Consider the following 70,653-nt stretch of genomic DNA (forward strand, 5'->3'; position numbering starts at 1 on the left):
CAGGCCAAGTACACTTGATCTCCATTGGCTCAGAAGCATTTTTTTTTTTGGGGGGGGGACACACCCAGTGATGCTCAGGGGTTACTCCTGGAGGGCTTGGGGAAGCCATATGGGACCCCAGGAGGTGTCGAATCCAGGTCAGCAGCGTTACAAGCAAATGCCCTCCCTGCTTTAGATCTATCAGATCTAAATCATCAGATCCATCAGATTTTCCTTTCCCCAAAAGACAAACTTAGTCTGAACCTTGAACCTTTCCAACTGCGACCCCCTGGTCTGCCCACAGAGGGCGCCAAAGAGTCGCGGGGGTCGAGAATCTGGTCCTCCTGGGTAGCCCCGCCCCCAAATGGGAAGCGTCCAATCAGCGCGGGGCTATCTGTACATCCCAGCATCCCTCTAGATGCCCAGACCTGCTCAAAGGTTCCCATGGGCCTTGTCTGGCACCAAATTCCAAAAGGCTCTGACAACCCCAAATCTTTTTGGTTGATAAATGAGAGGGAGGTAACCTGGCTGGGTCTCTAGTGCTGGCAATTCCGTTCACGTTCACTCTGTGGGTACGAATTTTGGGTGTGAGTTTGGAAACAAGGCTGGGTGAGGCCCTAGGGACCTGTTTCCCTGTTACCTAATATTTGCCCTGCGCCCAAAATTAACTTTACCTTTCTAAAATTAGTCTAGCAGTTCTGGACTTGGAAATGGGTCGGTCTCCCCGGACTTCAGGGCTAATTGGGTGCCACCACACCTACATTCAGCTCAATTAGTTGTTCAGATCTTATTTAATATAAGGCTTTGGGAATAAATCCATATTATTATTTATGACAGCAGTTTTTCTCTTTATTTTTTTGGGGGGGGATTGGGACACACCAGCAGGGATCAGGGAGTTCTCCTGGTTCTGGGCTCTAGGATCACTCGTGGAAGGGGGATCGTGGGCCCTATTTGGTGCCAGGGATTAAACCCAGTGGGCTACATGGAAAGCAACTGTTTTAGCTTCTAGATCTAGACTATCTCTCTGGCCCCATAACAGTATCTTTTTGTTTTGTTTTGTTTTGGGGCCATATCACATTGCTCAGGGGTTGTTCCTGGCTCTGCACTCAGAAATCACTCCTGGAAATGCTCAGGGGACCATATGGGACACCATATCACCTGTGGTGATATCACTCTGGGCCCCATGACAGTACCTTAAAAATAGGAATGAAGGAGCTGGAGTGATAGCACTGTGGGAAGGGCATGTGCCTTGCACACTGTCAACCTGGGTTCATCCCCTGGCACTGCAGAAACTGCGTATCTATTTTTGTTTTGTTTTGTTTTGCTTTTTTTTGGGTCACATCCAGCAGTGCTCAGGGGTTACTCCTGGATCTACTCTCAGAAATCAGTCCTGGCAGGCTCAGGGGACCATATGGGATGCCGGAATTCGAACAACCATCCTTTTGCATGCAAGGCAAACAACCTACCTCCATGCTATCTCTCGGGCTCCCTGCGTATCTATCTTCAACAGAACTCTCAGATGTCACAATGCCTAACACTTTCTTATTTCCATCAAAATTAGCAGTGAAATCAGATTTGTTTCCTATAACTACCTAAAATTTTTGTGAATTTCCCTATTTTAAAAATTTATCAAATTTTTCTACTTGCGGGCCATAGCCAACTGTTCTCTGGGCTTACTCCTGGCTCTATATTCTTTTTTTTTTTTTTTTTTTTTGTTTTTGTTTTTGGGCCACACCCGGTGACGCTCAGGGGTTACTCCTGGTTATGCGCTCAGAAGTCGCTCCTGGCTTGGGGGACCATATGGGATGCCAGGGGATCGAATCGCGGTCCGTCCAAGGCTAGCGCAGGCAAGGCAGGCACCTTACCTCTAGCGCCACCGCCCTGCCCCTTGGCTCTATATTCAGGGGTCACTTCTGTCATGTTGGGGATATGTTTGGGATGCTGGTGACTGAACCCATGGTGACTGCCTGCAAGGAAATGCCCTCTCTACTGTACTAAGGCTCCAGCCCCAAGCTTTTTTTTTTTTTTTTTGTCACACCCGGCAACGCTCAGGGGTTACTCCTGGCTCTACACTCAGAAACCACTCCTGGCAGGCTCGGGGGGTTATATGGGATGCCGGGATTTCAACCATTGTCCTTCTGAATGCAAGGCAAATGCTCTACCTCCATACTATCTCTTTGGCCTCCTAGTTTTTCTAATTTTGTGATGTCTTACAGTTCACATTTATTAATCAATTATTTGATTTAGGTTTCTAGATCATACCTGGCAGTGCTCAGTCTACTCCTGGCTCTGTGCTCACGGATCACCCATGGCGGTGCTGGGGGATCATATGGAGTTAGAGTGGGGGTTTGGAGGAAATCAAACCCTCCTGGACTCTTTGGAATTCCGAGCTTCACTGCTGTGGCTGCCCAGGGCCCTTGAAGAAGAGAGAGAAGAGAGACAGTTTCAAACAGGGTGTGTGTGAATCTGGCCTGACCTAGGGTCTCAGTCAAGATAAGGGGGGCAGGGATTTTCATCCTTCTCCAGGAAGAAGCTGGGGAATTCTTGGGCACAGGGACAGTCCTCAGGCAAAGTGTAGGGCAAGATGTTGGGGCTGAGGGCCTTGGCTCACAGGTGATCAAATTAAAACATACATTCACCTACTTTATCTTTTTTTGGGGGGTGGGAATCCCATGCTAAGAGGCACTAAAAGATCAGTTCTGGCTGTACGCTGAGTAATGGCTCCTGGTAGGATTCGGAGACCCTGGGGTTCAAACCTGAGTTAGCCATCTATCTGTAAGGCAGACACCCTCCCTGCTGACCTCCACTCATTTTTTTTTGTTTTGTTTTGTTTTTGGGCCACACTTGGCGGTGCTCAGGGGTTACTCCTGGCTGTCTGCTCAGAAATAGCTCCTGGCAGGCACGGGGGACCATATGGGACACCGGGATTCGAACCAACCACCTTTGGTCCTGGATTGGCTGCTTGCAAGGCAAATGCCGCTGTGCTATCTCTCCGGGCCCCCTCCACTCATTTTAACTCTTTCCATTGCAATTTTTCCTGCTTCTAGAAAATGGAGATAAGGCCAGGTGCAAGGCAGACACCCTCCTGCCTTCTCTCACCACTTTAACTTTCTCCCTTGAAATTTCTCTTGCTTCTAGAAAAATGGAGACAAGAGCCACTTGGCTCTCCACCTGTCTCTCCAAATGTGTCTGTCTTTCTGTATGTCTCTTTCTCTGCTCATTGTTCCCATCTACAGGTACTGAGTCACATTTCTGCCCCACATGCTTGCTGTGGGGCCCTCATAGTTGGAGAAATATTGGGGGGCTTGTCAGCGACGGTACCATGATGGTGCGGATCTCTGTGTTGGAATCCCCAATCTGTGTGACATCCCAGTGACTTGAGGTTTTCTGCAGACCTAACCCACACCTGGGTGTTCAGGGTCCAGGGTACTAAGCAGCCCCCTGCTCAGGCACACATGTGGATGCTCTCTGCCCACTTGTCACCCCCAACCTCCGATTCCCACACTGGGTCACCTGGTTCACTGCAGCATCACGAAGGGATGCTGAGACCCGTCTCATTAAAAACATTTTCTGGTTCAGGGTGCTGGAGGGTCACACCTTGTGGTGCTCAGTGGCCCCTTTAGTATTGGGCTAAACCCAGGACCCAGCGATCTGAAGACCCCTTTGTGTTTTGTGTGTTTATTTGTGTGTTTTGTTTTGGGGGCCACACTCGGTGATGCTCAGAGGTTACTCCTGGCTTTGCACTCAGGAATCACCCTTAGTGGGGCTCCGTGGTGGTGGTCAGGGACCCTATGGAATTCTTGGGGGGTCGAACCCAGGTTGACCACATGCAAGGCAAGCACCTTCCTCTCCATACTATCTCCCCGGGGACCCAACTGGGATGCCTGGAATCAAACCCACATCAGTCATATACAGAGCAAGCACCCTCCCTACAGCAGTAATCCTTTGGCTCTTAGTCCTGGGGACTTTATACGCTTCCTTGCATGACCCAAGACCCAGCCTGCTCTGCTGTCTGCACGAGATCCCTCGTTCTCTGGGGCATCTCCAAAGCCCTGGGATTCCCCTCCCCAGCTCTGACCCTCATCCTCCTACTCCCCTACCTCTCTCATGCCACAAGGACTACATGAACATCAGTGAGACAGACTACTGTTTTCCAACGTTTTTGTGCAAAGGCACACTTTTTTCATTAAAAAAAAAATATCACGAGGCACACCACCATTAAAAAATGTTAAAAAAGGGCCGGAGAGATAGCATGGAGGTAGGGCATTTGCCTTGCATGCAGAACGGTGGTTTAAATTCTGGCATCCCATGTGGTTCCCTGAGCCTACCAGGAGCGATTTCTGAGTAGAGCGAGGAGTAACCCCTGAGGACTGTCAAGTGTGACCCAAAAACAAACAAACAAAAGTTAAAAAAATTTAACTTTATTTTATTATTATTTTTTCTTTCCTTCAAACAGAGCCATATAACTTGAACTATCTTGTTTTGCCCCACAAATGGAGGGAGAAATAATGGATGGTACCAAGACCGAACAGTTGTATGAACATTAAGTAGAAATAAAAAAAAATGATCAGACTTAAACACCAAATCCAAAGCCAATGAGAACAGAATCGATACCCAGTCTGCAACATGCTAGACACAGAGGGGGCCACTTATACTACCAGCCCAGGGTGGGGGGTAAAGGTGGGGGATATGGGATGCATTCTGGGAACAGGGATGGAGGGAGGACAACATTGGTGGTGGGAATGCCCCTGATTCAATGTTGCTATGTGCCTAAAATATTACTGTGAAAGATTTGTAATCCACTTTTTTCAAAATAAAAATAAATCACTAATAAAGAACATTTGTCAATAGAAAAAAATTTAACTCTGTGCCGATATTGACTATAAATAAAGTAATTCTCTTGACTAGGAAGCAAATAAACACAAAGAAATTATTTTATATTTATTTTATTATGAGATAATCTAATGATTGGTCTATTTGTGAGCTGAAGCCACATGTTACGGATAAATTTTGAATTTTTCCCACGGCACACAAGATACTATCTCACGGCACACAGTGGTTGAAACACACTGAGATAGACTACAGTCATTATGACAACATGACTTGAGATGAGCTGGGGAAAGACAGTCCCCAGGCCCAACAAGTGGTGGCCGTGGTCATCTACATGGTCATCTTCGTGGTGGGTGTGCTGGGCAACCTGCTGGTACTGTGGGTGACAGTCTCAGTGGCCCAGCGAATCATCAATGCCATCTGGTTCCTCAACCTGGCTGTGTCCGACTTCCTTTCTTGCCTGGCGCTTCCAATTCACATCGCAACTGTCATGCATTCCACCTGGCCTTTAAGTACAAAGATCTGTCCAATTCTGCACTCAATTTTCCACTTCAACCTCTACGCCAGCGACCTGTTCCTTGCCACCATCAGCGCCGACCGCCTCCTCATAGTCCTTCAACTATCTGGTGCCAGAAGTGCCGCGTGGCCCGACTAGCCAATGGCGTGGTCTAGATGCTGGCTCTGGTGCTTATCATCCTGTCCTTCGTGTTTAAAAGAGACTCCGAGGATTCTGTTTCTAAGAGGGTATCATGCTTTATGGTCTTTGTGAGTGAGAGTGTAAGACTTGCTGTCATGCAATTTGCCCTGAGTTTCCTGGTCCCTCTGGGCATGATGAGTGTCTGCTAAACTTGCCTCTTGCTTCAGAACTGGCGCTGGCCAGCCACACGCTTCACCAAGACTCTCAAGATGGTGGTGGCCATGGTGACCAGCTTCTTCATCTTCTGGCTGTCCTATCAGATTTCCCTCATGATTTTTGTCTTGCTCCCCAGACCCTTCCCTGGCTGGAAGCTCTTATCATTCCTGACTATGGTATGGGTGGCCCTGGCTTCCGTCCACTGCTGTATCAACCCCATTATCTATGTGGGTACTGCCCTGGGCCTCCACATTCAGATCTTCAATTTCCGGGCTGGCCAGCTGCGTCAGTCAATTGCTGACTGACGACTAGGACAAGGAGCGCAAGTCCCACCCTCTTTCCATGGCGGATTCTGAGGTCCCTAAGAACCAGATCCAGGTTTGAGGGTTCCATATCCTACTGGTCTGTGCCCTGGTTGGTGCTCTGCTCAGGACACTCTGATCTGTGGTTTCTGCTGCACTGGCTGATCAGCTCCTGCTCTTCCTTTTTCTTCATCTTCTTTTCTCCTCCTCCACCACCTCCTGGGGGTGCATACCTGGTTAGCTTCACTGCATATTAGCACTGACTTGTGCTCAAGGGGTCAGTCCTGGATTGGAGATGACAGGAGATATCAGTTGCATGCAAGGCAAGTACCTTACCTGCTGTGCTATCTCTTGGATCCTGGACTGTTCTTTGTTTTATTTTATATTTTTTTGTTTTTTTGTTTATGGGCCACAACCCGGTGGCACTCAGGTCTTACTCCTGGATCTGTGCTCAGAAATCTCCTCAGGGAGACAGAGAGATAGTAGATGCGATAGGGGTTTGCTTTGCACGCAGCCTATCCAGGATGGACAGTGGTCTTAATACCAGCATCCCATAGGGTCCCCCGAGATCTGCCAGGAGCGATTTCTGAGCTCAGAGCCAGTTGTAACTCCTGAGTGTCACTGGGTGTGGCCCAAATAAAAAAAAAAGTACACCCTCAGGGCACATTTTAATAAAGGGACTTTTTTTTTTTTTGCTTAGGGGACCCTATTGGAAACTGCAAGGATTGATCCCAGGTCAGCCATAGCCAAGGCAAAAGCCTTCCCTGCTGTGCAGTTGCTTGGGCCCCAATAGGGATTTTGGTAAATGACTTCACACAACCTTTCTCTGTTGGGAAGTGTTTATTATTGTTATCATTATTATTAGGCTCCAGTGTTTTGACTTGGGGCTACATGGGTGCTGGTTGGGGATCAGTGGTGCTGAGTTGAACCCAGGGCTCCATGTGCAAAGCCTGTACTCCCGGACTCTGAGCATCTCCCCATACTGCCTGTCATGCCCATGTCCTTCTGTCCCCTGGAGGAGTTTGTCTGTCTGTTCTTCTGTGCAGTTGCTGCGGATACCCTGTATCTATCTATCTATCTATCTATCTATCTATCTATCTATCTATCTATCTATCTATCTATCTATCTATCTATCTACCTATCATCTATCTATCTATCTATCTATCTATCTATCTATCTATCTATCTATCTATCTATCATCTATCTATCTATCTATCATCTATCTATCTATCTATCTATCTATCTAGATTTTTTTTTGATTTTTGGGTCACTTCAGCAGTGTTCAAGGGTTACTCCTGGCTCTATGCTCAGAAATCGCTCCTAGCTGTCTCGGGGGACCATATCGGATGCCGGGATTGGAACCACCGTACTTCTGCATGCAAGGCAAATGCCCTACCTCCATGCTATCTCTCCGGTCCACCAAATATCTATCTTAAACAGAACTCTCAGATGTCACAATGCCCGACACTTCCTTATTTCCATCGAGATTAGCAGTGGAATCAGATTTGTTTCCAGTAACTACCTAGAATTTCTGTGAATTTTCCTATTTTAAAATGTTATCAAATTTTTCCATTTGCGGGTTACAGCCAACTGTTCTCCAGGCTTACTCCTGACTCTGTCATGTTGTGGGGAACGTTTGGGATGCTGGTGAGTGAGCCCAGGGTGACTGCCTGCAAGCAAATGCCCTCCCTATTGTACTAAACTCCAGCCCCAAGTTTTTCTTTTTTTGTTTTAGTTTTTGGGTCACACCCAGCAGCGCTCAGGGGTTATTCTGGCTCTATGCTCTGGAACCAGTCCTGGCAGGCTCGGGGGACCATATGGGATGCCCAGATTCCAACCACTGTCCATCTGAATGCAAGGCAAATGCCCTACCTCTATGCTATCTCTCTGGCCCCAAGCTTTTCTAATTTTGTGATGTTTTACAGTTCACATTAATTAATTAATTAAGTTATCTAGGTCACACCTGGCAGTGCTCAGGGCCTACTCTTGGCTCTGTGCTCATGGATCACTCCTGCCATCCTGGGGGATTATATGGGATCAGAGTGGGGGCTTGGAGGAAATTGAACCCTCCTAGACCTTTTGGAATCCTGAGCTTCACTGCTGTGGCAGCCCAAGACCCTTGAAGGAGAGAGAGAAGAGAAACAGTTTCAAACGGGGTGTGTGGGAATCTGGCCTGACCGAGGGTTCCAGCCAAGATAAGGGGCCGGAATTTCAGCCTCCTCTAGGAAGGTGGTGTGGGGGATTAAAGAACTCCCAGGGGGCCCGGAGAGATAGCACAGCGGCGTTTGCCTCGAAAGCAGCTGATCCAGGACCAAAGGTGGTTGGTTCATACCCCGGTGTCCCATATCGTCCCCCGTGCCTGCCAGGAGCTATTTCTGAGCAGACAGCCAGGAGTAAGCCCTGAGCATAGCCGGGTGTGGCCCAAAAACCAAAAAAAAAAAGAACTCCCAGAAGGGACCTGTGAGCACCAATGAGGGTGTCCAGCAGAAAGAATGTCATTTCCTCCTGGCCACTTGTTTCCTTTTGTGGGGCTCTAAAAACTGCAGCCCTCAGGCCAAGGGATCCCCAGAGATAGCACCCAGGAGACTTGAGACAGGACTGCGGAAAATGGTGAGTCCAGGGATGCATTTGTGGGTGGCCCTGATGGACCCTTCTCCTCTCTGTGTCTCTGTCTCTTTCTCTCTGTCCTTCTTTCTCTCTCACACACTCTCTGTCTGTATCTCTCTCTCTCCACACCAGCTGTGCTCTGGGCTGACTCCTGTCTCAGCTCTTAGGGATCCTGGTGGGGTTCAGGGAATCTATGGGATGCTGAGGATTGAACCCAGGTCAGCGACATGCAAAGCCAGTGCCTTCCCTGTTGTGCTATGTCTTGGGCTCTGTTCTCTCATTCTGGGCCCCTTTTTTCATCTCTCCTCCTCCCCCTACTTAAATTCTTTCCTTCCTCTTTTCCCTGCCTGAAGTTATTAATCTCCAGCTCTGCACTGCTCAACTGCCCTCAGACCTTTTGTGGGGCTTTGAGATCTCCCCAGAGCCTACCTTCCTTCCTCAATCAGAAAGTCGGAGTGCTCCCTTGGGGTTGGTGGGGGGTCCAGAGCCATGGAAGTGGCAGGTGACACTGGGATCCCTGGAAAAATCCCCTGGCAGGCTCGGGGATCCTCTGGAATGCCAGGGAACAAACCCCAGTTGGCAGCATGCAAGACAATTGTATACTATTTCCCTCCACAGGCTGGAATGAGCCTCTGGGTGTGTCCAGCCAGGTCCTGGCCAGCTGCATTTGTGATCATTTGAAGATTTCTTTGGAGATTCACACAGCAAAGCTTTGTCAGACAGCTGTCCTGGGGACCCTTCCTAGAAACCTCAGAGCATTTCCCCTGGTTTGATTCTGGGGGGTCAATTCAGCCTGGGCAAAAGTGCTAAGGGAGCCCATGGCAGAAAGCACTGGGGCAGCTGTGATTAGAGTGAAAGATGCTGAGACTTTTCCATAACTGCTGTGACGTCTCCCCCCAGTGCCGTCACCAGACAGAGGATGGGGACAGTGGAAGCATCAATGGTCCTGGCAGAAGCAAGACAGTCTGAGCCTTTCTGCTGTGCTGGACATGAACCATTTTGTGACTGGAGCTGGAGAATTCTTGGGGACAGGGACAGTTCACAGGCAAAGTAGGGCAAGATGTTGGGGCTGGGGGCCTTGGCTCAGAGTTAATCAAAGGAAAACATTCACCTACTTTGTCTTTTTTTGGGAGGGTCCCATGCCAAATGGCGCTAAATGAACATCACTTTGTGAACATCTACGCTGAGTAATCACTCCTGGTAGGGTTTGGGGACCCTATGAGATGCTGGGGTTCAAACCTGGGTCAGCCTTCTATCTGCAAGGCAGACACCCTCCTTGCTGTCCTCCTCTCATTTTAAGTTTTTCCCTTGAAATTTCTCTTGCTTCTAGAAAGACCCTATGTGTTTTGTGTGTTTATTTGTGTGCTTTGGTTTGGAGTCACACTTGGTGATGCTCAGCAGTTGCTCCTGGTTTGGTACTCAGGAATCACCCTTAGTGGGGCTCGGTGGTGGTGGTCAGGTACCCTATGAAATTCCTGGGGAATCAAACCCAGGTTGACCATGTGCAAGGCAAGCGTATTCCTATCTCTCCAGGTACCCCCCTCCATTTTTTGGATTCCACAGCTGATTGTCTTCCTTTTATCCTCCCACAGAAAACCTTCCTTCCTCCCTCCCTCCCCTCCCTCCTTTCCTCTCCCTCCCTCCCTCCCTTCCCTCCCTCCCCACTCCCTCCCTCCCTTCCTCTCCCTCCCTCCCCCTCCCTCCCTCCCTTCCTCTCCCTCCCTCCCCCTCCCTCCCCTCCCTCCCTCCCTCCCCTCCCTCCCCACTCCTTCCCTCCCTTCCTCTCCCTCCTTCCCCCTCCCTCCCCTCCCTCCCTTCCCCTCCCTCCCTTCCCTTCCCTTCCCTTCCTTCCCTTCCCCTCCTTCCCTTTCCTTTTCCCTCCTTCCCTTTCCTTTTCCCTCCTTCCTCTTCCTTTTCCCGCCTTCCTCTTCCTCTTCCCTCCTTCCTCTTCCTTTTCCCTCCTTCCTCTTCCTTTTCCCGCCTTCCTCTTCCTCTTCCCTCCTTCCTCTTCCTTTTCCCTCCTTCCTCTTCCTTTTCCCTCCTTCCTCTTCCTTTTCCCTCCTTCCTCTTCCTTTTCCCTCCTTCCTCTTCCTTTTCCCTCCTTCCTTCCTTCCTTCCTTCTTTCCTTCCTTCCTCTTCCTTCCTTCTTTCCTTCCTCCCTCTTCCTTCCTTCTTTCCTTCCTCTTCCTTCCTTCTTTCCTTCCTCTTCCTTCCTTCTTCTTCTTCTTCTTCTTCTTCTTCCTTCCTTCCTTCCTTCCTTCCTTCCTTCCTTCCTTCCTTCCTTCCTTCCTTCCTTCCTTCCTTCCTTCCTTCCTCTTCCTTCCTTCCTTCCTTCCTCTTCCTTCCTTCCTTCCTCTTCCTTCCTTCCTCTTCCTTCCTTCCTCTTCCTTCCTTCCTTCCTCTTCCTTCCTTCCTTCCTCTTCCTTCCTTCCTTCCTCTTCCTTCCTTCCTTCTTTCCTTCCCCTTCCTTCCTTCCTTCCTTCCTTCCTTCCTTCCTTCCTTCCTTCCTTCCTTCCTTCCTTCCTTCCTTCCTTCCTTCCTTCCTTCCTTCCTTCCTTCCTTCCTTCCTTCTTTCTTTCTGTTTTTTTTTTTTTTTTTTTTTTTTTTTTGGTTTTTGGGTCACACCCGGTACGCTCAGGGGTTACTCCTGGCTATGCGCTCAGAAGTCGCTCCTGGCTTGGGGGACCATATGGGACACCAGGGATCGAACCGCGGTCCATCCAAGGCTAGCGCAGGCAAGGCAGGCACCTTACCTCTAGCGCCACCGCCCGGCCCCATCTTTCTTTCTTTCTTTGCCTCATTCATGTTCTACATCCCGGGATTATTTCTGTTGTAGCTCAAGAAACCCACTGGGTTGCCTGGAATCAAACACACATCACCCACATACAAAGCAAGAGTCTTCTCTGAATTGCTAACTCTCTAGCCCTTAGTTTTGGTGACCAACCTCTTCTTTGCATGGCTGCATACTTCAGCTAGCTCTGCTGTCCGCACCCTCATTCTCTGGGGTATTTACAAAGTCTGGGGCTTCCCCTCCCCAGCTCTGACCCTCATCTTCCTTCTCCCCTGTCTCTCTCTTGGCCCCCAGGACTTCATGAACTTCAGCAAAATGAATGACAGTTCCTATGACAACAGAAGTTCGGGGCCCCCGCCTAGTTTCCAGGCCTATGACGTGGTGGCCGTGGTCATCTACATAGTGGTCTTTGTGGTGGGCGTCCCGGGCAACGCGCTGGTACTGTGGGTGACAGTGTCGGAAGCCCGGAGGTCTGTTAACGCCATCTGGTTCCTCAACCTGGCTGTGGCCGACCTCCTCTCCTGCCTGGCGCTGCCCATCCACATCATGACCATCCTCATGCACGGCAACTGGCTTTTAGGCGACACAGCCTGTTCCGTCCTGACCGCAGTCTTCTACATCAACCTCTACGCCAGCGTCCTGCTCCTCGCCACCATCAGCGCCGACCGCTTCCTCCTCGTCTTCCGACCCATCTGGTGCCAGAAGTACCGCATGGCCAGGCTGGCCTGGCTGGCCAGTGGCGTGGCCTGGATGCTGGCTCTCGTGCTCACCATCCCGTTCTTAGTGTTCGGAGAATTCTTCGAGGACTTCCTTTCCCAAACGGCCCTTTGTGTTGTAGTCTTAACGATTGGCAGAGAAGATTTTGACCTTGCTTTCAACGTCACGCTCTTTTTCCTGACTTTCCTGGGCCCCCTGGTCACGATGATCGTCTGCTACAGTTGCCTCTTGCTTCGGGCCTGGCGCCGGCCGGCCACGCGCTCCACCAAGACCCTCAAGGTGGTCGTGGCCGTAGTGACCTGCTTTTTCATCTTCTGGCTGCCCTACCAGGTTACCAGGATGATAGTAGTCATGTGGGACATAAACTCCTACAAATCATTTTATGTCTTCCCATCCAGGATAGAAATGGCCCTGGCTTATGTTAACTGCTGCATCAATCCCATTATTTATGTAGCTGCCGCCCGGGGCCTCCACATCCGGGTCTTCAAGTTCCGGCCTGGCCGGCTGCGTCAACTGCTGACCGAAGGCTAGGACCCGGAGAGCAAGTCCCACTCACTGTCCACAGTGGATTCTGAGGTCCCCAAGAGCAACACCCTGATGTGAGGGTTCCATGGCTCGCAGCCTTGTGCCCTGGTATGTGCTCTGCCCAGGACACGGAGATCCATCATTTCTGCTGCCACTGGCCGGTCCAGCTCCTGTTCTTCTTTTTTCTTCATCTTCTTTTCTCCTCCTCTTCTGCCTAATTCTTCTCACCAACACCACCTTTCTCTTTTGTTTGGTTTCTGGGTCACTCCCGGCGGCACTCAGGAATTACCCCTGGCTCTATACCCAGAAATCTCTCCTGGCAGCCTCGGGGGACCATCTGGAATGTCGGGGTTCAAATCACCATCCTTCTGCACGCAAGGCAAATGCCCTACCTCCCTGCTATCTCTCCAGCCTCCTGGCTCTGTTCTTAAGAATTCATCCTGGCAGTGCACAGATGACCCTATGGGTTGTGGGGGATCAAATCTGGGTCATTCCCATGTAGTGCCCTTTCCATTGTAATATCACTCTGGCCCCCAAATGTTATAACTCTATAAGCTAACCAAATAAATAAGACAAGAACCTTTGAATGGCTCTTCCTTGTCTCTCCCTATTCCCCTCTGTGGTCGCCTCTTTTGAAATCACATCGAACTGAGAGCCAAATGTTGGCATCGAAAGGAAGAGATGCAGATTTCAGGCCTGTGGCCCCTTACTTGCCCCTCAATGCCCCAGTCTGCTCCTTCTCTCACTGCTGCAACTTACTTCTTTCTAGAATGTTCCTGTTTGGGGGGGGGCATGGCAGAATGGAAAGGTGCTCACGGTGGTGGTAGATAGAAGAGGAACTGGGGGAATATGAGGAGCTTCTCCAGATGTCAAAGCGAAAGGCTGTAGACCAGAACTAGCAGCATTGCAAGCCAGTGGGAGTTCGTCGTCGTGGAAAAATGGTCTGCCTCTGGGATCATGCGGTGGGTGAATGTGGTGTGTGTATATGTGTATGTGTATGTGTGTGTGTGTGTTTTCCCATGCTCTGCAATGCTCATTGCTTACTCCTGGCTCTGTGCTCAGGAATCACTCATGAATGAGTTCAGGGGACCCTATGGAATGCCCGGGATCAAAGCCAGATCACCTGCGTGCACAGCCAATACCCTCCCCCACATGACTGTTGCTCCAGCCCCATGAATTCACCTTGTGTTTTTACAAAATGACAAACCAAAGCAGTCTGGGTGCTCTGAAGCCTGGAAATCAAATACAATCCAGTTGGAAAGTTGGTCATGGCTTGCAAACCTTGCTGTGCCATGTTTTGTGTGTGTGGGCAAGTGTGTGGTGGTCTGATTGATTCAGTTCTTCAGTGCTGGACCTAGATAAATCCTTTGACACTTTCAGAAGGTAAGAGAGGTTGGAAGATGAATGGGACTTGAGGCCAGAGCGATGGAGCAGAGGGTCCGGCATTGACTGAATATGGATGGTACCCAGGTTAAAGCCCGGCATCGTGTAGGGTCCCCCACACCCTGCCAGGAGTGGTCTCTGGGCAAAGAAAGTACATGTGGAGCATGTGTGAGGCCCGGGTTCAATCTCTGCCACCTTGTGCACCCCAAGATGCCTCTGAGTTATCGCTGGAATCCCTGAGCATCCTAACACACAAATCTTACCAAAATCAAAAGCTAAAGTGGGTCAGGATTGTGGAGCATAGTTTTTGTGTGGGAAGCCCATATCTGGTTCCCAGAACTTTAAAGCTCACCAAATAGCTGCCAGGATGGCTAATTTGATCACTGCTAGAATCACCGGACTTTTCTGGAGTGTGATCGCAGTAACCTGCAAGGTTTCCGGGCTTTTGCAGGTTTCTGCAATAAGTGGCAAGTTCGCCTGCTAATCCACTGCTGAAAGGCTGCAGAGGACTGAAGGGCCCCGCTGCTGGGACAGAGAGAGAAGATAGAAGGGAGAGGGAGAGGAGAGGAGAGGAGAGAGAATGAAATAAGAGGCCAGAGAAATAGTGCAAGTAAGACACTTGCCATACACAGCCAGACCCTGGTATCATCCCCGCCCTGTAGATCCAGAAAACACCATCAGTCACAGAGCTAGGAGTATCCCCTAAGCACCGCCTTGTGATCTCAAAACAGAAAAAAAAAAAAAAAAAAAAAAAGAACAGACAGCTCAGTGAACTTCTCTGGTTTGAAGCTTTCTGCAGCCTCTGAAATGAGCGTGCAGCCACCAGAGGATGCTCTGTGCTTCATTTGAAGCTGTGGCTATGGGGTTGCCAATGGCTGTTGGTCTGCTAGTAACCATCAGGAAGTGGCCAAGGAAGTGCCTTCAGCGCCGAGATCCTCCAGCTTGTAAAAAATGAAACATTATTCCTTTTTGGGGGCCTGGGGACACATCTAGTCTTGCTCATGGCTTCTCCCCACTTGCAATCTCGGATCACTCCTGGTGGGACTTGGGGGAACCTTATGGGATGTTCAGAAACCAACCTCATATTGGCTGGGTAACAAGGCAGGTGCCCTATTTGCTGTATTGCTCAGATCTTTGGAGTTTTTTTTTTTTTGGTGGGGGCCGTGCACACTTGTCTGCCTAGGTTTCCAGCTCTGTGCTATGCACTCAGTAATGACTCCTGGCTTGGGGGACCATATGGGATTCCGGGTGATCGAACTGCGGTCCATCTAAGGCTAGCGCTTGCAAGGCAGACACCTTACCTCTAGAGCCACCTCTCTGGCCCCAGGAGATATCAGTTGCATGCAAGGCAAGTACCTTACCTGCTATTCTGTCTGTGGGACCCTGGACTATTTTTTGTTTTGTTTTGTTTATGAGCCACAACCTGCATCTCTCAATGCTCTCTCCTAGCTCTGTGCTCAGAAATATCTCCTGGGAGGCTCGGAGTAACCATATAGGATGCTGGGGATCAAACCTTGGTCCGACCTGGGTAGGCTGTTGCAAGGCAAAGGCCCTTCCAGCTGTACTATTGCTTGGCCCCAATAGGGCTTTAGCTCAATGGCTTTTTTCTTTTTACTGTTTTAGATTTTGTTTATTATCTTTACTTAAGCACCATAATTACAAATATATTTGTCGTTGGATTTCAGTTATAAGAAGTAAAACTCCAGGGCCGGAACAATAGCATAGTGGTATGGTATTTGCCTTGCACACAGCTGACCCAGAAGGACCTGAGTTTGATTCCCAGCATCCCATATGGTCCCCGAAAGCCAGGAGCAATTTTTGAGTGCAGAGCCAGGAGTAATCCCTGAACATCTCTGTGTGTGGCCCAAAAACCAATAAAAAGATAGTACACCCTCAGGGCACATTTTAATAAAGGACTTTTCGTTTTGCATAGGGGGCCCTATTGGATACTGCAGGGAATGAATCCAAGTTAGCCATCTGCAAGGCAAAAGCCTTCCCTGCTGTGCAGTCAGTCGCTCTGGCCCCAATAGGGCTTTTGCTGAATGGCTTCACACAACCTGCTCTATAATTGGGAAGTGTTTATTATTGTTATTAGGCTCCAGTGTTTTGACTTGGGGCTACATGGGTGCTGGTTGGGGGACAGGTGGTGCTGGAGTTGAACCCTGGGCTCCCAGACTCTGAGCATCTCCCCAGCCTGCCCTGGAAGAGCATGTTTGTGTGTCTGCCCTTCTGCAGAGTCACTGCAGATACGGCATATCTGTCTTACACAGAACCCTCCCACGTCACAAAGCCTGACTCTTCCTTATCATCGAGACTAGAGGTGGAATCAGATGTTTTCCTGGAACTACAGAGAACTTTTGTGAATTTCCCTATCTTTTTTTTTTTTTTTTTTGGTTTTTGGGTCACACCTGGCAGTGCTCAGGGGTTACTCCTGGCTGTCTGCTCAGAAATAGCTCCTGGCAGGCACGGGGGACCCTATGGGACGCCGGGATTCGAACCAACCACCTTAGGTTCTGGATCGGCTGCTTGCAAGGCAAGCACCGCTGTGCTATCTCTCTGGGCCCCGAATTTCCCTATCTTAAAAAATTTTTTTAATTTTTCGTTTGGGGGCCACAGCCAACTGTTTTGAGATTACTCCTGGCTCTGTGGGTCACTTCTGCCATGTTGTGGGGGAACCTTTGGGATGCTGGGGAGTGAACCCAGGGTGACTATCTGCAAGCAAATGCCCTTCCTACTGTACTAAGGCTCCAACCCAAGTTTTCCTAATTTTGTGACGTTTTACAGTTCGCATTAATTCATTGATTAATTTAGGTTTCTAGGTCACACCTGACTGTGCTCAGAGTCTCCTCCTGGCTCTGTGCTGGAGGACCATATGGGATTGGGGTGGGGCGAGGGGGGAATCAAACCCTCCTGGATCCTTGAATCCTGAGCTTCACTGCTGTGGCAGCTCAGGGGTTCAGGGCCCTTGAAGGAGAGAGAAGGACAGAGACAGTTTCAAGCAGGGGTGTGTGGGGTTGTGACCTGACTGAAGGGCCAGCCAAGATAAGGGGGACAGCTTTCCAGCTTCCTCCTGGAAGGGGGTGTGGAGGATCACAGGGCTCCCAGAAGGGACCTGTGAGCACAGACAGACCAAATAGTGTGCCCAGAGCAAAGATGGTCATTTCCTTCTGGCCAGCTGTTCCCTCTGGTGGGGCTTTAAAAACTGCAGCACATGGGGCCAGAATAGCTCTGCCAGGTGTGACCCAAAAACAAAAACAAAAAAACCAAAGTATCCCCAGTCTCTCTCCCTCCCTCCTTCTCTCTCCCTCCCTCCTTCTCTCTCTCTCTCTCTCTCTCTCTCTCTCTCTCTCTCTCTCTCTCTCCCTCTCTCTCTCTCTCTCTCTCTCTCTCTCTCTCTCTCTCTCTCTCTCTCTCTCTCTCTCCCTCTCCCTCTCCCTCTCTTCCTCTCCCTCTCTACTCAGGGCTGACTTCCGACTTTGCACTTAGGGACAACACCTAGCAGGGTTTAGGGGACCCTATGGTATGGGATACTGAGGATTGAACCCTGTGTACAAGGCCAGTGCCCTCCCTGCTGAGCTATGTCTTGGGCTCTGCTCTCTCATTTCTGGGTCCCCTTTCCCCTCCCCATTCCCCTTTCCCCTACCCAAATTCTTTCCTTCCTCTTTTCCCTGCCTGGGGTTATATACCTCCTAGCTCTGTACCCCTCAGCTGTTCTCAGGCCTTTAGTGAGGACTCTTGAGCTCTCCCCAGAGGACCTGCCTTCCCTCCTCAATCAGAAAGCCTGAGTGGTCCTCTGGGGTGGGGGTCCAGAGCCATGGAAAAGGCAGGTAACACTGTGGTCTGTGGAAAAAGACCAGCTGTGGCCCGAGGGGCCAGCGAGCTAAGCGGGGAGCATGCAAGAGCTGCAGGATTCGATCCCGGCACTGCAGAGAGTCCCTTGAGCTCAGAGCCAGGAGTCAGCCCTAAGTACTGCCCGGGTGGCCCCCAAACCAACATGGATGACGTACGATAGACGAGTTACTGAGCTGGCTGTGGGGTTCTGGGGCCTTCTCCAGAATCTGCTTTGCTTCACCTGCTGAAGGAAATGGAGCCGGAAGGGGGTGGGGTCACAAAACTTCCTTTCCCGTTTGTGAGAGGTAGAACATGTGTGTGTTTCTCTGTGTGTGTTTGCGTATTTGTGTGTGATTTGCTTTTGCATGTACTTGCATGCTTGTGCGTTTTTTGTATGCGATTATGTGTATGTGTGTATTTATGTGTGCTTGTGTGTGTTTGTGTGTGCTGTGCTTTTGTATATCTGTGTGTTTGTGTGTATTTGATTGTGGTATATGGCTCTTTGCTGAGGACTCACTCCTGGCAGGCTCAGGGGCCATACAGGGTCCCAAGGAAATGGTAGGGCAAAATGTTGGGTTTGGGTACCTTGGCCCAGGGTTGACCAAAGGAAATCTTTCACCCACTTTACCTTTTTGAGGTACCTTTTGAGGGGGACATGCCCTGTGGCACTAAAGGGTCACTCCTGGCTCTATGCTGAGTAATCACTCCTGGCAGGATTTGGGGACCATATGGGATGCTGGGGATCAAACCTGGGTCCGCCTTCTGCAAGGCACACACCCTCCTGCTGTGCTCTCACCGACTTTGACTTTCTCCCTTGAAATTTCTCCTGCTTCTAGAAAAATGGAGAGAAGTGCCCCCCTCACGGACTAATCCCCCTTCCCCTCAAATTTGCTCAATCTGTCTGTCTCTTTCTCTGTTCATCGCTCCCATCTACAGCCATGGAGTCACATTTCCGACCACATCCTTGCTGTGGGACCATTGGTGGTTGTAAAGGGAGCCTTTTTTCAAGTTCACTAAGCCCCTACTTCCTTATTCCTGGTGGGGGGCACTCACTTTGATGTGGTTTCTGAGTTAACTATTTTTCTGCCTTCAGCTGGGAGTGGAAAAATACACTTTACTAGGGTTAGGGTTTGTCTTAGTCTAAAGTTTCTTATCATGGACTTAGGGGGAGAATCTTGGTCCTTACCTTCTCTCCTTCATCTTTGCCGCAGGGAGGAATCATCTTTCCTTGTACAAGAATCTAGGGGTTCTATTTTAGACAAACAGTTATGGCAGACTCTCAGCTCCACGAGAGGTGATCAGGCATCTCCAGATCTAGGGTGTTCGTGTCATTTTTCTGTCTGTCCACTGCTATTTAGCTGGGCTTAGTTTTCCACCTGCGAAACCTAGCAGTTAACTTCCTAAGGAAGCAGAATACAGAAGCCAAAGAATGTCATCTCTAAGTGAAGGCACACTATATTCTAACACCAACATTTATAGTTGTTTCACCTCAAGCAATACTCACACCTCAGTAATGGGAAATTTGTGGAGTACAATCAGAAGCTAAGGTTTAGGAGAGGGGTCCCCAGGGTGATATTTTGACCCACAAATCCACCATCCTCAGTATTTATAGTAGTCTAAGTATAGTCCACAAATAAATCAGATGTTCATTCTTGCCAGCAGTCCCACAGCCACTGCTGTCATCTGGTACATCAGGATGATCTTCATTCTGCCCTGGTCCTGGAAGTTGAGTCAGATGAATTTGCAGGGGGTCCTTATAATTCTGCACCTCAAGGAGAGGAGAGGTTCCTTTGGAAAGAAGGTTCCTGTAACTTAAATAGCTGTTATTTTGAGGCTTTTTTTTTAAACTATTATAAGAGAAGCCACAATCTTTGCTCCTTCTTTCCTCTACCACTCATCCTCTTTGAATGTCAGTATCCAGTTAATTCTTGCTACTTTCTCCCAACCTCTCGGATAGATAGACATACTGTAATTTCCACTTGATGTCAATGGCCTTAGCTCATTGAATTCCCATGGCCCTTCTTTGCCTTTATTCCCCTGGAAAAGGAAGAGTGGCAAAGGCCAATCTTTCAGTAACTTCTTCAAGATGGCAAGGGACTGTAGGCCCTACCTCATGCTACTTTAGTTGTTAAGAGGCAATTGCCAGGTTGGTTTCTGCATTTCTTTTTTTTTTTTTTTTTTTTTTTTTTTTTGGTTTTTGGGCCACACCCTGTGACGCTCAGGGGTTACTCCTGGCTATGCGCTCAGAAGTTGCTCCTGGCTTCTTGGGGGACCATATGAGATGCCGGGGGATCGAACCGCGGTCCGTCCTAGGCTAGCGCAGGCAAGGCAGGCACCTTACCTCCAGCGCCACCGCCCGGCCCCCGGTTTCTGCATTTCTAACACCTGAAAAAGGGGGATATCATTTCCCAAATAATTTTTGGCATCTGTGCAGTTACACTACAAGTCTTCTTCAGGATATGCTCCCTAGTGTTTCAGAGGTTGCTTGGAGGAGACAGTTGTATTTATAGCTCTGACTTACTCCTCCTTTACTTTTTCTATTCAGATTGAATTTTCCTTCGACTGGTGATTGGACTTATAGCTTTCAGTTCTTTATAACCGAATCTATTTTCAACCATTAAGCACACTTTCACATAGGTTACCTTCAGAGGAGTGGGCTTTAAATTAGGCCCACAGATCAAAGAATAGTTTTTCTCTCCACCTTTACTTTAAATCTTGCTAGATAGCTAAGTAATCTAATTTTGGCTTGTTCCTTTGCATAAACACAGTAATACTGGAGAAATCTCCATTTGGGGCACACCATTACTTAAAGAGAGTTATTGGGGGGTTGGTTAAAGACTTACCACTAAAGGCATTAAAACTTACATGCCACGTCAGGGTTCTGCAGTTTTGGATGATGTAAAGATGAGGTCCAGGAGGCAGCAGTCAGATCAAACAGTAGGCCTGGGAATGGCCTTGGTCTTCTAATTCCTGTAGAGCAGGGGTCCTCAAACTTTTTAAACAGGGGGCCAGTTCACTGTCCTTCAGACCATTGGAGGGTCTAATTATAGTAAAAACAAAACTTATGAATGAATTCTTATGCACACTGCATATATCTTATTTTGCAATGAAGAAACAAAACAGATACAAATACTATATGTGGCCCGCGGGCCATAGTTTGAGGACCACTGCGTGTCCTGAGCCTCTTCCACCCCTATCCGGGTTTGGGAGAGATTCTGACCTCTGGGGTTCTGGAGGGATCCTGTTCTCACCCCTCCAGGATTGGGAGAGGTTCTGTCCTCCGGAACTTTGCTGAGAGCAGGCTTGGCCAGCCAGCAGAAATCTAACCGATCACTGATTTCTTAGGCCAGCCTGCCTTTACAGTCCCCCTGAGGTAAGCAGAGTCCTTGTAACAGTACCATTTATTACTGGACCTGCTCCTGTCACTCAACCAGAATTTCTTTCAACTCTATTTCTCTAAAGAGTGTTCTGGGGTCCCAGGTTTTCTGTCTGCATGGGGAATCATCCCCACTACAGAGAGGAAGATTACCAGCCTGTGTCCATGCAAACCAACATAATGCCATAAAACATAAAAAATTCTGGAGGTGCTAAGGAAAGAGAAAAAGCAAATGTTTCTGGGTGGGGATTCTCACAATAAGATTTTCCACATTACACAAAAAATCTTGAAACTGATCAATCTGGAAAGCGGTATTGCAACAAATACAAAAGCATTTAAACATGTCTAATCCTATAAAAGTAGAAGTTTACTCATTCTCCTGGCCTCAGTTTATAGGTTTACAGGCAGAAGGCATACTGGACACCAGCAATCCACACCACATAAATTATACCACTTATATGCAAAATTTATTATACCCATAATTTATTTATTTATTTTTAATTATGTGAACAATGATGCAAAGAAAGAGGACAAGGTAAAGTTACAGTGGAAGCACAATCCCCCAAAAACAGTCCTCAGAAGAAATCCCTCTGCTGACACCTTAATTTTGAACTTATACTTAAAGAACATTAAGTAAAATAAAACAGAACCCATGTACGATTACTTTGTCCCTCAAGACCCCAGATTGTAGTACATCATAACATTTCTTAGTTGTACACAAAGCAATTTAAAGCTATAAAATTTATGTAGCTCCTTAAACTTGAAGGCACAGTAGTTTTTTTTTTTTTTTTTGCTTTTTGGGCCACATCCGGCGTTGCTCAGGGGTTACTCCTGGCTGTCTGCTCAGAAATAGCTCCTGGCAGGCACGAGGGACGATATGGGACACCGGGATTCGAACCAACCACCTTTGGTCCTGGATCGGCTGCTTGCAAGGCAAACGCCGCTGTGCTATCTCTCCAGGTCCTAAGTGTTTTTTTTTTTTTTTTTTTTAAGGTTTAGAGTTAAAGGAGCACAGTAAAAATGGTGTTAGAGTGGCAATTATTGTTTGCATAGGCCCACCAAAATATGGGGGACATGGAAAGAAAAAGTCTTGGCCTAGATACAAGGAGACCCTACCTCTGAAGTTTCCTGGCATAAGACCAACTCTAGGCTCCAGGCAAACTGGTTTGTCCAATCCAGGTCATTGTCTGTAGTGCCAATACAGTTTTATTTTTCACATAGTCTCTGTTGTTGGCATCAGGTTTCTGTATTAAAGATCCTGGAATCTGCATATCCTACATTGAAGTCATGATGGTGAGGAGTGTCGTCTAATTTCAACTCACAATTAAAAGGCAATGCAAAAAGCCCTGTCCAGTAAACAGGTCATTGTTGTAGTTAAGTATTCTCAGTGTTAAAGGAAGACTCTTTTGAGTAGATCGATGTCAGAGCAGCAGTAGGGTCTTTCCTGGTAGAGGATGGCTTCCAGGTGATGTGATAGATAACTTTGGATGTTTCATAGATGGCTTCCCTGGTTCAGGGGTGAATGGAGAATGCCCATTTTCTGAGGCCTGTGCCAGGTCTTTATGTCAATGTTCAGGGTGTAAGGTCTTGTTGCACTACAAGATTTGTGTATTCCTATCTCTATTAGATAAGAACTTATTTGTATGTATAGTATTTTCCATTTTAATGTGCCTATGCAAACTAGGAACAATGCCATGTAGCGTTATTAGTGCATCTGGGGGCCGCAAGAACAAGTCCAACAATCCCCGTGACTTGGTTCAAACATAAGCATTAAACTGAGGGACTCTTTCACCAAAATTCCTTATTGAACATTTCACAAAGAGAAGAAAAGATAAAAAGTGGGAAAAATAAACAATCTAACATAAGACAGTGGATACAATTGTCACTGTTTAAGGGGATATTCAATAATAGTTATAGCGGTTGAGGGAATATATCTACAATATTCAAAGGAGATATGCATGTCCCTTTTATGCCATTAGAAATAGTCGGGAGGGGCCGGGCGGTGGCGCTCGAGGTAAGGTGCCTGCCTTACCTGCGCTAGCCTAGGAGACGGACCGCGGTTCGATCCCCCGGCGTCCCATATGGTCCCCCAAGCCAGGAGCGACTTCTGAGCGCATAGCCAGGAGTAACCCCTGAGCGTCACCGGGTGTGGCCCAAAAACCAAAAAAAAAAAAAAAAAAAAAAGAAATAGTCGGGAGGACAGCTAACATCATGTTCGAAGGTAAAATCCAAATGGATTAAAGACCTCGATATCAGCCCCCAAACCATACGATATATAGAACAGCACATAGGCAAAACACTCCAGGACATTACAGGCATCTTCAAGGAGGAAACTGCACTCTCCAAGCAAGTGAAAGCAGAGATTAACAGATGGGAATATATTAAGCTGAGAAGCTTCTGCACCTCAAAGGAAATAGTGCCCAGGATACAAGAGCCACCCACTGAATGGGAGAAACTATTCATCCAATACCCATCAGATAAGGGGCTAATCTCCAAAATATACAAGGCACTGACAGAACTTTACAAGAAAAAAACATCTAATCCCATCAAAAAATGGGGAGAAGAAATGAACAGACACTTTGACAAAGAAGAAATACAAATGGCCAAAAGACACATGAAAAAGTGCTCCACATCACTAATCATCAGGGAGATGCAAATCAAAACAATGATGAGATACCACCTCACACCACAGAGAATGGCACACATCACAAAGAATGAGAATAAACAGTGTTGGCGGGGATGTGGAGAGAAAGGAACTCTTATTCATGCTGGTGGGAATGCCGTCTAGTTCAACCTTTATGGAAAGCGATATGGAGATTCCTTCAAAAACTGGAAATCGAGCACCCATATGATCCAGCTATACCACTCCTAGGAATATACCCTAGGAACGCAAAAAAAAAAAAAAACCAATACAAAAACCCCGTCCTTACACCTATATTCATTGCAGCACTATTTACCATAGCAAGACTCTGGAAACAACCAAGATGCCCTTCAACAGACGAATGGCTAAAGAAACTATGGTACATATACACAATGGAATATTATGCAGCTGTCAGGAGAGATGAAGTCATGAAATTTTCCTATACATGGATGTACACGGAATCTATTATGCTGAGTGAAATAAGTCAGAGAGAGAGAGAAAAACGCAGAATGGTCTCACTCATCTATGGGTTTTAAGAAAAATGAAAGACATTCTTGCAATAATAATTTTCAGACACAAAAGAGAAAAGAGCTGGAAGTTCCAGCTCACCTCAGGAAGCTCACTACAAAGAGTGATGAGTTTAGTTAGAGAAATAACTACATTTTGAACTGTCCTAATAATGAGAATGTATGAGGGAAATGGAGAGCCTGTTTAGAGTACAGGCGGGGGTCGGGTGGGGAGGAGGGAGATTTGGGATATTGGTGATGGGAATGTTGCACTGGTGATGGGTGGTGTTCTTTACATGACTAAAACCCAAAAACAATCATGTATGTAATCAAGGTGTTTAAATAAATTAAAAAAAAAAAAGAAATAGTCGGGAGGAGGGTGCTGAATCCTGGACACCACTTTGGTCTTCTGTGATTTAGCCTTCTGTAGTCTGCAAAATGACTCCCTGCAGTTCATATTGGGAGATACATTTGAGTGGGAACTAATCAGAAACCTAGTATGGTAACAACCACAGTTACACAATGAAGGAAGGAAGAGGCCAAGAGGCCACTGAGAGTAAACAAGCAGGAAAAGAGTACTGGTCTCTTCCGAACTTGAGAGTCCATCCTCTCATTTTTATTTTCAATACATATAGTATATATTTCAATATATATGTATAGCATGAAACCCTCCACGTGGTTTTTAAAATGGATACCAATGAGAAAAAAAATTACCAGTGAATGTCAAACAACACCAGTGCTGCATCGGCCCACCCTCCTCCCCATGCGTCCCCCTTAGTGTAGGGAGAGAAAGGGGGAAAGTCTGAGGACCACTATAGAATCCATCTGAGCTGGCACCCAGGGAAGGCCTGGAGTCTATGGGAGAAATAGGGGAATGGCTGGGGACCTGCCAAGCCTCCCAGCACCCCTGAAGCTAGGGAGAAGGCCTCCAGCATGGGGTGTCCTCTAACCCCACACCTAGGAAGAGCTGGCCTCCAGGATCAGAGGAAACTGGAAGCCAGATATCTGCTTGGCCTCCTCCTGCTGCTCCTCCCTACTCTAGGGAGGAAGCCTAGGGACCCCTAAAAAGTCCACCTGGAACCCATTTCAGGCCACCTGAGCTGACACCCAGGGAAGGCCTGGAGTCCAGTATACCCATAATTTAAACAGAATTTATTTTGAATACCAACAATAATGCCCTATTTTTGGCAGACTTTAATGTAGCCAAATGTGGTTTCTTTCTGTCTAGTCAGAAGTTGACTATTACTAATTTTTCAATAATCTTTGAACTGATCTTCAATGAATTTTCTTTCTTTTTTTTTTTTTTTTTTGGGCCACACCCGGTAACGCTCAGGGGTTACTCCTGGCTATTCACTCAGAAGTTGCTCCTGGCTTGGGGGACCATATGGGACGCCGGGAGATCGAACCGCAGTCCGTCCAAGGCTAGTGCAGGCAAGGCAGGCACCTTACCTCTAGCGCCACCGCCCGGCCCATGAATTTTCTTAAACTCTTGTTTATTCTTTTTTTTTTTTCTTTAGGAGCTCATAATACTTAATTATTACCCCATTCCTATACAATAAGTATAAGAACACTATAACAGGAGTTTCATACAATTATTTATACCAAACATTAGATCATTTCTAAGTTATAGATATTTTAATAACAAACTAATTTATAACTATTAAAGGTGACCAAAACTAACTTGGAAAAAACCCCAAATGTCCCTACATTTTAAGAACCTTAAGATAATAGCACGTTAATTACCAAGAATTCTAATTGTTTCTTTTTAAGGTGACTTCAGCCCATTTTAAATTACCCCATATTAATGACTATTCCCTTTCAATTCCTTGAAGTCATACATGAAGAGTAAAACTTAAATTATTGAACCAAAATCAAATAAATTCAGAAGCTATGGTCTCTTACAGTTTCTTGCTGTTTGTGAATGCAAGTAGTTTAACATGTACTGATATCAAGCAAGGAGATTGCTCCTTGAGTGACACTATCTGAATATACTTGTAAACAAGTAATACAATTTGAAATGCGGTGTTTGGTAACAAAAATTCTGAAATAGTTGACTCCAAAACAACCCTATAGATATCCCTTTTCCAAGTGCCGAATTTCATTACAGGGTCCATAATAATGTATATATAAATACTAATTACTAAATTGCCTAAACTTTATAGGGTTAATTACTCAACTTCAGCAAATGAGAAATTGGTAAGATGCAATAGGACAACAAATGCTTTTCATATTAAACATTAGAGTAAGTTGTAAAGCCTCAGAACGATAGAATAAGACTGATTTTTTTCAGATACTCAACTTTTTATCGTTTCTTCCAATTTTGGAAACAATTTGCTAGATTTTCTTACAGTACCACATTGATCTTTATTGTCCTATTAAGGACATTTAAATCAATTCTTTTAAATTTTAGACCTGGTGACCAACATTACCTTTCATACCTGCTCACAACATTTATGAAATTTAATTATCTCAACAACATAAAGCATTCACAAGATTAACAATATTATCTAAAAAGGTTAACTACAACATTTTTCACACAATGTTTTAAAATTTTTAGATACCTTTAAAATCAGAAAGTTTTTCTCTAGCAGAAATATAAAATGCCCATTTTTTTGTAGCTCAGTTGGCCTGAATTTAAAATGACTAAAGCTTTTCTTTTCCTATTTAGTTATTAGCTTATTCTTTGACAAATGGTCAATAAATCAATTTATATAATTATTCTTGCTCAAAGTTCTAGCTTTTACTTTTGGACAATTTTCTTTTTCTTTTCTTTTTGGTTTTGAGTCACACCTGGCAGCGGTCACAGGCTACTCCTGGCTCTATGCTCAGAAATCTCTCCTGGCAGGCTCGGGGGAACATATGGGATGCTGGGTTTTGAACCATCGTCCTTCTACAAGCAAGGCAAATGCTCTACCTCCATGCTATCTCCCCGGCTCCTTCGAGATTTTAACTATTACAGGCCTGTACTTAAAAAGTTTCTCGGGGCCGGCGAGGTGGCACTAGAGGTAAGGACAGAAAGTTTCTTATGGCGGTGGTAGATAGAAGAGTGACTGGGGGACACTGAGGAGCTTGTCCAGATGTCAAAGCAGAAGATTGTGGGCCAGAACTAGCAGAGTAGCAAGCCAGTGTGCATTCATCATCATGGAAAATTGTCCTGTCTCTGGGATCATGCGGGTGGTGAATGTAGTGTGTGTATTTGTATATATGTATGCGTGTATTTTGCCACGCTGTGCAATATTTATTGCTTACTCCTGGTTCTGTGACCAGGAATCACTCTTGATGGAGCTCAGGGGACCCTATGGGATGGCAGGGATCAAATCCAGATCATCTGTGTGCACAGCCAATACCCTCCCCACATTACTGTTGCTCCAGCCACATGAGTTCCCCTTCTGATTTTATAAAGTGACAAACCAAACAGTCTGGGTGCTCTGAGTCCTGGAAATAAAATACAGTCCATTTGGAAAGGTGGTCATCGTTTGCAAACATTGCTGTGCTGTGTTGTGTGTGTGTGTGTGGGCAAGTGTGTGGTGGGGGGAAAGGGATTCAGCCGTTCCGTGCTGTGCCTAGATCAATCCTTTGATACTTTCAGAAGGAAAGAGAGGTTGAATGATAGAATGGGACTTGAGGCCGGAGTGATGGAGCAGAGGGGCTGGAGTTAACTGCATATGCGTGGTACCCGGGTTAAACCCTGGCATCGCATAGGGTCCCCCATGCCCTGCCAGGAGTGATACCTGAGCAAAGAAAATACAGGTGGAGCATGTTCAGTCCCTGCCACCTTGTGCACCCCAAGATGCCTCTGAGTCTTCGCTGGAACCCCTGAGCATCATGACACACAGACCTTACCAAAATGAAAAGCCAACGAGTGGCCAGGGTTCTGAGCACAGTTTTGTGTATGGGGAACCCAGTCTGGTTCCCAGAACCTTAAAGCTCACCAAATAGTTGCCAGGATGGCTAACTTGATTATTTAGAATCACCAAAGTTTTCTGGGGCTTGATTTCAGTAAGCTACAAGGTCGCCAGGCTTCTGCAGGTTACTGCAATAAGCTGTAAGTTGGCCTGCTACTCCAGTGCTGAAAGGCTGCAGAGAGCTGAAGGACCCTGGTGGGTACGGGGACAGAGAGAAGATAGAAGGGGGAGAGAGCGAGAGGAGAGAGAGGAGAGAGAGAATTAAAGTGACGAGTTTAAGAGGCCAGAGAAATAGTGCAGGTAAGACACTTGCTTTACATCTACAGACCCTGGTGTCATCGCTGCCTCGTAGATCCAGAAAATGCCATGAGACACAGAGCCAGGAATATCCCCTGAGCACCACCGTGGTAATCTCTGGTTTGAAGCTTTCTGCAGTTTCTGAAATGAGCGAGAAATCACGCTGTGAGGCAATGCCGCGTGTGTCCACTAGAGAACGCCCGAGAGCTTCAGCCAAGAGCTGTGGCTGTGGGTTTGCCCAGGACTGTTAGACAGCAGATAATCATCCAGAGGCGGCCAAGAAACTCTTCTGCGTTGTGGTTCTCCAGCTTGTGGACCTCAACATTGCTCCTTTTTTGGGTTGGGGGACACAACTGTTTGTGGTCATGACTTCCTCTGACTCTGCACTTTTGGAATCACTCCTGGTGGCACTTGGGGGACCATATGGGATCAAACACATACTGGCTGGGTACAAGGCAAGCAACTACTTTCCGTATCTTTCGGGCCCCGGACTTATTTTATTTTGGGGGCGGTGCATACCTGGTTAGGTTCACTGCATATTCCTGGCTCTGTGCCTGAGGTTCACTCCTGGGGTGATGGTGGCAGGAGATATCAGTTGCAAGACACAAGTACCTTACCTGCTGTGCTATCTCTTGGACCCTGGCCCTTTTTTGTTTTGTTTAATTTTGTTTATGGGGCCACACCCGGCATCTCTCAGGGCTTACTCCTGGTTATGTACTCAAAAATCTCTTCTGGTGTCCGGAGAGATAATACAGAGGTATGGTGTTGGCCTTGCACGCAGCTGATCCAGGATGATGGTGGCTTGAATCCCGGCATCCCATACAGTCCCTGAGCCAGCCGGGAGTGATTTCTGAGGGCAGAGCCAGGAGTAAAGCCTGAGTGCTGCTAGCTGTTAAGCAAAAAAAAAAAAAAAAAAAAAATCCTCTGGCAGGCTCGGTGTACCCTATGGGATGCCAGGAAGCAAACCTGGGTCAGTCCTGTGTTGGCTGCCTGCAAGGCATATGCCCTCCCACCTGTTCTATTGCTCAGCCCCAGTGTACTTTTTTAAAAACTAAGTTCTATTTTATGTTTATGATTATTATCTTTATTTAAGCACCATGATTATAAATATGTTTGTCGCTGGGTTTCAGTCATAGAACGTACACCCCAGGGCCAGAGCATTAGCACAGAGGTAGGGTGTTGGCCTTGCAAGCTGCTGACCCAGGACGGACCTGAGTTCGATTCCAGTCACCCATATGTTCCCCTAAAGCCAGGAGCGATTTCTTTAGGGCATAGCCAGGAGTAACCCCTGAGCTTCACCAGGTGTGGCTCAAGACCAATTAAAAAAAAAAGTAGACCCCAGGGCACAATTTAAAAAGGGATTTTTTGTTTTGCTTAGGGAACCCTCTTGGATACTGCAGGGATGGAACCCAGGTCAGCCAGATGCAAGGCAAAAGCCTTCCCTGCTCTGCAGTTGCTCTGGCCCCAAAAGGGTTTTTGCTGAATGGCTTCACACAACCCCCTCTATAATTGGGAAGTGTTCTGTTATTATTGTTATGAGGCTCCAGTGTTTTAACTTGGGGCTACCTGAGTGCTGGTTAGGTGACCAGGTGGTGCTGGAGTTTAACCTTGTGCTCCCCTTGCAAAGCCTGTGCTCCCAGACTCTGAGCTTCTCCCCAGCCTGCCCATTGGTCCATGTCCTTCTGTTCCCTGGAGGAGCGTGTTGATGTGTCTGTCCTGCACAGTCACTGCAGATACCCCGTATCTACTTACACAGAAGTCTCCGCTATCACAATGCCCAACACTTCCTTATTTCCATCAAGATTAGTGGTGGAAAAAAAAAATGATTAGCGGTGAAATCAGATTTGTTCCCTGTAACTACCTAGAATTTTGTGAATTTCCCTCTTTTGAAAATTTATCGAATTTTTCTCTTTGGGGGATTCAGCCAACTGTTCTCTGGACTTATTCTTGGCTCTGTGTTCAGGGGTCACTTATGTCATTTTGGGGGGGAACCTTTGAGATTCTCTGGAGTGAACTCAGGCTGACTGCCTACAAGCTAATGCCCTCCATACTGTAACTAAGGCTCCAGCCCCCAGTTTTCCTAATTTTGTGATTTCTTACAGTTCACATTAATTAGTTTATTTATTCATTTAGGTTTCTAGGTCACACCTGAGAGTGCTCAGGGTCTACTCCTGGCTCTGTGCTCGTGGATTACTCCTGGCGGTGCTGGGGATCACATGAGATCAGAGTAGAAGTTGGTGAAAAATGAACCTTCCTGGACCCTTGGAATCTTGAGTTTCACTGCTGGGGCTCCCTAGGGCCCTTGAAGGAGAGAGACAAGGAGAGACACAGTTATAAGTGGGGGTGTGTGGGGATCTGTCCTGACCAAAGGGCCCAGCCAAGATAAGGGGGCAGCAATTTCCAGCCTCCTCCAGGAAAGGGGTGCAGAGATCATAGGGTGCCCTGAAGAGACCTGAGAGCACAGACCAATGAGGGTGTCCAGTGGAAAGAAGGTCATTTCCTCCTGGTCAGCTGTTCCCTCTACGGAGCTTTAAAAACTATAGCCCTCAGGCAATGGGATCCTCAAGACAGAAGCCAGAGCCAGGAGACGAGAAGGTGGAAAATGGTGAGTCCAGTAATTCATGGGAGTCCCTGATAGACCCTTTTCCCCCCCTCTCACTCTATGGAAAAGGACGGCTGTGAGCAGAGGGCCAGTGAGCTAAAAGGGTAGCATGCAAGATCTGCAGGGTTAGATCCTGACACTGCAGAAGGTCCCCTGAGCTCAGAGCCAGAAGTCAGCCCTAAGTACCGCCTGGGTGGCCCCCAAACCAACATGGATGAAATAGGACAGGCAAGTCTTCCCTCCCTCCCTCCCTCCCTCCCTCCCTCCTTCCTTCCTTCCTTCCTTCCTTCCTTCCTTCCTTCCTTCCTTCCTTCCTTCCTTCCTTCCTTCCTTCCTTCCTTCCTTCCTTCCTTCCTCCTCCCTCCCTCCCTCCCTCCCTCCCTCCCTCCCTCCCTCCCTCCCTCCCTTCCTTCCTTCCTCCCTCCCTCCCTCCCTCCCTCCCTCCCTCCCTCCCTCCCTACCTCCCTCCCTCCCTCCCTCCCTCCCTCCCTCCCTCCCTTCCTTCCTTCCTTCCTTCCTTCCTTCCTTCCTTCCTTCCTTCCTTCACTTCATTCATGTTCTACATCCCGGGATTATTCCTGCTGTAGCTCAAGGAACCCACTGGGTTGCCTGGAATCAAACACACATCACCCACATACAAAGCAAGAGTCCTCTCTGAATTACTAACTCTCTAGCCCTTAGTTTTGGTGACTTCAACCTCTTCTTTGCATGGCCACATACTTCAGCTAGCTCTGCTGTCTGCACCCTCATTCTCTGGGGTATTTACAAAGTCTGGGGCTCCCCCTCCCCAGCTCTGACCCTCATCTTCCTTCTCCCCGGTCTCTCTCTTGGCCCCCAGGACTTCATGAACGTCAGCAAAGTGAACCACAGTTCCTCTGACAACATAAGTTTGGATGGGCCAGTAGAAGACCTGAACCTCCTGCCTAGTCTCCAGACCCAGTGGATGGTGGCCATGGTCATCTACATAGTGGTCTTTGTGGTGGGCGTCCCGGGCAACGCGCTGGTACTGTGGGTGACAGTGTCGGAAACCCGGAGGTCTGTTAATGCCATCTGGTTCCTCAACCTGGCTGTGGCCGACCTCCTCTCCTGCCTGGCGCTGCCCATCCACATCATGACCGCCCTCAAGCAAGGCAACTGGCTTTTAGGTGACGCGGCCTGTCACATCCTGATCGTGCTCTTCTTCTTCAACCTCTACGCCAGCGTCATTCTCCTCACCACCATCAGCGCCTACCGCTTCCTCATGGTCTACAAGCCCATCTGGTGCCAGAAGTACCGCGTGGCCCGACGTGCCTGGCAGGCCAGTGGCGTGGCCAGTGGCGTGGCCTGGATGCTGGCTCTAGTGCTCAGCATCCCGTACTTCGTTTTCGGAGTATTCTTTGAGGACTTAATTACCAAAGAGTCTTTTTGCGATGTGGCCTTTGACCTGGGCGGTCCAAAGCTCGAGGTTGCTATCATCATGACACTCTTTGTCCTGACTTTCCTAGTCCCCCTGGTCACGATGAGCGTCTGCTACACTTTGCTCCTACTTCGAACTTGGCGACGAAAGGCCACACGCTCCACCAAGACCCTCAAGGTGGTGGTGGCCGTGGTGACCAGCTTCTTCGTCTTCTGGCTGCCCTACCAGCTTTCCAACATCCTTTTGATCTTTTACCGCAGGCTCTCCACCCCCAACAGGAAGCTAGTCAATTCCCTGTACGAAATTGGGATGGCCCTAGCTTTGGTCAACTGCTGCATCAACCCCATTATCTATGTGGCCGCTGCCCGGGGCCTCCACATCCGGGTCTTCAAGTTCCGGCCTGGCCGGCTGCGTCAACTGCTGACCGAAGACTAGGACAGGGAGAGCAAGTCCCACCCGCTGTCTACGGTGGATTCTGAGGTCCCTAACAGCCAGACCCGGGTGTGAGGGTTCCACGGCCCGCTGCCTTGTGCCCTGGTTCATGCTCTGCTCAGGACACTCTGATATGTGGTTTCTGCTGCCACTGGCCGATCTGGCTCCTGTTCTTCCTTTTTCTTCTCCTTTTTCCTCCTCCTCCACCTCTTCCTCTTCCTCCTCTTCTTCCACCACCAGCTCCTTCTTATCTTTGTCTTCCTCCTCTCCTTTTTGTCCTGTTCTTCCTTTAACTCCATCTCCTTCTCTTTATCCCCCTCCTTCTTCCTACACCCAGTGCTGCTCAGGGGTGATTCCTGACAGTGTCTGGGAACCCTCTGGCAGGCTGGAGATTGAACCCAGGTCAGCTGTGTGCCAAGAAGCCTCTTTCTCCAATCCTGATTTCTTCTTTTGCAAGTCAGTTTGATTTAGGAAGACAAAAAGTTACACATCTCAGCTCTCCAGAATGGAATGGTTTCTTTTCTTTTTTTTAGTGGGGTCACACCTGGCTGTGCTCAGGGCTTACCTCCTGGCTCTGTTCTCAGGAATTCCTCCTGGCAGCGCTTGGAGGACCATATGGGATGGAGGGGATTGAACCTGGGTCAGCCCCATGCAAGTGCCCTCCCATTATACTGTCCCTCTGGCCCCCAAATGTTAAAACTTTATAAGCAAACTGAATAAATAAGACAGGAACCTTTGGATGGCTCTTCCTTGCCCCTCCCTATTCCCCTCTGTGGTTGCCTGTTGTAAAATCACATCGAACTGAATGTTGGCTTAGAAAGGAAGAGATGCAGATTCCATGCCTGTGGCTCCTTTCTGGCTTCTCTGATGCCCCCAGCCTGCTCCCTCTCTCACTCCTGCAACTTAGTTCTTTTAGAATGTTCCTGTTTGTGGGGGCCATGGCAGGATGGAAAGGTGCTCATGGTGGTGGTAGATAGAAGAGGGATTGGGGGATTCCGAGGAGCTTGTCCAGATCAGAACTAGCACTGTTGTGAGCCAGTGTGAGGTTATCGTCATGGAAAAATGTTCTTTCTCTGGATCATGCGGTGGGTGAATGTGGTATGTTTGTGTATGTGTGTGTATATGTGTGTGTATGTTTTGCCATGCCCTGCAATGCTCATGGGTTACTCCTGGTTCTGTGCTCTGGAATCACTCCTGATGGAGCTCAGGGGAACCTATGGATGCCGGAGATCAAACCCAGATCACCTGCATGCAAAGCCAATACCCTCTTTACTTTACTGTTTCTCCAGCTCCATGCGTTCACCCTTTGATTAAAAAAATGACAAATCAAAGCAGTCTGGGTTCTCTGAGTCCTGGAAATCCAACACAATCCAGTTGGAAATGTGGTCATGGCTTGCAAACATTGTTGTACCATGTTGTGTGTGTGGTGGGGGAGAAGGATTCATCCCTTCAGCGCTGGGTCTAGATAAATCCTTTGGCACTTTCAGAAGGAAAGACAGGTTGAAAGATGAACAGGACTTGAGGACAGAGCGATGGAGAGGTGTTGGCATTGACTGTATGGAACCTGGGTTAAATTAGGCATCACATAGAGTCCCCCACAGCCGTCCAGGAGTGATCCCTGGGCAAAGAAAGTACATGTGGAGCGTGTATGAAGCCCCTGGTTCAATCCCTTCCACTTTGTGCACCCCAAGATGCCTCTGGGTCTTCGCTGGAACCCCTGAGCATCATGACACACAAGCACTACCAAAATCAAAAGCTAAAGAGGGGCCAGGGATCTGGAGAGAGTTTTGTGTGTGGGAATTCTAGGTCTGGTTCCCAGAACTTTAAAGCTCGCCAAATAGCTGCCAGGATGGCTAATTTGATCACTGCTAGAATCACCGGACTTTTGTGGAGTGTGATCGCAGTAACCTGCAAGGTTGCCGGGCTTCTGCAGGTTACTGCAATAAGTGGCAAGTTCGCCTGCTAATCCACGGCTGAAAGACTGCAGAGGACTGAAGGGCCCCGATGCTGGGACAGAGAGAGAAGATAGAAGGGAGAGGGAGAGGAGAGGAGAGGAGAGAGAATGTAATAAGAGGCCAGAGAAATAGTGCAAGTAAGACACTTGCCTTACACAGCCAGACCCTGGTATCATCCCCGCCCTGTAGATCCAGAAAATACTATCAGTCACAGAGCTAGGAGTATCCCCTAAGCACTGCCTTGTGATCTCAAAACAGAAAAAAAAAAAAAAAAAAAAAGAACAGACAGCTCAGTCAACTTCTCTGGTTTGAAGCTTTCTGCAGCCTCTGAAATGAGCGAGAAATCAAGCTGTGGGGCAACGCCGCGTGTGGCCACCAGAGGACGCCCTCTGGTTCATTCGAAGCCGTGCCTATGGGGTTGCCAATGGCTGTTGGTCTGCTAGTAACCATCAGGAAGTGGCCAAGGAACTGCCTTCAGCGCCGAGATCCTCCAGCTTGCAAAAAAAGAAACATTATTCCTTTTTGGGGGGCTGGGGACGCATCTAGTCTTGCTCATGGATGGCTTCTCCCCACTTGCAATCTCGGATCACTCCTTGTGGGACTTGGGGGAACCTTATGGGATGTTCAGAAACCAACCTCGTATTGGCTGGGTAACAAGGCAGGTGCCCTATTTGCTGTATTGCTCAGATCTTTGGAGTTTTTTTTTTTTTTTTTTTTTGGGGGGGGGGGTGCACACCTGGCTGCCTCGGTTCCCAGCTCTGTGCTCAGGGGTCACTCCTGGGGTGGTGGTGGCAGGAGATACCAGGTTTTTTGTTTGTTTATTTGTTTTTGGGTCACACCCGTTGATGCTCAGGGTTACTCCTGGCTATGCGCTCAGAAATCGCTCCTGGCTTGGGGAAACATATGGGATGCCAGGGGATCGAACTGTGGTCCATCCAAGGCTAGCACTTGCAAGGCAGACACCTTACCTCTCGAGCCACTGCTCTGGCCCCAGGAGATATCAGTTGTATGCAAGGCAAGTACCTTACCTGCTGTTCTCTCTGTGGGGCCTTGGACTATTTTTTGTTTTGTTTTGTTTTGTTTTGTTTTGTTTATGAGCCACAACTAGCATCTCTCAGTGCTTTCTCCTGGCTCTGTGCTCAGAAACATCTCCTGGGAGGCTTGCAGGAACTATATGGGATGCTGGGGATCAAACCTGGGTCCAACCTGGATAGGTTGGTGCAAGGCAAAGGCCCTTTCAGCTAGCTGTACAATTGCTCGGCCCCAATAGGGCTTCATCAAAATGGCTTTTTTTTTTTTTTACTGTTTTATATTTTGTTTATTGTATTTATTTAAGCACCATAATTAAAATATGTTTGTCGCTGGATTTCAGTTATAAGAAGTAAAATCCCAGGGCTGAAGCAATAGCATAGTGGTATGGCATTTGCCTTGCACACAGCTGACCCAGGAAGGACCTGATTTCGATTCCCAACATCCCATATAGTCCCTGAAAGCCAATTTCTGAGGGCAGAGCCAGGAGTAATCCCTGAACATCACTGGGTGTGACCCCAAAACAGACAAAAAGATAGTACACCTCAGGGCACATTTTAATAAAGGACTTTTCATTTTGCTTAGGGGACCCTATTGGATACGGCAGGGATTGAATCCAAGTTAGCCTATAATTGGGAAGTGTTTATTATTGTTAGGCTCCAGTGTTTTGACTTGGGGCTACATGGGTGCTGGTTGAGGGACCAAGTGGTGTTGGAGTTGAACCCAAGGCTCCCACATTCAAAGCCTAGCCTCCAGACTCTGAGCACTTCCCCAGCCTGCCCTTGAGGAGCATGTTTGTGAGTCTGTCCTTCTGCAGTCACTGCAGATACCGGGTATCTGTCTTCTACAGAACCCTCACATGTCCTTATCATCGAGATTAGCGATGGAATCAGATGTTTTCCTGGAACTACAGAGACTTTTGATGAATTTCCCTATTTTAAAAAAATTTCGAATTTTTCGTTTGGGGGCCACAGCCAACTGTTCTCTGAGTTTACTCCTGGCTCTGTGGGTCATTTCTGCCGTGTTGGGGAGTGAACCCAGGGTGACTATCTGCAAGCAAATGCCCTTCCTACTGTACTAAGGCTCCAACCCATGTTTTCCTATTTCTGTGACGTTTTACAGTTCACATTAATTAATTGATTAATTTAGGTTTCTAGTTCACCCCTGACAGTGCTTAGAGTCTCCTCCTGGCTCTGTGCTCATGGATCACTCCTGGAAGTGCTGGGGGGGGGACCATATTGGGTTGGGGTGGGACGAGGGGGGAGATTCTCTCTCTTCTCTCTCTCTCCCCCCAACACCCCGGGCTGACTTCTGACTCTGCACTCAGGGATCACACCTGGTGGGGTTTAGGTATGGGATGCTGAGGATTGAACCCAGGTCAGCTGTGTGTGTGTGTACAAGGCCTGTGCCCTCCCTGCTGAGCTATGTCTTGGACTCTGCTGTGTCCCTGTTTCCCTCCTCACTCCACTCCCCCCCCCCAAATTCTTTTTTCTTTCCGGGATGCAGGACGGCTGCCAGACATCGACAAGCTGACCGCCTTGACCCCCAACCGTCCTGAGGGGAAATGCCCACCAACCGCGGGCACCTGCCGGATGACCTGGAGCACCCCGGGGGCACCACCGAAGACCGGGGGGAAGCGTGGCAACAGCGCAATGCCGGATGGACCCCTACACCACCGCTGCGGGGCCGTGGGGGCCAGCTCGAGAAGACCACCACGCGAGGGCTGTCCCAGCATCCGAGGAACCCCGGCCTCAGGGAAGGGGAAGAGAGTGAGGTCCGGAGGATTCCACACCCCTGAGCACACCCACGACGCACCCAGTGTGGGGAGAAGGGAGGGCCCTGCTGGCAGCGCAAGATGGGTCCCATTCGTCAAGAATGTCCATCCCTCGTCTGGTGCGGCTTAGGCCCGGCCCAGGATCTTAAACCTACTTAAGCATGATCTCCTCAGCTTGCCCTGCATCTTAGCTTCTCTCAGCCATCTCTCCTCAGCCTCCTTCCATCCTCCAAAACCTGCTAATCTCCTCTCCTGGCCTTCAGGCCAAACCTGTCCCTGTTCAGGCGCCAGAATGTTGCATGACAGCCCTTTGGATCAGCTGGAAGGTGCTGGATGGTGATGGAGGGACGAGAGGCCTTTCTGGTCCAGCCCAGGACCACGTGTGTCCAACTCCCTCTAGCGGACAGGTCTGAGGTTTCAGGATAGCGGCAGGGAGAAAACTCACAGGCAGTCAGGGTTCAGGAAATATCAGCTTTATTCAGCCCTGGCCAACGAGTGTGGCCTATGAAAACCTCTTCCGCTGGATCCCTATTCAGCCCTGCATTGTACCTTGACTTTCAGTCTTTCCTCCTTATGCTTCTCTCTCAATCCATTCTCCAAAATCTTTTTTTTTAAACTACCTTTATTTAAACACTGTGATTACAAATATAATTGTAGTTGTATGATTACAGTCATGTAAAGAACACCCCCCTTCACCAGTGCAGGATTTCCACCACCAATTTCCCAGATCTACCTATTCCCCACCCCACCCACACCTGTACTTGAGACAGGCTTTCTTTTTCCCTCATTCATTCACATTGTTATGATAGTTTTCAGTGTAGTTATTTCTCTAACTGCACTTATCATTTTATGTGGTGAGCTTCATGTCATTAGCTGCACCTACATGGGAGATGGGGGGGAAGTAAGGGTTGGGACTGAGGCAGTAAAATATTGGAAATGAATTTTGTAGGGCAGTATCAAGGTCCCAATACAAGATGGATATTATGGATATATAGAATATATACACACAATATTATCAATATGAAAACAAAGAGAAAAAATTTCCACCCACTGTCCCAATATAAACCAGTGCTAGAACAGCCTGCCCTCCTCCCAGATTGCATTACCATTAGTGTAGGGAGAGATAGGGGGAAAGCCTGTTGACCCCTGTAGAGTCCACCTAGACCGGTGCCCAGGGAAAAACTGAAGTCCAGGGGAGAAAAACCCTATACCTGGCAAGAGCTGGTCTCCAGAATCAAGGACAAAATCGGAAGCCAGATGTCTGCCCATCCTCCTCCCCATGCACCTCCCCCCTGGAGTACCGAGGGAGGAGGGAAGCCTGAGGACCACTAAGAGTCCACCTGAACCCACTTCTGGCCATCTGAGCTGGCACCTCGGGAAGGCCTGGAGTCGGGGGGAAAAAGACAAGGACGGCTGGGGGATTGCCAAGTCTCCCAGCACTCCCCAGGCCGGGGAGAAGGGCTCTGGTATGGGGCCTCCCCAAACCCCATACCTGGCAAGAGCTGGTCTCCAGAATCAAAGAGGAAACCGGAGGCCAGATGTCTGCCTGCCCTCCTCCCCATGCACCTCCCCCCTGGAGTACGGAGGGAGGGGGGAACCTGAGGACCACTAAGAGTCCACCTGAACCCACTTCTGGCCACCTGAGCTGGCACCCAGGGAAGGCCTGGAGTCAGGGGAAAAAGGCAAGAATGGCTGGGAGCCTGCCAAGCCTCCCAGCACTCCCCAGGCTAGGGAGAAAGGCTCTGGTATGGGGCCTCCAAAATCTTCTAATCCCCCATCCTCCCCTTCACGCAAACCTTTTGAGACCTCCCAAGACCCCTCCCAGAAATGGGCAGGTCTTATCCTAAGTTAAAGTTATGTAGAAGATGGGGGTGGGTGACATCTCCCCCTCCCTGAATATAAATGAAGGGAGTAAGCTTTTGTATTCCTGACTCCACCTTTAGCCAAAGGCAGAACCTGATACTCCCATAACAACAAAGTTTAAAGTGTAATATTACACATCAGCCTTTTCCATCAGCATAACTTTTCTGCAAAATACACCTGTAACTTAAAATTTTCTTAATGCTTTTTAAACCAAGCACTATCCTGGAACTTCCTTGTTCCTGTACTTCTAATACTATTTAACCTCTTCCCTAGAACTCTCTTGTTCCTATTAACCTTTCCGTAAACACATTACAAGAACATCTATACAGAAAATACATTTTGAAAACAGGCCACGACATCAAAATACACGGTAAAACATGCAATTGGGAACATTAATTATGGAAAACGATAAAGCACGTTTAAATCAGCAAGAAAATGACTTAAATCAAAGTTACATGCAGGCGGTTTTAAATCAAACTTTTCAGTTGGCCTTACAGCTTCTCCACTGGGCACATCAGGGTGTGTTCAAAGTTTAAGGTGGTTCAAGCTGAAAGTCTGAAATTTCCAAAGTCGAAATCCATGTTCAGGCTGACGGTCATAAATGAGAATTCAGTCCGCTCTCAATACAGTCTTTTTTTCCTCATTCTTTTCCAATTAGGGCTCTGCATTAATCTGAGAAGGCTGAGGATTTTTGGAAACAGGATTTCTTGCAACAAAGTCTCAGTCCTGGGCCTCCGATGGGGGTGATCCAATTTTTCACCTTCCCTCGGTTACTGGCCCTTCTGCCCCTAGAAGGGGACTCGGCCATCTTTAAATGTGGCTCCATGTGGCCCAAGGTTTTGGGCTCATCCCAGCTGAAAAGAGCCAAAATGAAACACACTAACAAAAATCTCACCATGATTGTCCTCTTGGGTCCAGGGTTTAAATCCAATTTCGGGCGCCAGAATGTTGCCTAACAGCCCTTTGGATGGGCTGGATGGAGGTGTATGGAGAGATGGAGGGGTGAGAGGCCTTTCTCTTCCAGCCCAGGACCAGGTGTCTTCAACCCCCTCCAGCCGGCAGGTCTGAGGTTTCATGGCAGCAGAGAGGAAATGCACAGACAGGTTTCAGGAGATATCTTTATTCATGGCCCTAGCCACCACATCTGTGGCCTATAATCTTAAACCACACTATTTAAGCATGCTCTCTTCAGCTTGCCCTGGGTCTTAGCTTCTTTCAGCCATCTCTCCTCCTGCTCCCTCTATCCTCCTAAATCTCTCCCCCATCCTACTCCCCTTCCAGCCAAACCTTTTGTTACCTACCAAAGACCCCTCCCAGGGTAAGTCATATTAGCAGGTAAGGTTACTCGAAGACTGGGGGATGGGCAACATGAGGGTTCCATGGCTTGCTGCTCTGTGTCCTGGTCTGTGTTCTGCCCAGGACACCATTTTTTTTTGTTTTTTGTTTTTTTTTTTTTTTTTTTTTTTTTTTTGGGCCACACCCGGCGGTGCTCAGGGGCTACTCCTGGCTGTCTGCTCAGAAATAGCTCTTGGCAGGCACGGGGGACCATATGGGACACCGGGATTCGAACCAACCACCTTTGGTCCTGATCGGCTGCTTGCAAGGCAAACGCCGCTGTGCTATCTCTCTGGGCCCTCACCATTTTTTTTTTTTTTGTATTTTCTTCCCAGGACACTATTAACCATGGTTTCTGCTTCCACTGACCAATCCAGCTCCTGTTCTTCCGTTTTCTCTTTTTTGTTCTTCCTTTTGCTTCATCTTCTTTTCTCCTCCTCCTTTACCTCCTCCTACTCATCCACCACCACACTTTTTTCTTTTGTTTGTTTTTTAGGTTACTCCTGGCAGCGCTCAGGGGTTCCTCCTGGCCCTGTGCTCAGAAATCGCTCCTGGCAGGCTCGGGGGATTATATGAGATGCCAGGATTTGAACAACCGACCTTTGCATGCAAGGCAAAACGCCCTACCTCCATGCTATCTCCCCGGGCCTCTGACTCTGTTCTTAAGAATTTCTTCTGGGGGCCAAAGAGATAGCATGGAGGCTAGGCATTTGCTTGCATGCAGAAGGAGGGTGGTTCGAATCCCGGCATCCCATATGGTCCCCCGAGCCTGCAACCTGCCAGGAGCGATTTTTGAGCATAGAGCCAGGAGTAACCCCGGAGTGCTCCTGGGTGTGACCCAAAAACAAAAACAAACAAACAAACAAAAAGGAATGAAGAAGCTGGAGAGATAGCACAATGGGGGAGGGCATATGCCTTGCGCACTCTCGACCTGGGTTCAATCTCTGGCATTCTATATGGTCCCCCGAGCCTGCCAAGAGTAATTTCTGAGTTTTGCGCCAGGAGTAACCCCTGAGAACCACCGGGTGTTTTCCCAAAACAAAAAAATAGGAATGATGTTCGTTTGTTTACTAACGATGGTGATGATAGGCTGTGTGTTCACACACAGAGAGACAGAGAGAGACAGAGAGAATTAAAGTGACTAATTTAAGAGGCCAGAGATAACTGCAGGTAAGACACTTGCTTTATATACCCAGACCCTGGTTTCATTCCCGCCCTGAAGATCCAGGAAACACCATCGGGCACAGAGCTATGAGAATCCCATGAGCACCGCCGGTGTGACCCCAAAACAGAAAAACACACAAAGAATAGGCAGCTCAGGCGATCTTCTCTGGTTTGAAGGTTTATTTCTGCAGCCTCTGAAATGAGTGAGAAATTGCGCTGTGAGGCAATGCCGCGTACGGCCACGAGAGGTCGCGCCTCGGCCAAGAGCCGCAGCTGCGGGCTTGCCAATGACTTTAGTCTGCAGATAATCAAGAGGCAGCCTAGAAACTGTTTTCCTCCTTGTGGTTCTCAAACTTGTGGAACTCAGTATTGTTCCTTTTTGTTGAGGGGGGGGGGGTCACACCTGGTCTGTTCGTGACTTCCCCACTCTTCACTCAGGGATCTATACTCTTGGTGGGACTTTGGGGACCATATGGGCTCAAACCCATATTGGCTGGGTACAAGACAAGCACCCTATTTTCTGTATTTTGGCCCCTGGACTTATTTTATTTATTTATTTATTTATTTATTTATTTATTTATTTATTTAGTTTTTTAGGTCACACCCGGCGGTGCTCAGGGGTTACTCCTGGCTGTCTGCTCAGAAATAGCTCCTGGCAGGCATATGGTCCCATATGGTTCCCCGGGATTCGAACCAACCACCTTTGGTCCTGGATCAGCTGCTTGCAAGGCAAACGCCGCTGTGGTATCTCTCCGGGCCCTTATTTTAGTGTGTGTGTGTGTGTGTGTGTGTGTGTGTGTGTGTGTGTATACCTGTAGGTTCACTGTGTATTCCTGGTTCTGTGCCAGGGCTCACTCCTGGGTTGGTGGTGATAGGAGATATCAGTTGCATGGAAGGTAAGTACCTTACCTGCTGCGCTATCTCTTGGACCCTGGACTGTTTTTTGTTTTGTTTTATTTGGTTCTGTTTTGTTTATGGGCCACTCCCGGCGTCTCTCAGCGCTTACTCCTGACTCTGGTTTCAGAAATCTCCCCTGGCCAGCTCGGGGAAAATATGGGATGCTGGGAATAATCGAACGTGGGTCTGTCTTAGGTTGGATGCGTGCAGGGCAAATCCCACCTGTACTATTGCTCAGCACAGTGCACATTTGTTTTACTAAGTTCTATTTTTTTTTTTGTTTGTTTTTTTTGGGGGGAGGTCACACCTTGTGTTGCTCAGAGTTACACCTGGCTCTGTGCTCAGAAATTGCTCCAGGCATGCACGGGGGGAAAATATAGGATGCCGAGATTTGAACCACTGTCCATCTCAGGGCATATTTTCAAGGGACTTTTTTGTTTTGCTTAGGATACTGCAGGGATCGAACCAGGGTCAGTCATATGTGAGGTAAAAGCCTTCCCTGCTTTGCTGTTGCTCCAGCCCAACAGGGATTTTGCTAAATGGCTTCACACATTGACTTTCCTCTGTCATTGGAAAGTGTTTATTTACTTATTTATTTTTGGGTTTTGGGTCACACCCGGCAGTGCTCAGGGTTTACTCCTGGCTCTATGCTCAGAAATCACTCCTGGGAGCTGGAGAGATAGCATGGAGGTAAGGTGTTTGCTTTTCCATGCAGAAGGACAGTGGTTCAAATCCCGGCATCCCATATGGTTCCCCAAGCCTGCCATGGGTGATTTCTGAGCACAGAGCCAGGAATAACCTTTGAGCGGTGCCAGGTGTGACCCAAAACAAAACAAAACAAGATCGCTCCTGATAGGCTCGAGAGACCATATGAGATGCCAGGATTCGAACCACCATCCTTCTGCATGCAAGGCAAATGCCTTAGCTCCATGCTATCTCTCTGGCCTCCAATTATCTAGCATTTTTTCCTATAGTGAATTTCCCTATTTTAAAAAGTTTTCCATTTTTTCCATTTGGGGGCTATAGCCACCTGTTCTCTGGGCTTACTCCAGCTCTGTATTCAGCAGTCACTTCTGCCATGTTGGGGGAACCCTTTGGGATGCTGTTGAGTGAACCCAACTTAACTTTCTGCAAACACCCTTCCTACTGTACAAAGGCTTCAGCCCTATTTTTTCCTAATTTTATGATGTCTTACAGTTTATTTATTTATTCATTCATTCATTTATTTATTTATTTATTTATTTATTTATTTATTTATTTATTTATTTATTTATTTATGTTTCTAGGTCATACCTGGCAGTGCTAAGGGGCTACTACTGCTCTGTGCTCAGGGATCACTCCTGGCTGGGGCACCATAAGGGGTTGGAGTGGGGGCGAAGGGGAACCGAACCCTCATGGGTCCTTTGGAATCCTGAGCTTCACTTCTGTGGATGCTCAGGGCCCTTGAAGGAAAGAGAGAGAGAGAGAGAGAGAGAGAGAGAGAGAGAGAGAGAGAGAGAGAGAGAGAGAGAGAGAGAGAGAGAGAGAGAGAGAGAGAGAGGCAGTTTCAAGCGGGGGTGGAGGGAATCAGTCCCAATGAGGGGCCTAGCCAAGATAAGGAGTGATGGATTTCCAGCCTCTACCATGAAGGGGGTGCGTGTGGAGCACCCAGAAGGGACCTGTGAGCACAGACCAATGAGAGAGCTCAGAAGAAAGACAGTCATTTCCTCTGGCTAGCTGTACTTTCTTGTGGGGCTTAAAAAACTGCAGCCCTCAGGGCAAGGGATCCCCAGAGGTAGTGACCAAGGGACGGGAGACAGGATGTGGACAATGGTGAGTCCAGGGATGCATGCTTGGGGGGTCCTAATGGACCCTTCTCTCTCTCTCTCTTTCTCTTCTCTCACTCTCCTCTCTCTCTTCTCTCACTCTCCTCTCTCTCTCCTCTCTCTCCTCTCTCTCCTCTCTCTCCTTACTCCTCTCTCCTCTCTCTCTCTTCTCTCACTCTCCTCTCTCTCTCCTCTCTCTCCTCTCTCTCCTCTCTCTCCTCTCTCCTCTCTCCTCTCTCTCTCTTCTCTCACTCTCCTCTCTCTCTTCTCTCACTCTCCTCTCTCTCTGCTCTCTCTCCTCTCTCTCTCTCTCTCTCTCTCTCTCTCTCTCTCTCTCTCTCTCTCTCTCTCTCTCTCTCTCTCTTTCTCCAGCTGTGCTCAGGGCTGACTCCTGGCTTGCTAATGGGACCCTAATGGATGCAGGAATTGTACCCATGTCAGCTGCGTGCAAGGCCAGTGCCCTCCCTGTTGTGCTATGTCTTGGGCTCAGCTGTCTCATTTCTGGGCCCCTTGGTTTCTCTCCACTCCCCCCCGCCCCCCCCCCCCCCGTACCCAAATTCTTCTTTCCTTCCTTTCTCTTTTCCCTGCTTGGAGTCATAACCCTCCCAGTTCTGCACCCTGACTGTCCTCAGACCTTTTGCGGAACTTTGAGATAGCTCCAGAACCTGCCTCCCTTTCTCTCTTTCAGAAATCAGAAAATAGGAGTGAAAAAAAAAAAAAAAAGGAAAATAGGAGTGCTCCCATGGGGTGGGGTAGGGTCCAGAGCAATGGAAGTGGCAGGTGGACACTGGGAACCCTGGAAAAAGACCAGCTGTGGCCTGAGAGCCAGCGAGCTAAGCATGGAGCACGCAAGAGCTGCAGGGTTTGATCCTGGCACCGCCGAGGGTCCCCTGAGCTCAGAGCTAGGAGCCGGCCCTGAGTACTCCCTGGGGTGGCCCCAAACCAATATGGATGAAACAGGACAGGCGAGTTACTGAGCTGGCAGTGGGGCTCTGGGGTCTCTTCTCCAGCTTCTGCCTTGCTTCACCTGGTGAAGGAAATGGAGCCGGAATGGGGTGTGTGTGTCACGTTCCTTCCTTTCCCAGTTATGACAGGTAGAACATGTGTGTGCTTCTGTGTCCGTGTATTTTGTGTTTTTGCATGTATTTGTGTGCTTTCGTGTTTCTGTGTATGTGATTGTGTGTATGTGTATATGTGTGTGTTTGTGCATGTATGTGTGTGCTTGTATTTGTCTATAACTGTGTGTTTGTGTGTATGTATGTGGCTGTTTGGTCACAGCAGGCTTTGATGTCTCTATTTCCCTAAATAGTCCCAATCAGCAAGTTTGGAACCTCTGGTCAGTGCCAGCAGATGCAGCTTTGCGCACAGATTGTGGGCGATGGAACTTTCTAGAGACAGAGGTCTGGGAACCCATGGGATGAGAAATTGGGCCTGGGGGCCATGTTGAAATTCCTGCCTGATTTCTGTCTAGTATGTAATATCTGAGGATACTTTAGTCTCGGGCCCCAGGTCTCTCCATCTAAGTGATCTTTCACGCACAAAATGAAGGGTTTGTGTAGAATGAATTAAATTAATAATAGTCCTTGATGATGCTTGTTGGTGGATGGATGGTGAGGCCTTTCTCTCCCAGGCCAGGAGCCTGCAACCCCTTGCAGCCTGTGGGTCTGTGGGTTCAGGGGAGTGAGGAGGAAATGACCCACAGCATCAGAAGAAGTCAGGAGACATGAAACTTTATGATTAATAGGCCTTAGCCACCATGTGTGGCTTCTAAGCTAACCTTGTAAGCAGGCTCCATAAACACTTAAACATGTTTTGTGTGTGTGTGTTTGTGTGTGTGTGTGTGTGTGTGTGTGTGTGTGTATGTGTGTGGTTTTTGGTTCACACCCGGCAGCACTCAGGGGTTTCTCCTGGTTCCACGTTCAGAAATCGATCCTGGCAGGCTCTGGGATGCCGGGATTCGAACCAATGACACTCTGCATGAAAGGCAAATGCCTTACCTCCATGCTATCTCTACAGCCCCTTAAACTTGTTTTTTTATTCCTCCTTGATGCCAATTTCTCCTGCTGCTTCTTGCTGAATTTCTTTTAGAGCCCTTAGGCACCCCCTTTTGTTACCTTCCATAGACCCCTCCCAGATATAGGATGGTCTTCCTCTCCAGGAGAGATAGAAGGAAGTTGGGGAGGGGTTCCAGTTGGGAATCAAGTCGAGAGCTTGAGCAGATTTTGTGTTGGGATCCCTGGGCTCAATCCCTGGCACTTCCCATCCCCAAGCACTGGATATGGACCAAACTGAAATATGGCACAAAGGAAGCCATTGGAAAACTCAACTCCAAGAAAGAGCTGCTTTCCACCTGCTTCCAGCTGGCGTCTGGGCTTTCAGCACTGTCAAGGCTGAAACCGGCAGGACCTCTTCATTATTTTATTTATTATTAATTTTAATTTGTATTTTATAAAGATTTTAGTTTTTTTTGTGGGTGTGTGTCACACCTGGCAGCACTCAGGAGTTACTCCTAGCTCAATACTCAGAAATTGCCCCTGGGGACCCTATGGGATGCTGAGATTCGTCTAAGGCAAATGCCCTACCACTGTGCTATCTCTCCAGTCCGTAGAAGTATTTAAATTTAAATCAATTATTAACTTTTTATTTTTATTTATATATATTTTAGTTTTTGGGCCACACTTGATGACACTCAGGGGTGACTCCTGGCTATCTGCTCACAAATCCCTCCTGGCAGGCTCAGGGACCTTTGGGATGCTGAGGATCAAAGCCCAGTCGGCTGCATGCAAGAGAAAGCAAAGCAAATGCCCTTCCCACTTTCCTAGAGCTCTGGCCTTTCCCCTTCCTCCTCCTTTTGAACAGTTGTATACTCATCCTCTCTCCAGGCTAGCATGAGCCTCAGGGTGTGTTCAGCCAGGTCCTGGCCAGCTGCACTTGTGATCATTTGAAGCTTTCCTCAGAGAGTCCCACTGCAATGACTCCCAGTGTGCTGTTTCTGAGGCCGTTCCTAGAAACCTCAGAGCATTTCCCCTGGTTTGGTTCTGAGGGGCTGAATCAGCCAGGGCAAAGGGCTGAGGGAGGCCAAAGGCCGCAAGTGCTAAGGCAGCTGTGATCGCAGTCAAAGATGCTGAATCTTTTCCACATCTGGTGTGATGCGTCCCCACAGCACTGAGTCACACGGCTAAGGGTGGGGACAGTGGAATCATCAAAGGTCCAGGCAGAACATGACAGTCTGGGCCCTTCTGCTGTGCTGGACATGAACCATTTAGTGACTGGAGTTGCGGGAATTATTGGGGACAGGGACAGGTCCCAGGAAAAACGGAGGGCAAGATGTTGGGGCTGGGGGCCTCGGCCTAGGGTTGATCATTTTATCTTTTTATGCGGGGGGGGGGCATGCCAAGTAGTGGTAATGTGCCACTCCTGGCTCTGCACTGAGGAATGCGACGTCCCAGGAAAACTGTAAAGCAAGATGTTGGGGGCTGGGGTCCTTAGCTCAGGGTTGACCAAAGAAAATCTCTCACCGCATTAACTTTTCTTGAGGGAGCATGCCCCTGGCACGAAAGGGTCCCTCCTGGTTCTGAGCTGAGGAATCACTCCTGGCAGGCCCAGGGAACCATATGGGATGCTGGGGGTCAAACCTGGGTCAGCCACCTGCAAGGCAGACACCCCCTGTGCTGTCCTCCAGCCACTTTAACTTTCTCCTTTGAAATTTCTCCTGCTTCTAGAACTTGGAGACAAGAGCCCCCCTCATAGGCTCACCACCCTCCCTTCAAGTTTACTTTCTGTCTCTGCCTCTGCCTTTTTCTCTGCTCATCGCTCCCATCTACAGCCACCGAGTCACATTTCCGACCACATGCTTACTGTGGGACCATCACAGTGGGGGGAGGATTGGGGAGGCTTGATAGCGGTTGTACGATGGTTATGGGGGTTGTCTGGGTTGCAACCCCCAGCATGTGTGACACGGAAGGGCTCCTCCAGGTCTTGGTACCTAGGGGAGCCTGCAAACTCTCCCCGCGACCCAGTGTTTAGGGTCCAGGTTACTGACAGCCTCCTGCACAGGCGCACATGTGGATGCTGCTCTGCCTCCTTGTCATCCCCGAGCCCGGGTTCCCAAGCTGGCTCACCCTGCTATGCAGCATCCGTGAAGGGATGCTGAGAACAGTCTCATTACAAAACATTTTTGGGGGCTGGAGAGATAGCACAGTGGTAGTGTGTTTTCCTTGCATGTAGTTGATCCAGGACAGATGGTAGTTTGTATCCTGGCATCCCATATGGTCCCCGAATCCTGCCAGCCATGATTTCTGAGAGCAGAGCTAGAAGTAAGATCTGATTACTGCCAAATATGGTCCCCAAATCTTTTGTTTGGTTGTGGGGTGCTGAAGGATCACACGTTGTGGTGTTCAGGAGCCCCTGCGGTATTGGGCTAAAGCCAAGGACTCAGCGATATAAAGTCCCCTTTAGGTTTTTTTTTGTGTGTTTTAGTTTGGGGGCCACAGTCAGTGATGCTCAGAGGTTATTCCTGGCTTTGCACTCAGGGGTCACACTTATCGGGGCTCAGTGGTGAAGGACATGTACCCTGTGGGTTCCTTCCTCCCTCCCTCTCTCCTTCCCTCCTTCCATCCTTCCTTCCCTCCCTCCCTCCTTCCCTCCCTCTTTCCTTCCTTCATTCCTTTCCTCCTTCCTTCCCTCCTTCCCTCCTTCCTCCTTCCTTCCCTCCCTCCTTCCCTCCCTCCTTCATTCCTTCTTTCCTTCCTTCCTTCCTTCCCTCCCTCCTTCCCTCCCTCCCTCCTTCATTCCTTCTTTCCCTCCTTCCTTCCCTCCCTCCTTCCCTACTTCCCTCCTTCCTCCCTCCCTTCCTTCCTTCCTTCCGTCCTCCCTTCCTTCCTCCTTTCCTTCCTCCTTTCCTTCCTCCCTTCCTTCCTCCCTTCCTTCCTTCCTCCCTTCCTTCCTCCCTCCTTCCTTCCCTCCCTCCCTCCCTCCTTCCTTCCTTTCTTCCTTCCTTTCTTCCTTCTTCTCTTTCTCCCCCTTCCCTCTTTCCTTCCTTCCTTCCTTCCTTACTCCCTCCCTTCCTTCTTACTTCCTTCCTTCTTTCCTTCCTTCCCTCCCTCCCCTCCTTCCTTCCTTCCTTCCTTTCTTCCTTCCTTCCTTCCTTCCTTCCTTTCTTCCTTCCCTCCTTCCTTCCTCCCTCCCTTCCTTCCTTCCTTCCTTCCTTCCTTCCTTCCTTCCTTCCTTCCTTCCTTCCTTCCTTCCTTCCTTCCTTCCTTCCTTCCTTCCTTCCTTCCTCCCTCCCTCCCTCCCTCCCTCCCTCCTTCCCTCCCTTCCTTCCTTCCTTCCTTCCTTCCTTCCTTCCTTCCTTCCTTCCTTCCTTCCTTCCTTCCTTCCTTCCTTCCTTCCTTCCTTCCTTCCTTCCTTCCTTCTTTCCTTCCTTCCTTCCTTCCTTCGCCACATCTAGCAGTACTCAGGGCTTCCTCCTGCCTCTGCATCCAGGGATTACTCCTTCCATACTGTTGAATTAAATGATAAAATAGCTCTTAGGATATGGGCTTGGATGGTGGTGGATGATGGAGGGGCCTTTCTCTGCCGTCTCAGGCCACGTGGCTTCAATCCCCTGCAGCTGGTGGGTATCTGGGTTCAGGAGAGGGGAGGTAGAAAACTGACATGCAGTCAGGCTTCCAGAGATCATCTTTATTTAGCCCTGGCCAACATATGTGGCCTATCATAACCATTTATGCTGGATCCTTATTCAGCCCTGCTTTCTAACTTGTCTTTCAGTCATCTCTCCTCCTGTTTCTTCTCCATGCAAAATCCCTTTTTGTCCCTTAGGCCAAACATTTGGTAACCTACCCAAGACCCCTCCCATTTCTTGTAGGTAATGTTACAGGAAGAATGGGGTTGGGATAACACCATACCTCAAGGGACCCACTGGGATTCTGGGAATCGAATCCACATCACCCACATACAAAGCAAGAGCCCTCCCTGAATTACTAACTCTCTAGCCGTCAGCTTTGGTGACTTCAACCTCTTCTTTGCCTGGCCCCATACTCCAGCTGGCTCTGCCATGTGCACTCTCATTCTCTGGGGGTATTTCCAAAGCCCTGGGGCTTCCCCTTCCCAGCTCTGACCCTCATCCTACTTCTCATCTGCCTCTTCTCATGGCCCACAGAACATCAGTGAAATTGAGTTCAATCACTACGACAACATGACTTGGGATGGCCAGCATGACCCACCAAGTCTCCAGGCCCAGCGGTCAGTGGTCATGGTCATCTACGTGGTCGTCTTTGTGGTGGGTGTGCCGGGCAACCTGCTGGTACTGTGGGTGACCGGCTCACAGGTCCGTCAGTCTATTAACGCCATCTGGTTTCTCAACCTGGCTGTGGCCGACCTCCTCTCCTGCCTGGCGCTGCCAATCATCATTGCAACCATCATGCATGGCAGATGGCTTTTAGGTAAGATGGGCTGTCATATCCTGCCCTTGCTCTTGTACTTCAACCTCTACGCCAGCGTCCTGCTCCTCACCACCATCAGCGCCGACCGCTTCCTCATCGTCTTCAAGCCCATCTGGTGCCGGAACTACCGTGTGGCCCGGCTGGCCTGGCTGGCTAGTGGCGTGGCCTGGATGCTGGCCCTGGTGCTCACCATCCCTTCCTTTGTCTTTGTAGAAGGCTACGAGGATCCTGTTTCTAAGGACGTATTCTGCTTTGTGGACTTTGTGACAGACAGTGCAGCACTTACTGTCACCGTCATGCGCTTTGTCCTGACGTTCCTGGGCCCCCTGGTCACGATGAGCGTCTGCTACACTTTGCTCCTGCTTCGGACCTGGCGCCGGCCGGCCACTCGCTCCACCAAGACCCTCAAGATGGTGGTGGCTGTGGTGACCAGCTTCTTCGTCCTCTGGCTTCCCTTCCATTTTTCAGACTTGCTTTTTGTCTTTTTCCCCAGTCTCTCCTCCAACATGGAGCTAGTCGTATCCCTGTACATAATTGGAACGGCCCTAGCTTACACCAACTGCTGCATCAACCCCATTATCTATGTGGCCGCTATGGGGCTATGGGGCCAGCACATCCGGTTCTGGCTTGGCCGGCTGCGTCAACTGCTGACTGAAGGCTAGGATTCGGAGAGCAAGTCCCACCCGTTGTCCACGGTGGGTTCCGAGGTCCCTAACAGCCAGACCGAGGTGTGAGGGTTCCACGGCCTGCTGCCTTGTGCCCCGGTTCATGCTCTGCCCAGGACACTCTGATCCGGGGTTTCTGCTGTCACTGGCCGATCTGGCTTCTGTTCTTCCTTTTTCTTCATCTCCTTTTTTCCCCCTCCTCCACCTCTTCTTCCTCCTCTTCCTCTTCTTCCACCACCACCTCCTTCTTATCTTTGTCTTCCTCCTCTCCTTTTTCTCCTGTTCTTCCTTTAACTCCATCTACTTCCCTTTTTCTTCTTCCTACACCTGGTGCTGCTCAGGGGTTACTCCTGACAGTGTCTGGGAACCCTCTGGCATGCTGGAGATTGAACCCAGGTCAGCTGTGTGCCAAGAAGCCTCTCTCTCCAATCCTGATTTCTTCTTTTGCAAAAGAGTTTGATTTAGAAAATGCAGGGTCCAGAAGCCCCCCAGGGGGGCCCGGCCAGCAGGAATTAGCTGGGAAGGCTTCTTAGACAACCGCACTCCTATTTTGCTGAGTAGAAGCACAACCACACTGTAAGAAATTTAAGAGAGGTTAATAATAAATGGCCTAAGACAATATTTCACTGTTCAAAGGCGTTTATTGAAATACAACTCCTTCTTTTATAGTGAAGGAGAAGGGGGCAGTACAAAGGTGCTGTCAATCATACTTTTGGCGCGAAGTGGACAGTGGGCTAGGGGGCTGGATGACCTTCAAGCTATGCTGAACGTGCTGTTTCAATGGAAACTTTTAGTGTCCTTCTAGCTGCATTCCTAATTGCTTGACTATCAGGAAATGGTGCAATATGTGCTTGCCTAATTGATCTTGAACAGACAATATAGCATATACTTATTGATAACAGCCTAAATTACTCCGGAATGTGGTCTTAAGGAATGGGGCCTAGTTTCTGATAACTGTACCAGGCAGTTTTTACTCTCCTCCGGGCATAGAGCTAAATTATGTCCTGCAGCTGCACATTCTTTTCTCTTAGCTCAAAAATTTACAGCAAGACTGCATATTGCTTTTAGGTGAAAAGCTGGGCTATGGCAGAAAGAACAGCAAAATGTCCTCAAACAAGTCAGTTCCCAACAAGAAAACAAGAAGTTACACATCTCAGCTCTCCAGAATGGAATGATCTTTTCTTTTCTTTTTTTAGTGGGTCACACCTGGCTGTGCTCAGGGTTTACCTCCTGGCTCTGTTCTTAGGACTTCCTCCTGGCAGTGCTCAGAGGACCATAGGGGATGGAAGGGATGCATGGGTAAGCCCCATGCAAGTGCCCTCCCCATTATACTGTCACCTGGCCCCCAAATGTTAAACTTTATAAGTAAACCAAATAAACAAAACAGAAACTTTGGAATAGCATCTCCATTGTCTGTCCCTATCCCCCTGTACGATTGCTTCTTGTGAAATCACATGGAACTTGGACCCGAATATTGGCATTGAAAGGAAGAGATGGGGCCGGAGAGATAGCATGGAGGTAGGGTGTTTGCCTTTCATGCGCAAGGTCGGTGGTTTTAATCCCGACATCCCATATGGTCCCCTGAGCCTGCCAGGAGTGATTTCTGAGTATAGAGCCAGGATTTCTGAGCATAGAGCCAGGAGTAACCCCTGAGCTCTGCCAGGTGTGACCCCGTCCAAAAAAAAAAAAAAAAAAAAAGGAAGAGATGCAGATTTCATGCCTGTGGCCCCTTCCTTGCTGTTGTGTATTTAAACATTTTTATGGGATTATTATGTTATTGACCGTACCCTGATCGGTGATTGTGCCCTAGCCTAGGGTGTGACCTGGCATTCTGCTCCCACCCTAGGGTGGTACATGATTCTGCTCCCACCATTGGGTGGTACCTTATCCCACCATTGGGTGGTACCTTACCCCACCATTGGGTGGTATCTGATTCTGGGGTATAAAAGCAAGGGTGTGGAAGGCGGGGGTGGGGGGGGCTTTTTTCCTGGGCCTCTTCTTAGGCCTTTGGGCTTCGGCCACTTCATGGAATGAAGAGCTGTTTTCTTCGGAAGCCTGACTGCCTGTTGGCTTTTTTCCTGCCGCATTCACCTCAGAACCACCTACTGAACAGGGTAACAGAAGTGTGGTCCGAGCTGGAGGAGAAAGGCCCCATCCTCCATCCCTCCATCAGTCAACCCCATCTAGGGCTGAATTGCAACACCTTGCCTCTCTGATGCCCCCAGCCTGCTCCCCTCTCACTCCTGCAACTTAGTTCTTTCTAGAACTTTTGGGGGCATATTAGGGGCATGGCAGGATGGAAGGGTGCTCATAGTGCTGGTAGATGGAAGAAGGACTGGGGAATATGCGGAGCTTGTCTAGATGTCAAAGCAGAAGGTTGTGGACCAGAACTAGCAGAGTTGCAAGCCAGTGTGAGTTCATCGTCATGGAAAAATGTTCTGTCTTTGGGATCATGCAGTGGGTGAACTGGTGTCTGTGTGTGTGGTGTGTGTGTGTGTTTATATGTATGTATGTATGTATGTGTGTGTTTTGCCATGCCCTGCAATGCTCATTGCTTACTCCTGGCTCTGTGCTCAGGAATCACTCCTGATGGAGCTCAGGGCACCCTGTGGGATGCTGGGGATCGAACCCAGGTGACCTGCGTGCACAGCCAATACCCTCCTTACTTCTCTGTTTCTCCAGCTCCACGAGTTCACCTTTTGATGAAAAAAATGACAAATCAAAGCAGTCTGGGTTCTCTGAGTCCTGGAAATCCAACAAAATCCAGTTGGAAATGTGGTCATGGCTTGCAAACATTGTTGTACCATGTTGTGTATGTGGTGGGGGAGAAGAATTCATCCCTTCAGCGCTGGGTCTAGATAAATCCTTTGGCACTTTCAGAAGGAAAGACAGGTTGAAAGATGAACAAGGACTTGAGGACAGAGTGATGGAGAGGTGTTGGCATTGACTGTATGGAACCTGGGTTAAATTAGGCATCACATAGTGTCCCCCACACCCGGCCAGGAGTGATCCCTGGGCAAATACAGTACATGTGGAGCATGTATAAAGCCCCTGGTTCAATCCCTTCCACTTTGTGCACCCCAAGATGCCTCTGGGTCTTCGCTGGAACCCCTGAGCATCATGACACACAAAAACTGCCAAAATCAAAAGCTAAAGAGGAGCCAGGGATCTGGAGAGAGTTTTGTGTGTGGGAATTCTAGGTCTGGTTCCCAGAACTTTAAAGCTCACCAAATAGCTTCCAGGATGGCTAATTTGATCACTGCTAGAATCACCGGACTTTGCTGGGGCGAGATCGCAGAAATCTGCAAGGTTGCCGGGCTTCTGCAGGTTACTGCAGTTAGCTGCAAGTTCACCTGCTATTCCAGTGCTGAAAGGCTGCAGAGGACTGAAGGGCCCTGTGCTGGACAGAGAGAGAAGTTAGAAGGGAGAGAGAGGGGAGAGAGAGAATTAAAGTGAGTAGTTTCAGAGGCCAGAGAAATAGTGCAAGTAAGACACTTGCCTTACACAGCCAGACCCTGGTATCATCCCCCCTCTGTAGATCCAGAAAATATCATCAGGCACAGAGCTAGGAGTATCCCCTGAGCACTGTGGGTGTGACCCCCAAACAGGCAATGTTCTCTGGTTTGAAGCTTTCTGCAGCCTTTGAAATGAGCAAGAAATCGGGCTGTGAGGAAATGCCGCGACCGGCCACTAGAGGACGCCCGTGCGCCTCAGCCTGGAACATGGCTGCCGGGTTGCCCATGACTTGTAGTCTACAGCTAAGCATCCATTGGCGGCCAAGGAATTGTCTTCAGCGCTGCGGCTCTCAAGCTGCTTGTGGACCTCAGCATTATTCCATCTTTAGGGGGTGGGGGACACATCTGGTCGTGCTCATGACTTTCTCCCAACTCTGGGCACAGGGATCACTTCTGGTGGGATTGGGGGACCATATGGGATCAAACCCATATTGTCTGGGTACAAGACAAGCACCCTACTTTCTATATTGTTCCGGCCCCTGCACTTCTTTACTTTGGGGGGAAGCAGTGCACGCCTGGTTAGGTTCGCTACATATTCCTGACTCCGTGCACAGGTTCACTTCTGGGTTTTGGTGGTAGGAAAGATTAGTTGCATGCAAGGCAAGTACCTTACCTGCTGTGCTATCTTTGGACCTTGGACTGTTTTTTTGTTTTGTTTTGTTTATGGGGCCACACCCAGCACCTCTCAGGGCTTACTCCTGGCTGTTCTCTGAAATCTCTTCTGGTGCAGAGAGATGGCACAACAGTTGGGTGTTTGCCTTGCATGCAGTGGATTTACGATGGGCGGTGGTTCAAATCCTGGCATCCCATAAGGTCCCCTGAGGCTGCCAGGAGTTATTTCTGAGGGCATAGCCAGGGTAACCCCTGATCATCACCGGTGTGGACCATAAACCAATAAAAAATGTACATCTTCCAGACACATTTTAATAAAGGGACTTTTTTGTTTTGCTTAGGGGACCCACTTGAATACAGCAGGGATGGAACCCAGGTCAGCCAGATGCAAGGCAAAAGCCTTCCCTGCTGTGCAGTTGCTGGGGCCCCAATTGGCCTTTTGCTAAATGGCTTCACACAACCTTCCTCTGTTGGGAAGTGTTTATTATTGTTATTAGGCTCCAGTATTTAGACTTGGGGCTACCTGGGTGCTGGTTGGGGGACCAGGTGGTGCTGGAGTTGAACCCAGGGCTCCCATGTGCAAGGCCCGTGCTCCTGGACTTTGAGCATCTCCCTAGCCTGCCTGTCAGTCCCATGTCCTTCTGTTCTGGAGGAGCGTGTTTGTGTGTCTGTCCTTCTGTGCAGTCACTGCAGATACCGCGTATCTTTCACAGAACCCTGAGATGTCACAATGCATGACACTTCCTTATTTCCATCTAGACTAGCGGTGGAATCAGATTTGTTCCTGAAACTACCTAGAATTTTTGTGAATGTCCCTATTTTAAATGTTTTTTGGAATTTTTCAGTTTAGGGGCCACAGCCAACTGTTCTCCAGGCTTACTCCTGTTTCTGTATTCAGGGGTCACTTCTGCCATGTGGGGTGACCTTTTGGGCTGCTGGTGAGTGAACTCAGGGTGACTGCCTGCAAACAAACACCCTCCCTGTACTAAATCTCCAGCCCCAAGTTTTCCTAATTTTGTGATGTTTTACAGTTCACATTAATTATTTAACTCATTTATTTAGGTATCTAGGTCACACCTGGCAGTGCTCACAGTCTACTCCTGACTCTGTGCTCATGAATCACTCCTGGTGGTGCTGGGGGACCATATGGGGTTCGGTTGGGAACGAGGTGTGAATTGAACCCTCCTGGACCCTTTGTAATCCCGAGTTTCTCTGCTGTGGCCGCCCAGGGTCCTTGTAGGAGAGAGAGAAGGAGAGAGATAGTTCCAAGCAGGGGTGTGTGACATCCTGCCTGACTGAGGTTCCCAGCCAAGATAAGGGCGGGCAGATTTCCAGCCTCCTCCAGGAAGGGAGTGTGGGGATCACAGATACGCAGAAGGGAGTATCCCCTGACTACCTCCTGTGTGACCCCAAAACAGAAGAAAAGAAAGAATAGGCAGCTTAGTCAACTTCTCTGGTTTAAAGGTTTCTGCAGCCTCTGAAATGAGTGAGAAATTGCGCTGTGAGGCAATGCCTCGTCTGGCCACTAGAGGACGCCCGTGAGCTTGAGCTGGAGTCGTGGGCTCAGTTCTGGTGGGACTTGAGGGACCATATAGGAACAATATGTACCCATATTCGCTGGGTACAAGACAAACATCCTACGTGCTGTATTGTTCTGGAGCCAACACTTAATTTATTTTGGGGGTGCACACTTGGTTAGGTTCAGTGCATATTCCTGGCTCTGTGCTCAGGTGTCACTCCTGACTGGGGGACCATATGGGGTTGGGGTGGGGGCGATTGGGGAATCGAACCCTCATGGGCTCTTTGGAATCCTGAGCTTCACTGCTGTGCCCACAAGGGCCCCTGAAGGAGAGAGAAGGAGACAGTTTCAAGTGCGTGTGTGTGTGTGTGTGTGTGTGTGTGTGTGTGTGTCTGTGTGTGTGTGTTATCTGGCCTGACTAAGGGGCCCAGACAAAATAAGAGGGGATGGATTTCCAGTCTTCTCCAGAAATGGGGTGCAGTGGCCACATGGCACACAGAAGAGACCTGTGAACACAGACCAATGAGGATGCCCAGCAGAAAGATGGTTATTTCCTCCTGGCAAGCTGTTCCCTCCAGTGGGGCTTTAAAAACTGCAGCCCTCAGGCCACGGGATACCCAGAGACAGCAGCCAGGAGAAAGGAGACAGGACAGTGAAAACTGGCGAGTCCAGGGGTGCATGCTTGTGGGGGGCCCAAAAGGACTCTCTCTTTCTCTCCAGCTGTGCTTAGGGGTGATTCCTGGCTCTGCACTCAGTGATCACTCCTGGAGGAGTTCAGGGGACCCTATGGATGCCAGGGATCGAATCCAGGTCAGCTGCATGCAAGGCTAGCGCCCTTCCTGCTGTGCCATGTCTCATGCTCAACTCTCCTATTTCTGGGTCCCTTTTCCTTCCCACTCCCATACCTACTACCCAAATCCATCCTTCCTCCCTTCCTCCCTTCCTCCCTTCCTCCCTCCCTCCCTCCCTCCCTCCCTCCCTCCCTCCCTTCCTCCCTTCCTCCCTTCCTCCCTCCCTCCCTCCCTCCCTTCCTTCCTCCCTTCCTCCCTCCCTCCCTCCCTTCCTTCCTTCCTTCCTTCCTTCCTTCCTTCCTTCCTTCCTTCCTTCCTTCCTTCCTTCCTTCCTTCCTTCCTTCCTTCCTTCCTTCCTTCCTTCCTTCCTCTTTTCCCTGTCTGGAGTTATAAACCTACCAGTTCTGCAGCCCCGACTGACTTCAGACCTTTTGTGGGGATTCTTAAGCTCTCCCCAGAATACCAGTCTCCTTTCCTCAATCAGAGAGCTGGAGTGCTCCCCTGGGGTGGAAGTCCAGAGCCATGAAAGTGGCAGGTGACACTGTAGTCTGTGGAAAAAGACCAACTGTGGCCCAAGAGCCAGCACAGCTTAGAGGGGAGCACACTTGCCTTGCTCCAGTCAGAGCTGCAGATTCCGTCCTTGCATCTCTGAGGGTCTCGAAGCTCAGCGCCAGGAGTCACTGAGCACCAACTGGTGCCCCCAAACCTAGACAGATGAAATAGGACAGGCGAGTTACTGAGCTGGCAGCGGGGTGCTCAGGTCCCTCCTCCAGGGTCTGCCTTACTTCACCTGGTGAATGGAGACGGAATGTGGGGTCACATTACTTCTTTTACCAGTAGTAGTTCTACCAGATAGAACATATATGTGTGTTTCTGTATGTTGTGTGTTGTATGTGTTTCTGTTTCTGTGTGTGTTTGTGTCTATTTGTGATTTGTGTTTTTGCAAGTATTTTTTTTAAATATAATTTTTATTTAGATCATAGTGGCTTACATATTGTTGACAATAATATTTTAGGTACATATTTACAGATAATCAGGGGGGATTCCCATCGCCAGTTTGTCCTCCTTACACCTTCGTTTTTTGTCCTACCTCCCGTATCCTCTTCCCTCACCCCCAGGGCTGCTAGAATATGTGGTCCCCTCTGTAGCAAGAATTTTTATGTTTGTGTGCTTCTGTGTGTTTGTGTTTCTGTGTATGTGATTGCATGCATGTGTGTTTGTGTGTGATTAAGTCTGTTTGTACATGTATGTGCATGCTTGTATTTGTCTATATACGTGAATTTGTGTGTTTGTGTGTATGTATGTAGGTATTTGGTCACAGCTTACTTCATTGTCTCTGTTTCCCTAAAACTAGTCCTGATCACCAGTTTTGGACCTCTGGTCTGTGCCAGCAAACACATCTGTGGGCACAGATTTTGGATGATGGAACTTTCCAGAAATGAAGGTCCAGGAATCCATGGGACAAGAAATCAGGTCTGGCAGCCATGTTAAAATTCTGCCTGATTTCTGTCTCCTGTGTCATATCTGAGGATACTTTAGTCTCAGGCCCCAGCTCTCTCTGAGCTCCCCAGCAAGTGATCTTTCACACGCAAAATTAAGGATTGGGGGGGGCCGGGCGGTGGCGCTGGAGGTAAGGTGTCTGCCTTGCCTGCGCTAGCCTAGGACGGACCGCGGTTCGATCCCCCGGCGTCCCATATGGTCCCCCAAGAAGCCAGGAGCAACTTCTGAGTGCATAGCCAGGAGTAACCCCTGAGCGTCACAGGGTGTGGCCCAAAAACCAAAAAAAAAAAAAAAAAAAAAAAAAAATTAAGGGTTGGGAAGTGAGTTGAAAGTTTGACTTAACTTTTTTGTTTGTTTGTTTAGGGGTCACACTGGGCAGCGCTCAGGGGTTCCTCCTGGTTCTGCCCTCAGAAGTTGCTCCTGGCAGGCTTGGGGGACCATAGGGGACGTTGGGATTCAAACTGCTGTCTGTTTGGGTTCACCCTGTACCAGACAGGCACCTTACCCTTTAGACCATTTGATCTAATGTTGGGAGCCCTGGGCTTGATCCCTGACACCTCACATTCTCCAGCCACTGGATATGGACCAAAGTGAAATATGGCAAAAATCAACCAATTGGAAAATCCTGAACTCCAAGAAACAGCTGCTTTCCACCTGCTTTTAGCTGGAGTCTGGACTTACAGAACTGTCAAGGCTGAAACCAGACAGGACCTATTCACTGTATTTCATTATTTTAGTTATTCTTGGTTTATATTAAATTTTTTTTTTGGTTTTTGGGCCACACCCGGCAGTGCTCAGGGGTTACTCCTGGCTGTCTGCTCAGAAATAGCTCCTGACAGGCACGGGGGACCATATGGGACACCGGGATTCGAACCAACCACCTTTGGTCCTGGATCGGCTGCTTGCAAGGCAAACACCGCTGTGCTATCTCTTCGGGCCCTATATTAATTTATTTTAATTTGTTTTACTTTATTTAAATTAAAAATTTAAATGTAAATTATTTTATTTTTATTTTGGGGCCACACTGAGTGGCACTCAGGGTTACTCCTGGCTCTATACGCAGAAATCTCTCTTGACAGGCTCAACCAGGGATCCTCTGGGATGCTTGGGATCAAACCCCAGTTAGCTGCATGCAAGACAAAGCAAAGAAAACGCCCTCCTCTCTGTCCTATGTTTCTGGCCTTACCCCTGCCTCCTTCTTTTGAACAGTTGTATACTATTCCCCTCCCGAGGCTGGAATGAGCCTGGGGGTGTGTTCAGCCCGGTCCTGGACAGCTGCACTTGTGATTATGTGAAGATTTCCTTAGAGAGTCAGAACAGCAAAGTTTTGCCAGTCTGCTGTGACTGGGCCATTTCTAGAAACCACAGAGCATTTCCCCCGAATTGGTTCTGTGTGGCTGTCAGTCAGGCAAAGGGCTAAGAGAGCCCATGGCAGGAAGCGCTGGGGCAGCTGTGATAGAGTCAAAGATGCTGAATCTTTTCCACAACTGGTGTGATATGTCCCCACAGCATTGAGTCACCCGGCTGAGGGTTGGGACAGTGGAAGCATTAATGTTCAGGCAGAACCATGACAATCTGGGCCCTTCTGCTGTGCTGGGTATTATCCATTTAGTCACTGGAGCTGAGGGCAAGTCTTGGGGACAGGACATGTTCCCAGGTAAACTGTAGGGCAAAATGTTTGGACTGGGAGCTTTAGTTGATAAATGGAAAACATTCACCCACTTTATGTTTTTTTTTGGGAGGACCCAAGCCAAGTGGCGCTAAAGGGTCCCTCCTGGCTCTGTGCTGACGAAACACTCCTGGCAGCCTCAGGGACCATATGGGGTCCCAGGGAAAGGGTAAGGCAAGATGTTGGGGATGGGGACCTCTGCCGAGGGTTGACTAAGGAAATATTTCACCCACTTTAACTTTTCTTTGATGGGGGGACACTCCCGGTGGTGCTAACGGATCACTCCTAGCAGTATTCAGAGGTCCTATGGGATGCTGGTGGTCGAACCTGGCTCAGCCATGCGCAAGGCAGACACTCTCCTGCTGTGCTCTCACCCACTTTCACTTTCTCCCTTGAAATTTCTCTTGCTTCTAGAAAAATGGAGACAAAATCCTCTTGGCTCTCCACCTGTCCCTCCACATTTGTTCTGTCCGTCTTTTTGTCTGTCTTATTCTCTGTTCATTGCTCCTATCTATAGGTACCATACATCTTATGATAAGGGGGGAAACCGTTCTGTGTCAGGAACATATTCTGTTGGCACATCATACATCTATGATAGGGGGTATGACAAATATCAGAATTTTAGCAAGAGTTCAGCAAATGTTTAAGTTCAGCAAAAGTTTAGCTTGAACGAAAGTTTAACTTGAACTAGAGTTCAGCAAAACTTTGACAGGTTATTGCTAAGAGGCCTTTTACAATTACTGATATATTCTAAGCAAGCTTTTCCTCACTTTATACTTACATATATTCCAAATGCTACCCCCACATTCCCCCTTTTTCTAGTATTATACTGAGGAATCTTTCTCAGGAAAACTTTATATGCATGTTACTGACACAAAATTAAAAGCTACACTGTATTAATACAATAAACATCAAACAGTAAACAGTTGTGGATTTTTAGCTGAGTGAGGGATTTTGCTATCTGTCCACTGCTCTTTAACTGGACTTAATTTTCTGCGACCCCCGATGGGGGACCCCCGACCCGCGGGGGTGTGGGAATGGAGGTCGCTAGTAATTTGTGGGTTCTCCCAAGCAGAGTCGATCTGTGAAGTAAACTTGAGAGGTTAGTAAAAAGAGGGCTTAAGACAATTCACGCTGTTTAAAAGGATTTATTGCTCAGGGAGACTGGCATTTAAAGGCAAAATACGTCATGGGGGGTGTTACAAGTACGTCACTCAACTTTCCACCAATTACAGCTTGCAAGCGCTTATCAGCATAAGCTGGGGGCAGGAAATAGGGAGGGGTAAGAGGTAGACTTGAGCACATGTAAAATGCTAATCATTATCTTGTTTGTACTGAAAGCAGTCCTGGCAGGCACAGGAGACATATGGGACACCGGGATTCGAACCAACCACCTTTGGTCCTGGATCAGCTGCTTGTAAGGCAAACGCCCCTGTGCTATCTCACTGGGCCCAAACACATTAATCTTTTGCTAACACAAAGGCAAGTTGTTCTATATGGGTAACTTCCCTCTGGCTGGGTGGATGGCTGCTTTGAATATACTTTAGAGTTTAGTTTTTTCCTTTGTCCTCAGGGCATGAGTGCCTCTTGTCACGTGGGTAATAAGGTCAGGGACTTCTGAGACACCCTTTTGTTCTAGGTTCTATCAGCTCAGCTCCCCACAATTTTCCCACCTCAAAACTGTGAAACTTAGCAGACTTGTACTTTAAAAAGTACACTATAAAAGCCAAAGCAACGTTATCTCTAAGCAAAAGTACACTGTATTTTAACATTAACATGTACAGTTGTTATCCCTTAGGTAGTACCCATTCCTTGGCAATTGAAAGTCTTGTGAAGTACAATTAGATGCTAAAATTTAGGGGAGGGGTCCCCAGGATAACAATTTGACCCACAAATCCTTCACCCACAGTCTGGGTATTAATCCAAGCACAGTTCACAAATAAATCAGATGTTCACTCTTGCCAGCAGTCCCACAGTCACCATTGTGCTCTGGTATATCAGGATAATTTTTATTTTACCCTGGTCCTGGAAATTTGCAGGGGGCCCCTTATAATTCTGCATTTTGAGGAGAGAGGCGATTCCTTTGGAAAGAAGGTTCCTATAAATACGTTACTCAGGGGCCTCTATTTTTCTGCTTTGTATTGAAAAGAACTGTCTCTGGCGTTTAATAATTTTAGGGGAAGCCACAATCTTTACTTCCTTTCTTGTGGCCCTTTCTTGCCTTAATTCCTGATGACCTTCCTGCTCCTCACTTTTACTAGAGATTTCACTACCTTAGAAGTCATTAAAAGGAAGTGTGGTGGAAGGTCTGTCTTCTGTAGTTTCTTCTGGCTGGCAAGGGACTAGTCTCTTCCTAAAAAGGGATAAAATCTCAAGATAACCTGAAGGAGCAGTCAAAGGAGTAGTTAACTGGTTCAGTTCTCAGTTTCAACACCTAAAAAGATTAGATCAATTAGACATGGGGAAAAAATTAAACCAGTGGTACAGCTCTGTCCTTGTTATTGATAATGATTACACAAACATGAAAGAACAAGAACCGAAGCATTCTAATTTTTGGCATCTGTGAGGTTCCACTACAAGTCTTCTTCAGGATATGGTCCAGGTGGATGAGATGGCCATAAACACAGCTCTGAGTTATTTACCCTTTCTATTCAGATTGTTTTTCTTAGATTGGTGATTGTATTTATAGCTTTTAGTTTTTCATAACCTGGTCTATCTCTACCAGTAAGCACACTTTCATATGGGTTACCTTTAGAGGTGTGGGCTTCTAGTCAGGCCCACTAGAATGCATGTAATCACAGGAAAAAATAGTTTTCTCTCCACCTTCACCCCGGACCTTGCTAGATAGCCGAATAATTTAGTTTTGGCTTGTTCCTTTGCATAAACATAGCAATACTGGAGAAAACTCCATTTGGGGCACATCATACCATTATTCAAAGAGAGTTTCTGAGAATCAGTTAAAGACAGAGCCGGTGATTTACTAATTGTTAGGGTTCTGTAGTTTGGGCTGGTGTAAAGCTGAGGTCTGGGAGGCACCGGCTAGATCAACACAGTAAGCCCAGGAATGGCCTTGGTCTAGTTCCTATAGGAGAGTCCTGAGCCTGTCCCATCGCCCCCATCCAGGTTTGGGAGAGATTCTGACCTCCGGGGTTCTGGAGGGATTCTGTCCCCACTGTCTTCAGGTTGGGGAGAGGTTCTGTCCTTTGAACTTCCCTGAGACAAGACCTGGGGTTGTAGCTGGCACAAATCTAGCTGGTTGCTGATTTTCTAGGTAGTCTGTTTTTACAGTCTCCCTGAGGTAAACAGAGTACTTGTAACAGTACCACTTATTACTGGATCTGCTCCTGTCATTCAACCTTAATTCCTTTCAATTCTGTTCAAGATTGCTAAGGGGTCCCAGATTTCCTGTCTGCCTGTGGAATCGTCCCCACCACAGAGAGGAAGATTACCTACTTGTGTTTATGCAAACCAAAATAGTGCCTTAAAGCATCAAAAGTACTGAAGATGCTAAGGAGAGAGAGAGAACACAATGTTTCTCAAATTTACACAGAAAATCCTGAAATCATTTGATTATTATCTAGGGGGCTTCTTACAACAAGATCTTTCATTTATAATTTCTTTAATTCTTTAATATATGCCCAGTTTCATAAAGCTTTCTCTGATACACTTATCAATATCTTTGGTAGAAAGTAATGATAAACCTGATCAGTAGTAATGCAGCAAATACAAAAGCATTTTAACATGCTTAATTGCACATATCATACAGAATGTAAAAGTTTATTTCTTCTCTTAGCCTCAGATTGTGGGTTTACCAGCAGAAGACCTACTGGATACCAGCAATTTGATACTATTTATATGCAAAATTTATTATACCTGTAATTTGAACAAAAATTATTTTTTGTATATCAACAAGAATGCCCACTAATTTGGACAGACTTCAGAGTTGAAATATTTCTAGTCATCAATCACTAATTTTTTTAATCTTTTTTTGAAATTTATTCATCTTTTTATTATTAAGACACTGATTTAAGGGAAAGAGAGAGAGAGAGAGAGACCTAAAGCCAAATGTTTGACCTTTCAATAACTGTTTTTTTTACAATGCTAATCTAAATTCACATGTCTCAATTTCTTTTTTTTTTTTTTTTTTTTGGTTTTTGGGCCACACCCGTTTGACGCTCAGGGGTTACTCCTGGCTAAGCGCTCAGAAATCGCCCCTGGCTTGGGGGGACCATATGGGACGCCGGGGGATCGAACCGCAGTCCTTCCTTGGCTAGCGCTTGCAAGGCAGACACCTTACCTCCAGCGCCACCTACCCGGCCCGTCTCAATTTCTTTAAGCCTTGGTAGAATACCTATTAATTTACAAAGTGATTAAGATACTTAGCAATTATCAGTCTATCTGTGGAAAGTATGTGCTTGTACAGCATCACTGCCAATTTTTTCAAGATACATTAACATTTGTGATTTTTCAAGTTATCCAACAACCATTAGATTTTGAATCCAAATGAGAAAAGAGAAAAATGGAATAAGGGAAAGAGAGAGAGAGAAAGAGAGAGACCTAAAGCCAAAGGCTTGACCTTTCAATAACCGTTTTTTTTAGATTAGTATGCACAATTTTATATAACTAAATTGAATAATCCAAAGGAAATAAACATAGTTTTTAGAATCTCACAGCCATTCAAGACTTAATGGAACAAATAGCAAAAAACACCAACAAACATTCAAGAATGGAAATTGAAACTAAACAGAAACAAAAGTTCAGTTCCAGATGGTTTTACTAGTGGTTTCTTAAAGGTTTAGAGTCAAAGGAGCATGGTAAAAACAGTGTTAGAGTGGTAATTATCATTTGCATAGGCCACCAAAGTATGGGGGACATGGAAAGGAAAAACCTTGGCCTAAATACTAGAAGACCTTACCCCTGAAGTTTCCTGACAGAAGACCAATTCTAGGCTCCAGGCAAACTAGTTAGTCCAATCCAGGTCATTGTCTGTAGTGCCAATACAGTTTTACTTTTCACACAGACTCTGTTGTTGGTATCATGTTTCTGTATTGAAGATCCTGGAATCTGTATATCCTACATTGAAGTCAGGATGGTGCGGAGCATCGTCTAATTACAACTCACAATTAAAGGGCAATGCAGAAAGCCCTGTCCAGTATGCAGGTCGTTATTGTTGTTTAAATCCTCTGTGTTAAAGGAAGACTCTTTTGAGTAAATCTATGTCAGAGCAGCAGTAGGGTCTTCCCTGGTAGAGGATTGCTTCCAGGTGATGTCATAGACAACTTTGGATGTTTCATAGATGGCTTCCCTTGTTCAGGGGTGAATGGAGGATGCCCAAATCTCTGAGGCCTGTGTCAGGTCATCATGTCAATGTTCAGGGTGTAAGGTCCCATTGCATCGCAAGATTTGTGTGTTCCTATCTCTATTAGATAAGAACTTATTTGTATGTATAGTATTTTCCATTTTAATGTGCCCATGCAAACAAGGAATAATGCCACCTGGCATTATCAGCACATAAGGGGGCCGCAAGATCAAGTCCAACAATCCCCGTGACCTGGTTCAAATATAAGCATTAAACTGAGGGATTCTATCACCAAAATTCCTTATTGAACAGTTCACAAAGAGAAAAAAAGATAAAAAGTGGGGAAAATAAACAATCTAACTTAACACAGTGGACAAAATTGTCTGCTCCTCCCCCCTAGAGTGGGGGGGGAAGCCTGGGGACCCCTAATAGAGTCCACCTGGACCCCACAGCAGGCCCCCTGAGGTGGCACTCAGGCCAGGCCTAGAGTCCAGGGAGAAATAGGGGAATGGCTGGGAGCCTGCCAAGCCTCCCAGCACCCCCAAGCTAGGGAGCAGGCCTTCGGAATGGGGTGTCCCCTAACCCCATACCTCGGAAGAGCTGGCCTCCAGGATCAAGGTACCAGAAGCCAGCTATCTGCCCGGCCCCTCCCTGATCAATCACTAATTTATTTTTGTTTGTTTTGTTTTTGGGCCATACCTGGCAGTGCTCAGGGGTTACTCCTGGCTATCTGCTCAGAAATAGCTCCTGGCAGGCACAGGGGACCATATGGGATGCCGGGATTTGAACCAAACACCTTAGGTCCTGGATAGGCTGCTTGCAAGGCAAACGCCACTGTGCTATCTCTCTGGCCCCCAATCACTAATTTTTAAAAAAAAAACTCTTTAAACTGAACTTCAATGATTTTTCTTAAATTCTTGATTATTCCTTTTAAAACCTTTACATATATATTTTAGGTGTTTATAATATCTCATCAGTACCCCACCTTTACCCTATAACATATGAACACTATAACATGGTTTAAAGCATTCAAACTTCTTTTGCAGAAAACATTGGCTAATTTCTGAGTTAGAGGCATTTTAATAATAATAATCCAACTTGATCTGACAGTATCTTTCTTAGTACACCTTCTCAGTTCCTTTTACACATTCTCAAATTTTCTGTATTCACCCACTTTCCTGTTCCTTTCTAAATTAACTCTACAAATTTCCTTCAGTCTTATTTGCAACCAAGTGACTGCTCTTTCTCAGAATTTTATTCCCTTTCCCCAGTATTAAATTCATATTTTATTCACCTTGCATAAGCATCTATCTTCCTACATAAATAATATTTGATAAGACTTTTAATCAAAACATTAAATGAATTGTTAAAAGCTATGATTTCCTATTTACTTATAAGTAGTTCATCTTAAAATTCCTAGATACCAGATTGACAAAATTCTTTTTTTTTTTTTGTTTTTGTTTTTGTTTTTTTGGGCCACTGCCGGTGGTGCTCAGGGGTTACTCCTGGCTGTCTGCTCAGAAATAGCTCCTGGCAGGCACGGGGACCATATGAGACACCGGGATTCGAACCAACCATCTTTGGTCCTGGATCGGCTGCTTGCAAGGCAACTGCCGCTGTGCTATCTCTCCGGGCCCGACAAAATTCTTAGACCAGCGCAAAACATAAATTCTCTTAAAAGATTTTTCAATCTACAATCTAGAGAAGTTATAATTTTCAAAGTCTGACTTGTCCACTCAATTTTAATTACTTTACTTTTCTAAATAACTTATAACATTATCCAAAATGGCCCTTTTTATTTAACTATTTCAGGCATAGCATTTAGCATTTTCTAAAAATTCATCTCACAATGTCTCTTACTGCTCTATAACTAATCATAGTTCAAATGAGTTTACTACAAATCAACCTTGTTTGTTTTCTTTATTGATCCAAGTGCCAAATTGATGACAGTGTCCAGAACATACTATATCTTAAATTTCAGTTACCAAGTTACTTAGGTTACAAGATTAATGATGCAACTTTAGCAAATGAGAGATAGGTATTGTAACCATACAAGCACTACAGTATAACTTAGCTGTAAAAACTTTAGAGATATTAAATATGACTAATTTGCCTCCTATTTTCAAAGGTCTGCACTTTATATAAATACTTAAAACTCTTATTTCTTTTATTTTTCCCAATTAGAAAGCAAATTGCTAGAAATACTTCCTAGCTGTCCTTTATTATACTTAGTAAAGACATGTTAAATATTTTCACAGTTAGATCTTAAGACCCCATGAAATTATATATATAGTTATTATCTAAATTTAGTTATCTCAACAATATTAAGCACTCACAACGTTAACAATATTATCAAAGTGCTAACCACATTTTCTATACAGAAAATTGGCCTCTTAGAATGAATATAAATTTTTCATAGAAATTGAAATATAAAGACTCACATCATACATACCCACATTATAATACTGTTGTAATCTATTTTAAAATTGTAAATTTTTTATTCAACTGATAACCCTCCTTCCTCCTCCAAATTCCTTTGGGCAGGTGAAATTCCTTAAGGCAGGTGGCATTTTTCACTGTCTGTATTAGAACTCATTTTCATCAGAAAAGTTAATTACAATAATTTGCTACTTTTCCCACTAAATCATTTATTCTAAGAAAGCTCTGAGCCAGAGGAATTTCTCTGAGATTTAAAGGCCCAATTTTTTCTTCTGGACTCCCAGCCACATCTCTCCTTTGATATGTAAACCCTGGGGAGAAGGAAGTTGGGTAAGTTTCGCTTTCTCAGATAAGCTCCAGTAAAGAATTTTAAATTGACCAATTTCTTGGCTTCTCAGCCAGAATAGCAAGACGGCAGCTCTCAAGATTTTTTTGATTTTACCTTTGGGTTGAAGTGTTTGGTCGCAAAGTCCGGCCTCTCCAGGACAAATTTCCTGCTGTCCGGTGAGGAGGCAGAGTTTGCAACACCACCCTGCCCTATCCCTGACAGAGCTTGCCTTGAATACAAGGACACACAAAACACAACACAATTAAACAGAAATTAACAAGGAAGTATAGAAATGGTCACTCAACACCATTTTCTGCACCTCTGGGAAGTATACCAGCAAGAGACCTGCACCATGGTTGACTGCAGAGAGGCAATAGATAATACACGAAGGACAGTAACAGACAAAAAAACAGCTATTGCACAAATCCCCCCCCTCCCTCCGGTCAAGCACTCCACCACTCACAATGACTGGTCTTCATTTGCACTTTCAGCAAATTCTCAAGGCCTCCCTCTATCTGGGTTGATAATCTGCCCATCAGAATTCACACTTCTCAGAGACTGAATGGGATGTCTCCCTTGCCCTGAGTGGTTTCCAGTTTGGAAAGAGGGGCAGAAGTAAAGAACCAGAGAAAAGAGAAACAACAAAAACAAAACAAAACAAAACAAAACAAAACAAAAAAACCCAAAACCAAATGAAATCAAACCATCCTGAAAGGATCTGCCAAGGGCTCACGCCCAATTTGGAAAGCCTGGCCGGGACATACACTGATCCTTGGAGCTCCCTAGAGCCTCCTTTCCTTCGGCGAACTCCCCCTGGCACCTGAAAGCCTCCTTTCCTTCAGAGAACCCTCCCTGACCTAGGTCTTCTCCAGATACCTATTTAAGTAAACCTGCATCTCTTAGACTTCAGGGTCTCTAGTGAGGGCTTTCTAACTATCTCACTGGGGCCTCCGTATGAAAGTGTCTGTGCTGGTCCGCCACTCAATTAGAGACCATGACAGCTCTAAGAAATCAATTAGGAAGGGCAGATTTGTTAACTGACTAGTCAGATCTGCTGGTCTGCCAACAGACTGAGGAC

At 47.6% G+C, this 70,653-nt stretch overlaps 3 protein-coding genes across 3 annotated transcripts; all 3 read left to right on the plus strand.

The window, feature by feature from the left end:
* Positions 1-5,481: 5,481 nt before the first annotated feature.
* Positions 5,482-12,610, plus strand: LOC126028584 (C5a anaphylatoxin chemotactic receptor 1-like). The gene is made up of 4 exons (XM_049787535.1): positions 5,482-5,553; positions 5,674-5,838; positions 5,975-6,040; positions 11,657-12,610. The coding sequence occupies exons 1-4, from the start codon at positions 5,482-5,484 to the stop codon at positions 12,608-12,610; spliced, it is 1,257 nt and encodes a 418-aa protein (XP_049643492.1).
* Positions 12,611-31,989: 19,379 nt separating this feature from the next.
* Positions 31,990-32,976, plus strand: LOC126028585 (C5a anaphylatoxin chemotactic receptor 1-like). The gene has a single exon (XM_049787536.1). It carries the CDS (start codon positions 31,990-31,992, stop codon positions 32,974-32,976), a length of 987 nt encoding a protein of 328 aa, XP_049643493.1.
* Positions 32,977-37,521: 4,545 nt separating this feature from the next.
* On the plus strand, positions 37,522-51,900 carry LOC126028586 (C5a anaphylatoxin chemotactic receptor 1-like). The gene is made up of 2 exons (XM_049787537.1): positions 37,522-37,731; positions 50,956-51,900. Exons 1-2 carry the CDS (start codon positions 37,522-37,524, stop codon positions 51,898-51,900), a joined length of 1,155 nt encoding a protein of 384 aa, XP_049643494.1.
* Positions 51,901-70,653: the final 18,753 nt, after the last annotated feature.

The sequence above is a fragment of the Suncus etruscus genome, chromosome 14 (genome assembly GCF_024139225.1).
Source record: "Suncus etruscus isolate mSunEtr1 chromosome 14, mSunEtr1.pri.cur, whole genome shotgun sequence".
Taxonomy (NCBI): Eukaryota; Metazoa; Chordata; class Mammalia; order Eulipotyphla; family Soricidae; genus Suncus; species Suncus etruscus.

Coding starts and splice junctions, on each gene's coding strand:
- LOC126028584 (XM_049787535.1), top strand. CDS start 5,482: ATGCTGGCTCTGGTGCTTATCATCCTGTCCTTCGTGTTTAAAAGAGAC. Junction 5,554..5,673: donor AGGATTCTGTTTCTAAGAGG/GTATCATGCTTT, acceptor CTCTTGCTTCAG/AACTGGCGCTGGCCAGCCAC. Junction 5,839..5,974: donor TCTTATCATTCCTGACTATG/GTATGGGTGGCC, acceptor ACTGACGACTAG/GACAAGGAGCGCAAGTCCCA.
- LOC126028586 (XM_049787537.1), top strand. CDS start 37,522: ATGCCCACCAACCGCGGGCACCTGCCGGATGACCTGGAGCACCCCGGG. Junction 37,732..50,955: donor GGGAAGGGGAAGAGAGTGAG/GTCCGGAGGATT, acceptor CATGGCCCACAG/AACATCAGTGAAATTGAGTT.
- LOC126028585 (XM_049787536.1), top strand. CDS start 31,990: ATGAACGTCAGCAAAGTGAACCACAGTTCCTCTGACAACATAAGTTTG.